This window comes from Mustelus asterias, chromosome 12 (genome assembly GCF_964213995.1).
Source record: "Mustelus asterias chromosome 12, sMusAst1.hap1.1, whole genome shotgun sequence".
Lineage (NCBI taxonomy): Eukaryota > Metazoa > Chordata > Chondrichthyes > Carcharhiniformes > Triakidae > Mustelus > Mustelus asterias.
In genome coordinates this window covers 99,064,287-99,136,375 of record NC_135812.1, presented here as the reverse complement: position 1 = coordinate 99,136,375, position 72,089 = coordinate 99,064,287, and the positions used below count along the sequence as shown (strand labels likewise).

General features: G+C 43.1%; 2 protein-coding genes across 2 annotated transcripts in view; both read right to left on the bottom strand.

Annotated features, from left to right (window-relative positions):
• The window catches only part of rnf213b (ring finger protein 213b), a 163,557-nt gene extending 138,383 nt beyond the window's left edge, over positions 1 to 25,174 (bottom strand). The window contains exons 1-5 of the mRNA XM_078225711.1: positions 24,967 to 25,174; positions 23,786 to 23,914; positions 14,319 to 14,539; positions 9,563 to 10,213; positions 1,514 to 2,137 (exon numbers count right to left, since the gene is read on the bottom strand). Coding sequence (XP_078081837.1) covers positions 1,514 to 2,137; positions 9,563 to 10,213; positions 14,319 to 14,539; positions 23,786 to 23,914; positions 24,967 to 25,144 — 1,803 coding nt within the window. The 5' untranslated portion in view covers positions 25,145 to 25,174. The remainder of the gene's footprint in view (positions 1 to 1,513; positions 2,138 to 9,562; positions 10,214 to 14,318; positions 14,540 to 23,785; positions 23,915 to 24,966) is intronic.
• A 21,481-nt stretch (positions 25,175 to 46,655) lies between these two features.
• Positions 46,656 to 61,261, bottom strand: btbd17a (BTB (POZ) domain containing 17a). Its single transcript, XM_078226001.1, has 4 exons — positions 61,177 to 61,261; positions 57,256 to 57,549; positions 50,173 to 50,455; positions 46,656 to 47,736 (listed from the first exon to the last, which is right to left on the bottom strand). Exons 1-4 carry the CDS (start codon positions 61,259 to 61,261, stop codon positions 46,656 to 46,658), a joined length of 1,743 nt encoding a protein of 580 aa, XP_078082127.1.
• Between the last annotated feature and the right edge of the window lie 10,828 nt (positions 61,262 to 72,089).

Sequence of the window (72,089 nt, the reverse complement as noted above, 5' to 3'; positions counted from 1 at the left end):
TACAGAGGTCACTGAAAGGTGGAGAAGGTAGTCAAGAAGGCATACGGCATGCTTGCCTTCATCGGCCAGGGCGTGGAGTTTAAAAATTGGCAAGTCATGTTGCAGCTTTATAGAACCTTAGTTAGGCCGCACTTAGAATATAGTGTTCAATTTTGGTCGCCACACTACCAGAAAGATGTGGAGGCTTGGAGAGAGTCCAGAAAAGATTTACCAAGATGTTGCCTGGTATGGAGGGCATTAGCTATGAGGAGAGGTTGGAGAAACTTAGTTTGTTCTCACTGGAAAAACGGAGGTCGAGGGGCAACCTGATAGAAGTCTACAAGATTATGAGGGGCATGGACAGAGTGGATAGTCAGAAGCTTTTTCCCAGGGTGGAAGAGTCAATTACTAGGGGGCAAGGTTTAAAGGAGATGTACGAGACAAGTTGTTGTTTTTTTTTTTACACAGAGGATGGTGGGTGCCTGGAACTCGCTGCCGGGGGAGGTAGTAGCAGATACGATGGTGACTTTTAAGGGGTGTCTTGGCAAATACGTGAATAGGATGGGAATAGAGGGATACAGTTCCAGGAAGGGTAGGAGGTTTTAGTTCAGTTTGGCAGCATGGTCGGTGCAGGCTGAGAGGGCCGAGGGCCTGTTTCTGTGCTACAATTTTCTTTGTTCTTTGTTAAATGCAAGTGGTAAAATAGCAACCGTAATGAAGCAAACCAGGGAGCATTTTATATATAAAAATGGGACTACTGTCCATATCTCTTCAAAGTGGAGAAAAGTGAAAGTTCATAGGTAATTCTAGAGTTTTTAAAATTAATTATAGGAGTTGGCTGGTCTATCGAATCTTTCTGTAGAATCATCAATGTGCTCAACTGTGTTGAGGATGGCTGGATGAAGATCTTGGAGCTTCTTTCCAATGACATTATGGGGGCAGGGAGGGCAGATTTCAGCACATGACCTGCATGGTGGTGGCAAATCAGCAACTTCATGCATAACCAGGGATGGACAATAAATGCCAAACTTGCCCACAACCCAAAAATTCCAATGGAGAAATACGCGAACAAAAGGAGTTTGAAAAATGTCTTTTCAAAAGCCCCGAGTCCTATGGACTCAATGTTAACTGCGTTTCTCTCTCTCCATAGACGCTGCCAGATGTGCATTTTCAGTATTTATAATAATTATCCAATATTATTCTCTCTGCTTATGTCCTTGCAAATTAATTGAAACCAGCAAACAGGACAAAATAGTTAGGAGCTGTTCAAGGTTCCTGAATAGCAGATTACGTGAGGCAGAGGCCCCCCCAAAAGATATGCCCCATCAAAAGTCAAGGAGAATTTCCTTGCTCCACTAACTATCCAACAAAAAAAAATGTTGCAGGATTATCTTCCTTTACAACATTTGTTCTGGTATGCCAAATTACAATTGATAATTTCAAGCTATTTCTATTGATTGGAAACACTATTCTGTTCCTTTTAAATCTAAAGTAGTCATAAGTTGATTTCTATATATTATAATAAAATTGTAACCTTGGTGCATAGAACGTCCTTTTCCTTCTTCGAATCATGTTGCTTCTTAACATTTTCTTCAACAGGACTACTCAAATTGCTGTGGGCTGTATGAAGTTGCTCACTGTCAGTATTAAGAGCTGTTGATCTAGATTCACCTGAACCATCTGCTCTTTCAAGTTCAACGTCCTCTTTCCCAGTGCTTAAAATCCTATCACCCATCACATTGCTGTCTGGGTGAAGCAGGCCACTCTCAGTAGGAGTTTGGACTGTACCATCCTTGTGCTCAGTAGTTTCAATGCCACCTTTGGATGCTGCAAAGGCTTGATGTACCTGGTCTTTCACTGGACTATCATCATCTGGATTTTCTTCCATATTTGTTGAGTTGGGAGGATGCCCATCACCTGCTGCACTCTGCACATCAGCAATGTCACTTGCAGAGTTTAGGTCACTGGTCAGATCATTGCTGCCAGAGTAACTGGTTTCATTATCAACTTTACTGTGCTGATCAGTTGCATTGCCAACTTTAATGTGTTGTTTATTTTCAATGTCCTTGTGTTCACTTTTACTCAAGTTCTCGAGTTGAGGAGCAGATGAGATCTCTTTATCAGCTGCACTCAATTTCTTCGATCTTTTTCTTTTTTTCTGGATTAAAATAAAATACAAGATATCAGAATCAGGCCATGTGAGCGACAACAATGAACACCAATATCAATCTACTCAATTACATGTCAAAGAACAAAAATAATTACAGCACAGGAACAGGCCCTTCAGCCCTCCAAGCCTGCACTGGCCATGCTGCCAAACTGAACTAAAACCCCCTACCCTTCCGGAGACCACATACCTCTATTCCCATCCTATTCATGTATTTGTCCAGACGCCCCTCAAAACTCACTGTTGTATCTGCTTCCACTACCTCCCCTGGCAGAGTTCCAGGCACCCACCACCCTCTGTGCAAAAACCTTGCCTTGTACATCTCCTTTAAACCTTGCCCCTTAAACCTGTGCCCCCTAGTAATTGACACTTCCACCCTGGGAAAAAACTTCTGACTATCCACTCTGTCCAAGCCCCTCATAATCTTGTAGACTTCTATCAGGTCGCCCCTCAACCTCCGTCGTTCCAGTGAGAACAAACCAAGTTTCTCCAACCTCTCCTCATAGCTAATGCCCTCCATACCAGGCAACATCCTGGTAAATCTTTTCTGTACCCTCTCCAAAGTCTCCACATCCTTTACATATTTTAAAACTCTGTCCTTTTTCCATCACATAGCTACAAAAAAGTTAACTTTCCTAAATTAGTCAGATTAGAATATTTCCTGTAAATCAACATTTTAAACTTACATTTTTAAAAAGTGAATAACTCCTGCTCAGTGCTGAGATGTTACCAACATAAAAGGGATATTTAAAATCTTATGATATCCATTTCACTTTGACTCAGCCCTTCCCTGTACTTGATAGCTTTAATAAGAAACAGCATGAACTAAATTAGTTATTTATAACTCCAGTGTGGGTAACTATTTTAAATTCGATGGCAATCATATTGCCTATTTGTTTAAACGTTATACTGAAGGTTTCAGCACACTGCCTGTTATTCACTAAGGCATGAAACTCTCTCATACCAGAAGATAATTAGCTATTGCATTCCAAATGTCAAAGCCCAGTCTCTGCAGATTTGCTTCAAGATAAATATATGACTGAAATCCTATTATTTTATAGTATTTAGAAATTGTCAGTTTTCCAAAGGAAAGATGCTACTGGGATTTTAAAGCGGGAATCTCAATCAGTGCCTTAAAGAAATTTGTTTTAAGAAATTTGTGTTAGGCACGCATTTGATGCCAACCCTAATTGCCCTGGAAGGATGCAGTGAGCTACCTCCTTGAACTGTTGCAGTCCATGAAGTTTTTTGAAGGGGTAACCAAGAAAGTAGATGAGGGCAGTGCAGTTGATGTTATAGAACATAGAACATTACAGCGCAGTACAGGCCCTTCGGCCCTCGATGTTGCGCCGACCAGTGGTACCAATCTAAAGCCCCTCTAATCTACACTATTCCAATATCATCCATATGTTTATCCAATAACCATTTGAATGCTCTTAATGTTGACGAGTCCACTACTGCCGCAGGCAGGGCATTCCACGCCCTTACTACTCTCTGAGTAAAGAACCTACCTCTAACATCTGTCCTAGATCTATCACCCCTCAATTTAAAGCTATGTCCCCTTGTGCTAGCCAACATCATCCGAGGAAAAAGGCTCTCACTATCCACCCTATCTAATCCTCTATTAAGTCACCTCTTAACCTTCTTCTCTCTAACAAAAACAACCTCAAGCCCCTCAGCCTTTCCTCATACGATTTTCCCACCATACCAGGCAACATCCTGGTAAATCTCCTCTGCACCCTTTCCAACACTTCCACATCTTTCCTATAATGCGGCGACCAGAACTGTACGCAATACTCCAAATGCGGCCGCACCAGAGTTTTGTACAGTTGCAGCATGACCTCCTGGCTCCGAAACTCAATCCCTCTACCAATAAAAGCTAACACACCGTACGCCTTCTTAACAACCCTATCAACCTGAGTGCCAACTTTCAGGGATCTATGCACATGGACACCCAGATCCACACTACCAAGTATCTTACCATTAGTCCAGTACTCTGTATTCCTGTTACTCCTTCCAAAGTGAATCACCTCACACTTTTCCGCATTAAACTCCATTTGCCACCTCTCAGCCCAGCTCTGCAGCTTATCTATGTCCCTCTGTAACCTGCCACTTCCCTCCGCACTGTCTACAACTCCACCGACTTTAGTGTCATAATCCACCGACTTTAGTGTCATGTTATCTACATGGACTTTAGCAAGGCCTTTGACAAGGTATCGCATGGTAGGTTGTTACATAAGGTTAAATCTCACGGGATCTAGGGGGAGGTATCTAAATGGATACAAAATTGGCTTCTGGTTGTAGAGGGTTGTTTTTCAAACTGGAGGCCTGTGACCAGCGGTGTGCCTCAGGGATCAGTGTTGGTTCCACTGTTATTTGTCATTTATATTAATGATTTGGATGAGAATATAGGAGGCATGGTTAGTACGTTTGCAGATGACACTAAGATTGGTGGCATAGTGGACAGTGAAGAAAGTCATCTCCAATTGCAACGGGATCTTGATCAATTGGGCCAGTGGGCTGACGAATAGCAGATGGAGTTTAATTTAGACAAATGTGAGGTGATGCATTTTGGTAGATTGAACCAGGGCAGGACTTACTCAGTTAATGGTAGGGCGTTGGGGAGGGTTACAGAACAAAGAAATCTAGGGGTACGTGTTCATAGCTCCTTGAAAGTGGAGTCACAGGTGGACAGAGTGGTGAAGAAGGCATTCGACATGCTTGGTTTCATCGGTCAGAACATTGAATACAGGAGTTGGGCATCATGTTGAAGTTGTACAAGACATTGGTAAGGCCACACTTGGAATACTGTGTGCAATTCTGGTCACCCTATTATAGAAAGGATATTATTAAACTAGAAAGAGTGCAGAAAAGATTTACTAGGATGCTACCGGGACTTGATGGATTGACTTATAAGGAGAGGCTGAATAGACTGGGACTTTTCTCTCTGGAGCGTAGGAGGCCGAGGGGTGACCTTATAGTGGTCTATAAAATAATGAGGGGCACAGATCAGCTACATAGTCAATATCTTTTCCCAAAGGTAGGGGAGTCTAAAACTAGAGGGCATAGGTTTAAGGTGAGAGGGGAGAGATACAAAAGTGTCCAGAGGAACAATGTTTTCACAGAGGGTGGTGAATGTCTGGAACAAGCTGCCAGAGGTAGTAGAGGCGGGTGCAATTTTGTCTTTTAAAAAGCATTTAGATAGTTACATGGGTATAGAGGGATATGGGCCAAATGCGGGCAATTGGGATTAGCTCAGGGGTTTTAAAAAAGGGTGGCATGGACAAGTTAGGCCAAAGGGCCTGTTTCCATGCTGTAAACCTCTATGACTCTATGTGTCTAAGTACACCCACAATGCTGTTAGAAAGGGAGTTCCAGGATTTCAATAGTGAAGGAACTGCAATATGTTTCCAAGTTAGAATGATATGCGACTTGGAAGGGAACTGGCAGGTGGTGCCTTTCCCATGCATCTGCTACCCTTGACCTTCTAGATGGTAGACTTCATATTGGAATGTGTTACAGAAACTGATGGGCTGGTAATTAGCCAGGTTGGATTTGTATTGCTTTTTGTGGTCTGGACACAATCAGATAACTTTTCACATTACCAGGTAGATGCCAGTGTTGTAGCTATACGGAAACAGCTAGGCTATGGGTGTGGCTAGTTCTGGAGCACAGGTCTTCAATACTATCGCCAGAATGTTGTAATGGCCCATAGTGTTTGAAGTATCCAGTGACTTGACCATCATGTGCAGTGAATCACATTGGCTGAAGACCAGCATCTGTGATGCTGGGGACCTCAGGTGGAGGCTGAGATGGATCACCCACTCGGCACTTGTGGTTAAAGACGATTGCAAATGATTCAGTCTTGACTTTTGCACTGATGTGCTGAGCTCACCCATTATTAAAAATGGGGTTAATTGTGGAGCCTCCTCCTCCGTTTAGTTATTGAATTGTCCACAACCATTCAGGAATGGATGTGGCAGGATTGCAGAGCTTTGATCTGATCCATTGATTGTGGGATTGCTTAGCTCTGCCTATCACATGTTGTTTCTGCTGTTTGTCATGCAAATAGACCTGTGTTGTAGCTTCACCAGGTTGATACTTCCTTTTTAAATATGCCTGGTGCTGGTTCTGGCATGATCCCTTGCACTTCATCGAACTCGGGTTGATCCTCGAGCTTGATGTTAATGGTCGAGTGAGGGATTTTCAGGGCCATGAGTTTACAGATTGTGATTGAATATAATTCTGCTGATGACCCACAGCACCTCACAGATGTCCAGTTTTGGGTTGCTAGATCTGTTCTAAATCTATTCCATTTAGCATAACATATTGGAGTTTCTTTGGTTTTTAAATTTGGTTTTTAAATTTTGATCAGTAAAGAATTTAATGTTCATCTTGGCTTCCTGATTGATCTAAGCAGACCATTTGGTATTAGCTGTCATATGGTCAGCCAATATCAGATCGGTTTTGTGTCCTGGGGAAACACCTACTTAAATTGGAAGGCACGGTGGCACAATGGTTAGCACCGCTACGTTACAGCGTCAGGGACCCAGGTTCAATTCTGGCCTTGGGTCACTGTCTGTGTGGAGTTTGCACGTTCTCCCCACACAACACAACTGAGGTTTTCCACAATATGAACATAGAACTTTATCTCCACAAGGACTGAGATGCTCATTTCCACCAATATTGTCATGGACAGGTGCATCTGCAACAAGTAGACTGGTGACGATGCATTTCATAGAATCATAGAATCCTTCCATAGCAGAAGGAAGTCATTCGGCCCATCAAGCCTGCACCAAACAACAATTCCATCCAGGCCCTATCTCTGTAACCCCACATATTTACCCAGCTAATCCCCCGACACTAGGGGTCAATTTAGCATGGCCAATCAACCTAACCCGCACAATTTTGGAATGTGGGAGGAAACCCGAGCATCCGGAGGAACCCAAGCAGACGTGGAGAGAACGTGCAAACTCCACACAGACAGTAACCCAAAGCCAGAATTGAACCCGGGTCCCTGACGCTGTGATGTAGCGGTGCTAACCACTGTGCCACCGTGCCTTCCAATTTAAGTAGGTGTTTCCCCAGGACACAAAACCGATCTGATATTGGCTAACCATATGACAGCTAATACCAAATGGTCTGCTTAGATCAATCAGGAAACCAAGATGAACATTAAATTCTTTCACTGATCAAAATTTAAAAACCAAATTTAAAAACCAAAGAAACTCCAATATGTTATTTCCTTGCCAATTGCAATACTTTTCAAGTGTTAATACTTCAATGTGTGGGGTCGTTGCAGGAAATGAGGGAATAGGTTGGAGAAATACCCCAGGTGCTAATTTCCTTTCTCACGTGTCTACTATTCACATATGATCCTCAACACAGAGCTGATGCAAAATTTAACAATAAGGAAAGTTAGAGTAAATGGATTCCGTCCTCACCTGCAGCCAAATAGGTTCCAAGAAATTGTTGAGCAGCAGTTCGGAGCAGAAGCCAAAGCTAATGCTCCCTCCCTAACAATGGGCATCGAATCAAATAAGTCCCTATTGCTTTCTCAGCTCAGTTCAGCTACTCAGTAGAGACTGGGCAACAAACAGATAAGCCCATTGAACTAATTGGGAAACACTAGGGAAAACATTTTAATGCCTTAAGCAAACAAAATTTTAATGTATTTTCATATTTCTTTCCTGTATTTTTTTTAAATTATGAGAATTAGCCAGTCTACGTCATTTTTCTGCAGAAACTTTAATCTACAATTAAGCTCCATTGTCACTGGGTCAAAGTCCCAGAACTCGCCATCTAATTACAATGGGGGAGTTCCCACATGGACAACAGGTGTTCAACCCACCACCTACTCAAGTTCAACTAGGGATGAGCAATAGATGCTGACCTTGGCAGTGATGCCCACATCCCAAAGACTGACAAAAATCAAGCCAGAGAGAAATCCTGAACAAAGGACATTAGAATAATTGATATTGGGTCACCACCTGAAATGTTAAATTTGTTTGTGTACTCCAAAGATGCTGATTTGCTTCTTGAGTGTGAGTCGTTCTAGTAATTTCTATTCTTGTTTTAAAAAAGGCATCTGGTCTTCTGACAAAGCCCATAAAATCCAGTTACAACCTTATACCTCATCAATATGATGCACCAAATCATTACCAAATTCAATTTACATGCACATGTCCCATATAGATGTCAGGAGGCTGTTAACTGACTCCATTAAACTGACTCCTGTTCTATCTTCTTATCACAGAATGCTACAGTGCAGAAGGAGACCATTTGGCCCATTGAGACTGCACCGACCACAATCCCACCCAGGCCCTATCCCCATAACTCCATGCATTTACCCTAGCTAGTCCCCCTGACACCAAGCAATTTAGCATGGCCAATCCACCTAACCCGCACATCTTTGTACTGTGGGAGGAAACCGGAGCACCCAGAGGAAACCCACGCAGACACGGAGAGAATGTGCAGACTCCACACAGACCCAAGCCGGGAATCGAACCCGGATCCCTGACGCTGTGAGGTAGCAGTGTGCCACCGTGCTGCCCATTCTTTAAATTAACTTTAACTGAACCCAGGAACAAACAAATAAAATGCAGGTCACTCCACACTTGTTGAAAGAACATATAAATGGTAATCCTTTGGAAGGTTTCTTTCTTCACATACTGTTCTAATTCTATTTAAATGTTTTCTCATTTTCAGTTCTGTTGAAAAGTTAACGTGAAATAAAAACCTGCTTTGTATTTTTCCACAGATGACTGATCTGCTGTGTATTTCATGCATTTTCTACTTTTGTTTCAGATTTCTAGCATTTGCTTCTTAAATAATTTTGAATGTATTGAGATAAACAAGGTTACAGGTAAACAAGATTTAAATAAATAATCCATCACAGACATAAATGCTCCATTATTAGCAAAGCACAAAAATAAGCAGATCAAGTGAAGCAGCTAGCTTCAGTATGGCTCTATGTTATCCTATAGAGTAAAACCGATTAAATAATCAGCCAATAGTCACTACTCAATCTGCACTTATTTGGTTTTACAAATTCATTTAAATTAATAAAAGAAGAGGTTCTAGGCCCACATATGTAGGAGATTAGGTGAGGTGTCAGAAGCTAGCCAGAATCTGTGGATTCTTGCTCAAGGAAGTTGAAGAGGGGAGAAAAGATTTTAGAAATTTGAAAAATAATTGGCATTTTTGGAATTGCTCTGTCCCACAGACCAATTAACCAACAGAAAATTTAACACATCAAGCAGAACATCTCCCTTTTCAAAGTTTATTCTAGTATGCCAAGTTCGATTTGATACTTTCAGGTTAATGTTATCGATCTGAAACAGCAATTTTTTTTAAAAACCCTGAAGAGACTTAAGCAGTTTGTTTCATAAGTAAAAGTTAGAATGAAGTTATAACCTTAGTCACTGGAACGTCCTTTTGCTTCCTGTCATATTGCTCGTCATTATTTTCTTCAGCTGAGCTACTCAAATTGCTGTCAGCTGTATAAAGTTGTTCGCCGTCAGCACTAACAACTGCTGATCCAGATTCACTTGAACCATCTTCTATTTCAGTCTCATAGCCATCTTTCTCACTGCTCACCTTCTCAGTGGTTAAAATCCCATCACCCATCAAACAGGGTGATTTGTTGTTGTTTGGGTGAAGCAGGCCACTCTCAGTAGGAGTTTGGATTGTACTATCCTTGTCCTCAGTTTCAATGCCACCTTTGGATGCTGCAAAGCCTTGATGTACCTGATCTTTCATTGGACTATCATCATCTGGAGATTCTTCCATATTTGTTGAGTTGGGGGGATGCCCATCACCTGCTGCACTCTGCACATCAGCAACGTCATTCACAGAAATTAGGTCACTGGTCAGATCATTGCTGCCAGAGTAACCACTGGTTTCATTATCAACTTTACTGTATTGATCTGTTGTGTTACCAACTTTAATGTGTTGTTTATTTTCAATGTCCTTGTGTTGACTTTCACTCAAGTGCTCGAGCGGAGGAGCAGACGAGATTTCTTTATCAGCTGCATTCGATTTCTTCGATCTCTTTTTTCTTTTTTTCTAAAAATACAAGCTATCAGAATCAGGCTATGTAAGCGACAACAATGAACACCAATATCAATCTACTCAATCTACAGGTTCTTTACGCATTTTAAAACGCCATCTTTCTTCTATCACATAGCTACAAAAAAGGTCAACTTTCCCCAACTAAAGACAGTTAACTCCCATCTTTCACAGGACTTCTTGCAAACCATGAAATCACAAACAGCAAGCTTGCACACATGCAGAGTCAGTGCATGCACAATGCACACTTTCCATGTTGGAAAAGAGCTTAACATTCAAAATCACGGATGAATGAAGTTTTGAGGCCGCGAATCATGAATAAATCTAAAACTACATTCGCACGGGTAAACAAATTCGTGATTAGTGAGAGTCAACTGTATTGTTAGATTAGAATGTTTAATGGAAATAAAACATTTCTAAAAACTTACACTTTTTAAAAAAGTGAATAACTCCTGCTCAGTGCAGAAATGTTACCAACATAAAAGGGTAATTTAAAATCTGTGTTAAGAACCGCACTAATGTTAAATGCAAGGATATCCCAATACCCAAACTTGAACACCAGTTCTTAACTGTTTATTTTGTAATTTACTATAAAGACATAAAATCAGTGAGCAAACTATTAGTCTTATTGTAATCATTCAAGTAAAAATTATTTAGTAAACTATAAAACATACAAGAAAGGCAACAATACAGAGCAAAAATTACACAACTAAAATGGCTACACACGCAGTATAATTAAATTAACCACATTCCAAATCTATCATCTTTCCTAAACTCAGAATATACCTTCCCAAAACAACATTCCCATAGACTTTGACACCATGATCCAAATCCAGCAATAATTATCACACACAACCTGTGTCTTTCTTTTGGGAAATTTCCTTCTGGTTTAGAGTAGCCCACCTAGGGTTTAAAACAGCTGCAGAGATAGATTAAGCTGGAATGGGCAGTCCACACAGAAGATGCAAGGTGAGGTCACAAGTTGGGGAGCCAAAAACAAATACATAGTCCCACTTAAAAAATGGCAGGTGCAAAAAAAACCAGAAATCAGAATCCTTCATGGACGCTTTTTTTTGTGGATTCTGACTAGCCCAAAACCTAACTGATCCCTGACGGATAACACCATCACAAACCTATCAGAAAGTCAGGCGAAACAATACATTCAATTAGATTGCAAAACCTATTGGCTTGGGTTTCCTATAGTGAGTGAGATAAACAGTGCTCACCATTATTATAGGGAAACTGAACAGCCATTTCCAATATCTGCACATGCGCAGCTAAATGTGGAAATCCACAGGTTGCTATTCCTTCACATGGCGCACCATTACAGTCCTTGCCAATGGATTTGCCATTGTAATCACAAACTGTGTTAACTTGCTGTAACTGCCCAACTGAAATGTTTGGTACTTTTGTACTCAGGACTGAGTTTTAATGGCATGATAACTGATAATTAAAACTTTAAAACTTCTCCAGCCCTGAAAAACTAATTTTTAAAATGTGGAACGTCATCCCTCATAGGAAAATTAGGTTTAAAAAGTACTTTTTCTGTCAGCCTCTTTTATCTCTCTCCATTAATTCCATCTTTATTTCTTAATTTTCATTTTGCTTTCTCTTCACCATTTGGAATCTAATTTCTACTTTTTGCCTTCTAATTCCTTCTTTGGATTCTGTGGCTCAGTAAGGATTCTTCAATCTGATTAATTGAAGAGCCTCCCTCCTTCTTCTCCTGCTAAGAGGCCTCAGATTTCCTGTAGTAGGCACCACATTGGAGCAGACACCCGATGACAATAAGTCACATGAACGTCCCCAAAGTTTTTATGGTGAGCTGAACAGCAAGATCTGTTCTTTTTATGCTGACTGCAAAATCCATGCCAAGAAGATGATCAAACACTCTGGATTATAACACTAACCACTCCCAATTGGTTGAAACTGTCCTAAGTCTCTGACTCTAACTCAGAGTCAGAGACATTTGTGGAGGGTCCTGGGGAGCAGGTTAACTGCCCATCAGACGCTCAAACTTCTCTCTTCTTTGAAGAGCTGTCCAGTTAGTCCCACTCCCCCTTTATTACATCTTAATTATTTGTAATTGTTTTCCTTTTCAAGTATTTATCCAAAGCTACAACTGAATCTGCTTGCAAGGACAACTTGCATTTACATTGCACCTTTAATGCAATAAAATACCCCAGGCAGCTCACATCATTGTTAAAAACAAAATTTGATAGCAAGCCACATCATAGAGTAGATGATTAAAGGCTTGATCATAGATGTACATTTTAAGGAGTATCTTAAAGCAGAGAGTCAGAGGTAAAAAAGATGAAAGCGAGGGCATTCCAGGCTTTATGGCACAGGCAGCTGACAGCATAGTCACCAATAGTAGAGGGATTAAAATTGTGGATGTGCAAAAAGCATGAATTGGAGTGTAAACATCTCAGGCAATTATAGGGCTGATGTGGAGATTGCCGGCGTTGGGCTGGGGCAAGCACAGTAAGAAGTCTCACAACACCAGGTTAAAGTCCAACAGGTTTATTTGGTAGCACAAACCACAAGCTTTCAGAATGCTGCTCCTTCGTCAGGTGAGTGGGAGTTTTGTTCACAAACAGGGCATATAACGACAAACTCAATTTACAAAATAATGGTTGGAATGAGAGTCTTGACAGGTAATCAAGTCTTAAAAGTACAGACAACGTGAGTGGAGAGAGGGTTCATCGTGCCGAATCATCGACACGGATGCCATCATCTCACGTGAGAACACCATCCACCAGGTACACGGTACATACACTTGCAACTTGGCCAACATTGTCTACCTGATATGCTGCAGGAAAGGATGTCCTGAGGCATGGTACATTGGGGAGACCATGCAGACACTACGACAATGGATGAATGAACACCGCTCGACAATCAACAGGCAAAAGTGTTCTCTTCCTGTTGGGGAACACTTCAGTGGTCACGGGCATTCGGCTTCAGGTAAGCATTCTCCAAGGCAGCCTTCATGACACATGACAACGCAGAGTCACTGAGCAGAGACTGGTAGCCAAGTTCCACACACGAGGACAGCCTCAACCGGGATCTTGGGTTCATGTCACACTATCTGTAACCCCCATGACTTGCCTGGGCTTGCAAAATCTCACCAACTGTCCTGGCTAGACAATACACATCTCTTTAACCTGTGCTTAACCCTCTCTCCACTCATATTGCCTGTATCTTTAACACTTGATTACCTGTAAAGACTCGCATTCCAACCATTATTTTGTAAATTGAGAGTGTGTGTCTTTATATGCCCTGTTTGTGAACAAAACTCCCACTCACCTGATGAAGGGGCAGCGCTCTGAAAGCTTGTGGCTTGTGCTACCAAATAAACCTGTTGGACTTTAACCTGGAATTATAGGGCTAGCAGAGGTTACTGAGATAGGGAGGACTAAGACCATGGTGTGATTTAAATTTAAAGTTCTGACCCTTGTTTGAGGCATTGGCCAACTGGGAGTCAATTTAGGTCAGAGAGCACAGGGATGATTGATGATTGATTGAGATGATTAAGATAGAGGCAGCAGAGACTTGGACGAGCTCAAGTTTGTGGAGGTAGAAGACAGCAGTGAATTAGAGTAGTGAAGTCCAGAATTAACAAATGCATAGATGAGGGTTCAGCAGATGAGCCAAGGCAGAAATAGTAGTGCACTCTAGATCGCAACTCGCTCTGTTAAAAAAAAAATTCACTTCCCCTTTGGTTCTTTTGCCAATTACCTTAGAACTCTTGAATGTTTCATCTGGTTCCTGAGCCATGAAAATAACTTATGTTCATCTAAACTATTAAACTCCCTCAGAATTATTAAATTTACTACACAGCACTTAAGAACAATCTCAGCTTTTATAGTCTATCCATATAGCTAGCATAGGTACAATGGGCTGACTGGCCTCCTTATCTGCTGGAACCATTCCATGATCTGAAGTCCTTCATGCCTGTATCATACTGATGACCCTAGGTACACCTGCCATTTATGAAAGAGTGATGTCTCTGAAAAGCTTTTGAATCGGGAGAAAATAATTAGCACATCAGAGAAAACTGATCCAGAAATTGTGAATATAGTCATGTGCTTGAACAACTTACCCTTTTATTTGATTTTTCCTTTAGTAGATGCTCGGATGTTGTGTTTTCATTTTCTAAAATGGCTGAGTTTTGACCACACTGCATCTTACAAGGAGGGGCGTCTGGTTCCACTTCACTCTCAGTAGTTGTCTGGGCAGTGGAAGACACCTCCAAGCCTACATCCAAGGGCGCCAATAAATTTGGAGCTTCTGTTTCTATCTTCCCACTGATCAAAGCCATTGCTACAAATGAAAAATAAAGCAGTTACCAAAGTGAGCCCAGGCCACAAAGAAACCAAGAAATTACACACAACAGTTAAATTTGTTAAACATTCAAGAAATTTTCCCAATAGGAATCTTATTATAAGATGGGGGAGGGGGCTCTTAGATAGGAATTTGCTTCCATTGGCACGAGACATTTAAACAAACTAGGGTTGCAGCTATACAATCGCAGAAAATGCTGGAAATTCTCAGCAGGTCTGACAGCATCTGTGGAGAGAAAATAGAGTTAGGATGACTCTTCGTCAGAGTCGTTCATTTCAGATTCCAGGAACTGCAGTAATTTGCTTTTATCTTAGGATTTTAGCTACCTTGCAGGTGTGCAGGCCTTGAATCACAAATGACTGTCCAACAAGATAATCCTAGGACCCCTAAATTCATCAATTACATGTCAAACCAGAGGAAACGATGAAGGTCAGTATTCCAGACAGGAAGTGAACATGCAAACATGGTGCTTTATAGGCACAGTAAAAAACATTAATGTTGATTAAAACTAGGCTTGAAAACTATATTCACAACCAAAAAACTTACGACTACAGCAGGATAATTTCAATTTCTAACACACCTTTGCTAAAGTAATAATGCAGAGATTGTCTGCCATTTGTTGGTGCCTAATTGGAACTTTTTTTAAATTTCCAAATAATTTGCATTATTCAAATGCTATAAATCTTGTGTGCTTTGCCTTCCATAAATTATTCCTTGTGCAGAGTGCCATAGCCCGTTCCTTCATAAGTTTCACACTTGGTCATAGCTATCTATTTTCCCCTTCTCTGAAGGTAGTCTCTTAAAAAAACTGGGCAGTGACCTGATAAGAGATTTTCTTACATTAAGAATGGGTTTGATAAGTAGTGAGGTTACTCTTTTTGGAGAATTCAAAATTAGGGACTATAAAATATAAAAGTTACTAATAAATCCAGAAAAACGTCTTTACACAGGTGGAAAAATGGAATTTGCGAAGATGTCGAGTAATTGAGGCAAATAGTATGGATGTATTTAAATGGAAAGCTAGATAAGTACATGTGGAAGAATGAAAAGTTATGCTGATTGAGATGAAGAATTGGGAGGTAGCCTGCGTGAAGAATTAACACTACGAACATGGACCAGTTGGGCTAAAAGTTATTTATAGCACGTAAATAGGTCAATGAAATTCCCAACAATAATCCCTCTTTCCCTAACCAGCATTTCCCCCAATGTCACTCTAACTGGCACAAACATATTACAAGTGGTGTGGAAGAATGAAAGACTATCTGATTCTGAGGGGGATACAATTTTTCTGTTTACCCTTTTGTTACTTTAAACTCGAGGGTCAGTTGACTGCATGTCTTGAATTCTTCCCTTGTGTGGAACTTAGTATTTCTATAGCCCTGAAATCACCCAGTCATTTAGGTAAATGGCCTCTGCTTGTAGAACTTAACATTAACTGAGCAGTCATCTAAGGATTCTGTTTCTACTACTAGAGCAAGTCACACTTGATCTTTAGATGTTCGCATGCCTTTGAAATGCCTTGAACACTTTTAGAGGCTTGCCTGTCCCTATAAATGCTGGTTGTTCCTGTTGCTCAGCAGATTTCTATCTTTCAGGCCTTTTTAAATTCTTGTTACTACTGCTGCCAGGCACATCCTGACATCATTTAAATTCTTAGACGTTTACAGCACAGGAAGCCATTCGGCCTGTAGTGTCCACACCGGTCAACAAAAATCTGACTACACTAATGACATTTTTTTGCACTTGGTCCATAACCCTGGAGGTTATTAGTTTCTTACTTCACAATGCTTTCAGATTCCCAACAACCTGAGTAAAAACGTTCACTTTAAACAGAAGTATAATCCATAACTTCCCAAAACAAATCCATGCTAAAGTGGTTTTCCAAAGGAAGATTGAAAACACACTGTTCTTCAGGATTAATATTCTCCTGGTTCGAAACAGCATTGTTTTTTTCAATTAAAAAACTTTCACAGCTTTTCAGCACACTTCAAAACACAGAAGTTGGCTTTCAGTGGGATCTCTTAACCCCCGCCCCCCCCCCCACCCCCTAACAGCTAACTACAGCTGAAAACACACTTTCACAAATACCTTTTCATCCCTTTCATCTTAGTTCCCTATTGTCTTTAAATATCCCTTTGAAAACTCAGGTTCCCAAATATCAAAATTGTTTGTGTTCCTATTATATCTCTGTTTTGAGTCAATAATATGTAAAACACCTGCCCATCTACTGAAAACCCTCTTGTAAAATGAAAATGTTCTTTGTAACCTTTGAGACACCTCTGAAATGCAATTGCCGCATATAGATTTCAAGTTATCCCCAAATGCAAATTTCAGATCTATTCCATTTCCTTGTAAGTTCAGGTTAACAATAAGCCCCGATTATAAATTGCAAGAACATCTTTAGCCTTTCAATTCCAAAGACAACCTGACTCCAACAGTCTCACCTTTGATTAACTATGGACACACCTTACTCTACCTACACAGGATACATAAACGCAAACATAAAAATATACGCATATCATCACATGGGTTTTATTAATAGTCGCATGGAGTAGAAGAGCAATGAAGTTATGATGAACTTGCATTAATTATTAGTTCGGTCTCAGCCAAATTATTGCAGTTCTGGGTGCCCCACTTTTGGAAGATTGCGAAGGCATTAGACAGGGTGTAGAAAAGATTCACAAGAGTATTTCCAGTTAACAGGAGCTTCAGTTATGAAAACAAATTGTAGAAATTAAGACTATTTTCCTTTGAGGAAAAAAAGGCTGGGGGGAGATTCAAAATCATAATGTGTCTTGTTATAATCCCAGTTGATGTTATAACTGGACGGGAAGATCCCAGAATGGAACAAGCTCAAAAGATCAGAACATTGTATTTTTTAGAAAAAGTGGAGGAACAGAGTCACAAGACCACTAATTTAGTTTTAACAGCAAAAAAATCATCAAATGTAAAAAATTTGATGATGATACAATACTGTTTTACCCTTACCTTCACAAATATACATAGGTTTTAAGGTTAACACTAGTTACAAAGTATATCTTATGGCCTCAGAAACATACAGTCCTTTTGAACACACAGGCTGACTGTGGTCAAACACACTCCGCTTTGAACCAGAGTGAGTTTCTGTGTTTCTCCTCAAAATCCCCCAAGATGATTCTTATAATATGAGCCATCTTGTCTCACTGAACTCTGGTTTCCACGAGTGATTTCAAATCTTCTTTTAAACAATGCTTTCCCTCAGCTGCTTCCATCAAGATGCATTTCCAACATTTACACCTCCCTCTTCAGGATCCCTTTGTCTCAACTGTTGCACAAACTCTTCACAATTGCTTTAACTAGTCATTAAGGTGGCACCAACCTTTGATTTACCTCTGAAGTCTGCTTTCCTACTGTTAATCTGGTTACTGCAGCTGTCTTTTCAATTTAGAACTCTGTCTGCTCGTCCCTTGATTTCACCTGAACAATAGCTTGTTCAACTTCTTGGTCTCTGTTGCCTTAACTTCAGTCTTCCCAAGACATTTTTTCTGTCCCAATTCCTTGGTTTCTGGAGTTTCTGGTTTTTTGGAAAGTCTGCCTTTTTGCAACCCCCTTGGCCTGTCCAACATTTCTTCTGACAGAGATGAGAGATGTTCACTCTCCAGCTTCCTAACTTCAACTGCAACATACCCAGCCAAAAACTAAACTCAAAAAACCTTTTCACCTTAAAAGGGCTCCGGGCTGCTAAGCAACAACTTCATTCTTCTCCACTGCTTTTATTTACTTTTCACACCATAACCTCCAAGTACATTAGGAGCATAGTTTGAATTGAAACCCAAAACCCCCATGCATACAAACAACTCTGTCCAGCACAAATCTAACTATAGGTTTACCCTTCCTTACTCTGATACACTATAATACACCCACTTAAAACTATAGCTTATTTCTGATATTTAACAATACAAATACAAATCCCTAAAGTTTTCTTTATTTTCCTGACATTCTGGACAAACTAGCATGGGAGAAACTATTCACACTCATAAAAGGATTGAAAACAAGATTTAATGTAATTAGTAAAAGTACTAAGAATGATACGAGGAAAATCATTTCCATCCAGCGAGTTTAGAGTTCTGGAATGCACTGAGAATGTGGTGGAGAGGTTCATCTGAAGCATTTAAAAGGGAATTAGACTCTTACCTGAAAAGAAAGATTGTGCAGGATTACGGGGAGAAGGTGGGGAATAGCACTAGGTTCGTGCAGATACAATGGGCCAAGTAGCCTCATCTACACCATAACAATTCTGTGATTCTGTTCACCTTCCTGTTTCCACCCACCCTATCCAATGTAATTGTGACTATTTACACAGTTCCATCCTCAACCACTAACAAGGCAACGAAAAAAAACTGGGCTTCATTTCCAGATGGATAGGATTGAAAAGCAGTCAAGTTACACAAAACTTGTACAGAAGCTTGGTTATACCACAGTTGGGATACCGTGAACAGCTCTTGTCCTATTATTAAAAATGTATAGAGCCAGTGGGTAAGGTGCAAATAAGGTTTACTCAAATAATACAAGAACTGAGATGTTATACCTATTGGGCAAGGTTACATAGGTTGGTGTTTTTTTCTTTAGGAAAGAGAGGACAGATATGTTCTGATACAGGTTTGTAACAGTTTGATAAGGTAAGCATAGAGATGTTCCCTCTTGCGGAGAACACCCGACCAAGCAGCCATAAATAAGATAGTCACCAATAGATCCAATAGTGTATTCAGGGGCAGCTTCTTTAACTAGATAGCGATTACATGTGGAACATACTACCACAGGAAGTAGTCGAGACAACTAACATAGATGCACTTGAGGGGAAATTAGATAAACGCATCAGGGAGAAACAAATACAAGGACATATTAAAGGGTTAGCTCGATAAGTATGGGAGAAGATTTGTATGACTCATATACACCAGAGTGGATCTACTGGACAAACTGGTCTGTTTCTGTGCTGTAACTATATGTTACGAAGTTGGGTTGAGTAATTGTAGACTGGGGGGTAGGAACTTGAATTTGGTGTTTATAAAATTGTAAAATTGTAAAATGGGGGGGGAAAGCATTGCGTGGTCCCGTTAAAAGGTGATGATTTTTCTGTGCTTAGAGATTTAAAATGCAAGTACACAGCGAGCCCAAACTGAACCATTTGTATCGAAAGGCCAAGCAGCAGTTCTTTACAACAGGCTTTTGAATTTAGCCAATTAATTTGAATCAGGCACTTAGATACTAAAAACCTATTAAATTTAACATTGATGGTTTTGACAACCTAGAACCAATCCTATTGTGGGAAATATTGATATGTCATCATGTGTATAAAAGGAAGGGGCAGTGGGACAAAGGGGGGAGAGCAACTGCCACCTGCCAAAGCTAAGAGAGAGAGATGAGAGAGAGAAAAAAATAATCACTGGCTCTCATAGTTTCATCTATGTCATAGAGAAAGCACCTTCTAGATAGCAAAGGTACCAAAGAAGAAAAAAATTCCAGATGGAAGAATCAACAGAAGATTCCCGAAGACACAAAACCTGGTTGTAATTTAGAGAGTGACTAAATTCTGTTTTTGTTAATGAGTGGGAATTGTATTTATTTGAACAGCGTTCCATTAGAATCTTGTTTTATTCGGGAATAGTTAATAGTTAGAAAAAATTTATTCGGTTTGCTAATAGTTTAGTTAATTTGCTCACTGTTAATTAGGTAAATAAATTGTTACGTGTTGACTTTAGAGTGAGTGTCAGGGATTTTTTTTATTTAACCAATGGAAGTTGCTGAAGAATAGGTCACACCACTTCACACACTTTTTTTTTTACAGATTATAGGGCAAGGTACTCCTCTTTTGAGTATTTTGGTTAGTTCTCAGAGGGAGAGATCCACCTCTGCTTTATAACATACATTAGGAATGTGACAGAATAAAGTGTTACAGAAATAACCATCAGAATAAGGAATTGAGCAAATTCACAACAAAAACTCTTCTATTAATCGAGCAACTTTAACATAATGGCACATTCAAGGAACGTGAGCATTATAAAACAAAGTACGACCCAAAGGACATATGAGGGCAAGAAGAGACTTTTAATTTGTACGAGCAAACTGGTCATGGCACTGTCCCACAGAATCAATTACTTGAAGATTTTAGTAGATTCAGTATGCCAACAAAATGTGACAAATACTTCAGCAACTTGTTATGTGAAAACACCTTTCTAGCAGCGAGCCTGCAACTGCAGTGTGATAGATGATAGCAGCACTGAATGCGAAATGTTGATATCACAACTTACAATGGTAACTGCTGATCTAAAGTTTGACAAAGATGGGCTAAATGATCAAACCCTGTTCCTATCATCTCAACAAGTGAGGTTTGCGTGTGCTATGGCAGTATTAACTTTCAGGTGGCTGGTTAATATCACAACACCAGGTTAAAGTCCAACAGGTTTATTTGGTAGCATGAGCTTTCGGAGCACTGCTCCTTCATCAGGTGAGTGATGACTCACATTTGGTAGCATGAGCTTTCGGAGCACTGCTCCTTCATCAGGTGAGTGATGACTCACATGATGAAGGAGCAGCGCTCCAAAAGCTCGTGCTACAAATAAACCTGTTGGACTTTAGCCTGGTGTTGTGAGAATTCTTACTGTGCCCACCCCAGTCCAACGCCAGCATCTCCACATCATGGTTAATACCAGAGAAAGACCACTTCCTATCAGAGATTTATTTGTCCTTGGCATTCATGCTGGTCTGATGTGGCAATTGAGTTTGAAAGATTTTGTTTTGCTCATTCTATTGGAATTGAGACTGAGACTGTCAAAGAGAAACCATTAAATCATTTTTGCAAATTTTCATTTTTGATTACTTAAATCCATAAGACCCAAATTTTCTTTAATACCTCACCATCCTTGGTTACTTTAAAAAAAAGCCTTTTTTCCTCACTCTTGGTTTAAAGAAAACAGGAAGAGTTCCTCAGCACTGAACTCTTCCGTATTAAGCACTCAAACCTGTTTTCCAGGGAGTGTTCTTACTTGCCCAAGTATCTAATTGAATTTACAACGTACCCAGGGATTGAACAGAGAATCCTCTTCATATCACTTTGGTTTGTGTGGCTTCCAGTGACATTTTAATTTTGGAAGGCAGCTAAATAGCACAACAACAGCCAGGCATTAACCATTTAACCCTCTCCAAAAGGTATCCAATCTTCAAAGCAGCAGACAATCAAATATGGATTCAACCCAACCCCAAACAATTCTTACAAAAGCAAAACACTGCGGTTGCTGGAAATCTGGAATCAAAACGAAGTGTGCTGGAAATATTCAGTAGGTCAGGTAGCATCTACAGAGAGAAATGGAGTTAAGATTTCAGATCAGTAACAGATGCTGTCTGACTCTCAAATTATTTTGACCGTGTCCCATTACCATTACATTTAATCAAAACTCTGGCCATGCACTCTCTCCTGCCCTTCACTCTATCAAAGACCTTCCCCTTTGTTCTTTTTTCCCCATCCTCCCCACTTTCACTTGTTCAAAGCCTTTTTTCATTCTTTCAAGGGATGAGTATTTGAATGGCAAGGCCAGCATTTGTTGCTCAACCCTTAACTGTCCTATTGCATTCCTAACTTTTCCCAATTATGATGAAAGATCCCAGATCAGAAATGTTAACTGTTTCACTTATCACTGTTAGGGACCAGACCAGAAATTCTAAACGTATTTTATAAAGTTAGCCTGGACCCTAACTTTTACTTTTGATTTTGACATTAGGGTGAGCATAAGGTGTTTCACTCCAGATATGATTCAAGTGATCCACGAGGAAGCTTTTATCAAAACAAACTTTATTTAAGAACACAGCTGGAATATAACAAAAAAAAATTAGTTTAACTTTTAACAATTAAAATAGTTAAACATGACAAAGCATATTCTTAGCAGCCAACTACCTCTATTGTTCCAATTTAAAGCATAAACAGAATTAGTTAGCAGAAAAACAAGTATGCTCACATGGTGCTATCTTTTCAACCTGTTAACACTTCTGGACAAAGATCCAGACAACAGTTTCCAGAGAAGGATATATCCTCAAACAACAACTCAGGAAACTCCCTCACAGCAGAATCTCAGAGAAAGAGACTCATCTCCTGGCAGACTCCAGTCTCCATTTTCAGAGAGGGGAAAACAGAGGCACTGCTCTCTCTCAACTCAAAAGAAGCATCTAAACAGTAACTAACCTTGAATTCTATGTGTAAGCCTAGCTCCACCCAGTTAATGCCCCTACCTATCAATCAACCAAATCAAGCCCTACTCTGCAAAATCCCTGGGGAACACACTAAAAACAGACAGCATTAGTCAGGATTAAAACAAACGTAGGAATTAAGATCAATTATGTTGTTGCAGTAACAACACAGTGCTGCTGTATACAGATAAAATGGCACTGGTAATAAAAACTGCTACAACAGATCCTGCACAAGAACATGATTCAAAATACATTTCTTAAATGTATCGTCACACCACAGAAGGCACTTTGTTTTTCTCAGCCTTCCAGCATCTGTAGTATTTTCCTTTTGTTTCAAATGAATGGGTTAATGATGCCACAGGATATTTACTCAGGACTATTGGGTCAAAATAAACCATGACAGTTGTGTTAGCAAAGCTGTTTTTAATCTTTCCTCACCATAATAAAACTAAAACTGTGCTACAATGATGTTAGGGAGCAGTATCTGTTTAAAGTAGACAATGTTTGGAACCCCAGCTACTCACTCAGAAAATAAAGCCACAAGATTAAAACAAACAATAAATTTTACAATGTGAAGTCAGAAAAATCAAATGATCAATAATATGTATCATATATCCTGACATTCAAAATTAACATCAGATAAATATAAATTAACAAGCAAACTGTTGGAGAGCTGTGACTCTGAAGAGGTTAAACAACAATAACATATTAATATAGCAACCTTATTGTAATAAAAGTTCCAGATGCACTTCACAAGTATGTTAAACAAGATTGGACACCAAGCCACATAAGGCAATATTAAGGCAGACAGTCAAAAGGTTGATCAAAGGTATTTTTAAGGAACGTTTTAAAGGAGGAGATTGAGGTGCCGAGACAGAGACGTTTTGGGAGATTATAACGATAAGAAGGGAGAGTTATGGCGGGATTGGAAAAGAAGCTGCAACTTAAGACAAAAAAGCTGCAATTCTTTCTCAGCAGCAATGAATGACTCCCTTTCCCAATCCTTACCATTTTTCACAATGCTCTCTACCAGATTGGTCCCACATTCGCTGCAGAATTTGGGAGCTTTCTCTGCAGTAACGTGGCCACAATTGTGGCACTTCTTTACCCGCTCAGTATCCATCTCCATCTCCTCCTCTGTCAGGAACAAAGGGTGAAAATTAACAAGATCTCCAGCAGCATCCTGAATGACAGCAGGTTTCAGGAGGCTGACTGTTGACAGAATTATACTACTTCCCAAATAAAGTTTCTTTCCCCCTTTTTTAAAAAGGTTGCCCGAGTTGATGTGCTGTTTATTGACTAAGGTATGAAAATGCCAGCATGGGACTGGGGTAAGCACAGTAAGATTCTTACTGTTTATTGACTAAGGCAGGGCATTAGGGATGTACTGTGTTTGTTTACTATGGAGGGGAGGGAGGGGCTGGCCTTGCCCCTATTGCAGTCAGGATCCACACTCCGAGTCCCATCCCCATTAACCGTCCCACTCAGCTCATGGCTGCCATCCATTCACCGCCGGGCGGCACCATCAGATAGGAGAGCTTCACTGATAACCCACTCCCAATAAACAAACACACCCCCTCTCCCGATAAACACAACAAACAACAAGGCGATGGGGAAGCTGCCAAACACTCCGGCACATGCACGTCAAAACTTACTGAGGGGGGGAGCACCACAACGCGCATGCGCACAAAAGCCCGGCCTCCGCACCTGCGCAATCCCAGCTCTGCGGGGAGGGAACAGGGGGCGCCGTAACGCGCGCAGGCGCAGAGTGAGTCAACATACACACCTGCGCAATCCACTGGGGGAAGGGGGCGCCATAACGCGCAGGCGCAGAGAGACCCAACACACACCTGCGCAATCCACTGGGGAAAGAGGGCGCCGCAACGCGCGCAGGCGCACAGAGACCCAACACACACACACACCTGCGCAATCCACTGGGGGAAGGGGGCGCCGTGACACGCATGCGCAGAGACGCAAGGCCGCGCACCTGCGCAATCCCGCGCCCGTCGAAACAAGTGACGCGCAGGCGCAAAAGCGAACCCTGAGTTCAACTGAAATTTGTGAATGAAAGTCCCCCCTAGCCCAGTACCGGGCCCCACTCTCTCCCGCCCCCTCCTCCCTGGACACGGCTGGTACCCGCTAAACTTAACCCTTGAGGAAAAGTTATTAATGCAAAACATAAAGCCCACCTGGCCGAGTAGCCTGCTGCCCGCTGTCTGTCTGGTGCCGATCTGGTCTCAATGTAACAAACTGCACAAAGTTGTCACCCTGGGTTCCCCCCGCACTCAGAGGCAGCGCAGCTCCTGCATCATGATGCTGCTGCTCTGGACTCTCACTGACTGCGGGACACAATCGGTTTCGTTTCATCGGAAAATGCAAATGTTACTTTCATTTGGCACTTGATTTCGGAACGTCACTTCCGACAAAGTTACTGAGTGCAGCTGTGAACCGCATCTGGATTCTCCTCACTGATGATATTCCAGCAGAGCGAGAGGGGGATTTCCAATGTTTGCATCTGACCGGGTTCCCATTACAGGAACTTGTACACTGTGAAAGATGCCACAGAAATGCAGCAAGAGCTGTCAGGGTTTGCACTGCACAAGTCATGCATGTTCCGCACCGAATCGCCCTGATTCCACCGGGTAATTCAACCCAACATAAATGGGGGGTCGGAATTTGCTCAAAACCAGTCCAGCGTTCTTTGGTCTCTCAGCTGGATTGCTTGATGTAACATTTCTACTAATATGTTGAAGCTGGGTAACCAACTCTAAGGAAGTCAAATAAGAGTCATTTCAGTTAGGTTAGGAGATATTGGGGGGGGGGGGGGGGGGTGTTGCTTGATAATCATGTACTCAATAAAAAAAAGTTCCTGTCTGGGGAAGTTGGAGATCACCCAGGGCACAAACTTAGGCCCCTCACAACATCTTTCGTATCATTTATTTTGTTTACAGTCTGACTGCATCCCACCCCACAGACGGGGAGGTAATGGCCTAATGGTATTATTGTTAGATTATTAATCTAGAAACTAAACTAATGTTCTGGGGACCTGGGTTTGCATCTTGCCACGGCAGGTGGTGGAACTTGAATTCAATAAAAAATATCTAGAATTAAGTTTCTACTGGTGACCATGAAACCATTGTTGGAAAAACCCATCTGGTTCATTACTGTCCTTTAGGGAAGGAAATCTGCTGTCGTTAATTGGTCTGGCCTACATGGATGGGCAGTAAGTGCTGATCAGCCAGCGACATCCATGTCCCATGAATGAATTAAAAAAAGACACACTCAGCAACCCCTCTTCCCCAATCTCATTCAGCAGTGGTCATTTCAGTCTTCATCCTCAATAAGTGTATTGACATGGTTTGATTTTTATCTAATATTAACCTCTGTTATGATTAATTGGGCTTATTTGTTAGCCAGAATGCAACCAGGAATGGAATATGAGAGACAACACTGTGTTCCTTAATAAAAATTTATATGTTTGATTTGATTTATTATTGTCACATGTATTGGGACACAGTGAAAAGTATTGTTTCTTGCATGCTATACAGACAAAGCTTACCATTCATAGAGTACATGGGGAGAAGGAGAGGGTGCAGAATATAGTGTTACAATTGCAGATAGGGTGTAGAGAAAGATCAGCCTAATATGAGGTAGGTCCATTCAAAAGTCTGATGGTAGCAGGGAAGAGGCTGTTCTTGACTTTGTTGGTACATGATCTCAGACTTTTGTATCTTTTTTCCAACAGAAGAAGGTGGAAGAGAGTACGTCCGCAGTGCGTGGGGTACTTGATTAAGCTGGCTGCTCTTCGAAGGCAGCGGGAAGTGTAGCTCAAACTAAGCCCAGATGTGAACACACTGCCGCCCTTCATGACGAAGGAGCAGCGCTCCGAAAGCTAATGGCATTTGCTACCAAATAAACCTGTTGGACTTTAACCTGGTGTTGTTAAAACTCTTACTGTTTTTACCCCAGTCCAATGCCGGCATCTCCACATCATGGCCAACAAAAAGCAGAGAGTTGGGATAATGGGTCTTTTCCTGGTTGGCAAATGTAACTAGTGGCGTGCCACAGGTCCTTGGGCCCGAACAATTTGCAATCTATATTAATGACTTGGATGCAGGGATAGTAGATACTATAACAAAATTTGCAGGTGACACAGAAATAGGTGAGAAAGTAAGTTGCGGTAATGAACTAAGAAATTTACAAATGGATATGAATAGGTTAAATGAATGGGGCAAAATTTGGCAGATGGAGTTTAACATGGATAATTGTGAGGTTATCCATTTTGGTAGGAAAAATACAAAGGCAAATTATTATCTAAATAAAGAGAAACTTCGGAATGCTTGAGTGCAGAGGGATCTGGGTGTCCTCATGCCTGAATCGCAGAAAACTAGTAGTAGGTACAGCAGGTAATAAGGAAGACAAAAGGAATTTTGGCATTTATTGCTAAAGGAATAGATTATAAAAGTAGTGAACTGTTGCTGCTACTGTACAAAACATTAGTGAGACTGCACTTAGAATATTGTGTATGGTTTTGGTCCCCTTACTTGAGGAAGGATGTAGTTGCATTGGAGGCGGTTCAGAAGAGTTTCGCTAGATTGATTCCAGAGACGAGGGTGTCAATTACAAAGAGAGAATGGGCAGTTTAGGTCTATACTCCCTGGAGTTTAGAAGAATGAGAGGAGTTTAACTGTCCTGTCTGAAGACAATACACATCTCTTTAACCTGTGCTTAATGCTCTCTCCACTCACATTGTCTGTATCTTTAAGACTTGATTAGCTGTAAAGACTCGCATTCCAATCATTATTCTGTAAATTGAGTTTGTGTCTTTATATGCCCTGTTTGCTGTTTGTGAACAGATCTCCCACTCACCTCACGAAGGAGCAGCGCTCCGAAAGCTAGTGGCGTTTGCTACCAAATAAACCTGTTGGACTTTAACCTGGTGTTGTCAGACTTCTTACTGTGTTTACCCCAGTCAACGCCGGCATCTCCACATCATGCTTCAGTTATACAGGGTATTAGTGAGACCACATCTTGAAAACTGTGTGCAGTTTTGGTCTCCTTATTTAAGGAAGGATGTAAATGCATTAGAGGAAGTTCATAGGAGGTTTACTAGATTGACACCTTGAATGAGCAGATTTTCTTATGAGGAAAGGTTGGAAAGACTGAGCTTGTCTCCAATAGAGTTTAGAAGAGTTGAGGTGACTTGATTGAAGTATATACAAGATGGACTTTGAAAGAATTTTTCCTCTTGTTGGTGGTCCAGAACTCGGGGGGCATTGTTTTAAAATTAGGGGTCAGTATTTGGACAGAGATGAGAATTTTTTTCTCTTGGAAGGTTGCGCGACTTTGGAACTCTCTTCCTCAGAAGACAGTAGAGGCAGGGATCACTGAATATTTTTAAGGCAAAGGCAGATAGATTCTTGTTGGGCAAGTGGATCAAAGGTTATTGGGGATAGGTGGGGAACGTAGAACTCAACATAAACAGATCAGCCATTATCTTACTGAATGGCAGAGCTTACTCGAGCTGAATAGCCTACTTCTGCTCCTGATTCACATTGCTGTGTTTCAAAACCGCTTTTCAAAACATTGAAAGACCAGAAAGTAAAAGCAAGAAATGATTTGGGAAATTGAAACTCGCGAATTCTTGCAATTTAAGTTTCAGTCATGACAATGTGTTAGAATGGTGCATGGAGATGACTCAGCATTCAGTATCAGAAACAAGATATTGTGGTTTCCTCAGAGTCACACTTTAAATAAACCACAATATATCTCACAGAAGCCGCTGAAACTATGGATTCATGCTCAAATTACTGAGGACCTAAACTGCTTCAATGCTGAGTACAAATCAGACACTGTAGCACTTACGCTGAAGCACTCAGAGACTTGAGCACAAAACTGAAGCTGAAACATTGCAACACTGAAGGAGTGTTGCACTGTTGGTGGTGCAGACTTTTACTGAGGCCCCAACTGCCTGCTCAGCTGGATGCAAAAGATCCCATGACACTCGTTGGGGGATGGACAAAGTAGACGTGGAGAGGATGTTTCCTTTTGTGGGGCAATCTAGAACAAGAGGTCATAGTTTTGGGATAAGGGGCGGCAGATTTAAAACAGAGATGAGGAGAAATTAGTTTGAAGAGGTGTTACGTCCTGGCCAATTTTCCTTGACTATTTAGATGACATGCAGCTCAGAGGCTTTCTGTCGAACCCCTTCCAAACAGCTTCTTGCTGATTTTCTAAAGCATACAGAAAGCATGACTGTTTCATCATGTGATCTTTTACATGTCCAAAGTCCAATTAGGGACATAATTATGTTGATTATACATCCTCCGCATTTTATGTGGCTCCACCAGGCATGTTTCCAGCATTGAGAGGGTGGTAGGGAAGGGAAAATAGGGTGGGTTTACCCCCTACACCGCCCCCCCGCCCCACCAAAGGATGTGGGGTGGGTGGGCACCAAATTCAGCAGTCCACCCATCACATTTAAATGGGTAATCAAGGCTCAATTAGGCTTATCGCCCAGCTAATTGACCCTGATACTATGCTGCTCATGCTGGCACAGGCAGTCAGGCAGCCCAATTTTTAAAATATATCCTTCATAGAATGGGAAGGAAAGGGAGGTTCCATTTTCTGGAGCTGCCTTTTAGATATTGGGGGGGGGTGACCTCCCCATGGGATGGAACCCCCCCCCGACCCCTTTCTTCCTACACCTCCTGCCCCCTGCAGGCTTAAAACCAGATCCCATCTCCACCACTGCTAACCCCTAATCTGCGGAAACCCTCCCTGCTCAAGACCCTGGATTTACCTGTCTTTGGGATGCGTGGACCTTCTTCCACCTCCTCTTGCAGTCCCAGCAGTGGCCACAACATGCCCCTGGCGCTGCCATGGCTGATGGAGCAGCTGGGGACAATCCAATTGGTCAGCAGTTTCAAGGCGGGGGGGGGGGGGATTTCCTCCCCGTGAGGAGTGGAATTCCCACATTAGCCCTGTTAAGTCCACCCGCAGCATCTTATGGTTATGGGGCGGGCCCGGGTGGAATGATTCAATTCCATGCCAACTTTGCTTTGGGGGGGGGAGGGGGTTGCAAACCGCCAACCACCACCACCCACCCAAGTCCCTGTGGCCCTGTGTTGTGGATTTCAGACCTTGAGAACCTGAGACAACCAGTGTCTTTGTATTTGAATGACCCTTCAATTTGAACTTACCCCTTTGAATTAGTTTCAGCTAAGGGCATTCAGTCGACATCAGTCTGGAGGGTTCCTTTTGTTCCCTCTTGAGACTGGAGATTCCTTCAACCCGCAAAGTAAGTCAACTGATCCTTGGGCAGCAATCTTTTGTAGCCTTTTAAAATGTTGAAATTAGTTTGAAGTTCAGAATATACTTAAAGGTGACAAATCTTTAATCCCTGATGCCTCCAGGGCAATCGTGCAAGATTGGCAACACTCTGCCTTTGGTATCCAATGGGACAGCTGAGGTGACCTCTCAATTTGTCATTGCCAGATGCCCATTTCCCAGCAAGAACTGGGAAAGCGGCCTGTTGAAAATCGGCATCTTAACATGTTACAGATGTGAAGATAATGTGCTCACCTTTCTCTCATTGTGCAGTTGTTTCTTTAAGTGTTCAGTTTTAATAGTTGTTTCAATAAAATATGTGCATGGAAAAAGGCTGGACAGCTTGTGTGTTTAAGCTCCTCACGAGGCTGCCTCCACCCTTTGAATCAAACTCCTCTGAGCAACACCTTTCTCTCTCGAGTTTATCCAGCTTCCCGTGAAAAGCATCTGCATTATTCACCTCAAAACTTTGTGACAGTGAGTTCCACAATGTAAGCACTCTCTGGGTAAAGTTCCTTACTGAATCCCCGACTGCTTTGATCTGTGACACTTATATTTATGGCCCTTTGAGACTGAAAGGGAAAGAAGTGACAGATTACCAAAAGTCAAAAAGCAGGAGAAGAATGAATTGCTGGATGCACAATTTAGTTGTTAATGGCAATAAAAGTAGCAATTCTCTGACTGGATGCCACCATTGCTGGCATCCAGTCAGAAATGAGCAGGCTAGCTAGTTGTTTCTTGTTGCATTCCGCGTACCAGCTCTGTAGTATCCGTCACTGTTCATGTCATATCAACTGTGCAATGCTGCTGAAACTCAGAAGCAGCATCGTCATGTGTTTATTAATGTTTGTATTCATTTATTTTGTATTTACATTGGCTGCAAACGTATTTGTCTAACATGTATTTAACTTCTAACTATCGGACGTTCAGAGCACAAAACAACATATATTTCATCAGCATTTGTCATTCAAATGCCAGAAGACAAATGAATGGATGGCCACCTCCCAAAATCAGACCTCAGCAAATGCCACCATTAAAACTGATCAATGAATGACCTCTTACCTTATTTTAGTCAGCTTCCTCCCACAACAATAACATCACTCGGCTGCTGTCTGAGGTTCCTCATACAACCTGATGAAAGCTTGTAGCTGTTGAGCTGTCAGGGGTTTGGGTTGAAATTGCGACTTGCAGGCATGCAAAGCTGGGTGGCTTCATTTAGTCAAATAGTGTTATGAAAATTTGAAGCCACTTTGTAAGCCCACAATCACCGCCATCTCTGCATGTAGCACCTTGTTTACTACACGAAAACTTGCTTCATTCTCTGGGACTCTGCCCTTATGACAACATCAGTGGCGCAGTGGTTAGCACTGCTGAGTCACAGTTCCAGGGACTCGGGTTCAATTCCAGCCTCGGGTTACTGTCTGTGTGGAGTTTGCACATTCTTCCCGTGTCTGCGTGGGTTTCCTCCAGGTGTTCCGGTTTCTTCCCACAGTCCAAAGATGTGCAGATTAGGTGGATTGGCCATGCTAAATTGGCCATGCTGAATTAGTGTGGGTAAAATGGATAAGTCATGGGAAATGTGTGGGGTTACGGGGATAGAGTGGGGAAGAGGGCCTAGGTAAGATACTCTGTCATAGAGTCGGTGCAGACTCCATGGGTCGAATGGCCTCCTCTATACTGTAGGGATTCTATGAATCCTCCAGCAACTAGACCTATCAGAAACATTTGTCCATCCATAACCCCTCATCCATTTCGTACACTGTGAAATCTTTCTAACCCTGTCTCTCTCATTGAGGTAAATAGAGCAGCGCATGTGACATCTCCTCTGCTGTTCTAAACTAAAAAGAAAGAATTGAGAAGGAACCCATTTATCCAGGGAGTGGGAAGAACTTGCTACTTGCTACTTTAAGCAGTAGTTATGGGAAGAGCCAATCCAGCTGTACTAATATTTTTCTTGTTTTATAAGGTGGACAATTCGCTGATTGACAAGAGCAACACGATTTCTATCTTTTCATTGAAAATTTAAGTTTATTTTTAATGCATTTAAGGGGGAACTAGATAGATGCATGAAGGAGAAAGGAATAGGAGTTTATGCTAATAGGATTAGATGAAGAGCCAAAGGAGAAGCATAGACACTGGCAAAAATTAATTGTACAGTATGGCCTGTTTCTGTGATGCTTGTTCTATTAATAACGTACATTCTACTTTGTTGCACACTAATTGGGCAGAATTCTGCCATGTTGAGTCTAAGTGTGGTGGCAGGCAGCTCTGATGGCGCCTTTCCTGCTGTGCAGAATGGCAGGATCCAGTGCCAGATTCTGCATTTGGAGCCTCATTATTATGCACAGGTGAGTTCCCCTCCAAATCACCTGGCAGACCCACAGCTGATTCATCTGCCTGCTGTCAGCTGGTGGGTTCGGAGATCCCAGCGCCATATTTAAATACCAGTCCAGCACACTCAGGGTGGCACGATGGTTAGCACTGCTGCCTCACAGGGCCAGGGACCCAGGTTTGATTCCCGGCTTGGGTCACTGTCTGTGCAAGTTCTCTCGGTGTCTGCATGGATTTCCTCCGGATGCTCCAGTTTCTTCCCACAGTCTGAAAGCCATGCTGGTTAGGTACATTGGCCATGCTAAATTCTCCCTCAGTGTACCCGAACAGGCACCTCAGGATTTTCACAGGCACAGGACTGATCTGACTGGGTGACACAGGAAAACCGATGAATCCAGCAGCACGGTGCTGTCCATGAAGACCAGTTTAGCATGGAGTCAGAGGGCAGGAACTGGTCTGCCGGCAGAGTGGTGAACAGCACATCAGGAGCAGTGCGTGCTGCACTCCGGGGGAGGCGGTGGTGCAGTGGTATTGTCACTGAGCTAGTAACCCAGAGACCCCCTCAGGGTAATGTTCTGGGGATCTGTGTTCGAATCCCACAATGGCAGATGATGAAATATGAATGCAATAAATAATCTGGAATTGAAAGTCTAAGGATGACTATAAAACTATTGTCAATTGTCATTAAAAACCCATCTGGTCCACTAATGTACTTTAGGGAAGGAAATCTGCCATCCTCACCTGGTCTGGACTGCACGTGACTCCAGAGCCACAGCAATGTGGTTGACTCTAAATTGTCCTCGAAGTGACTGAGCAAGCCACTTAGTTCAAGGGCAACTAGGGATGGGCAATAACCGTTGGCCTAACCAGCAACATACGCAACCCGTGAATGAATTTTTAAAAAACTTTGGTAGAAAGGTTGATGCGCGATATAACACACGAGAGGCTGGATGTACTCGGGAAATAAAGGCTTTTATTGCCAACAATAACAGAGCTACCATATACAGTATACGATCCCAGACTAAAGGGTCACCAGGCAGAGCAATGACCTTTATACCTCTCCCAGGAGGCGGAGCTGACTGGGGTGTACCATAAGGACTATATTAACAGGTAGAACAGCCCAACCCTAACCCCAACAGTAACATATATACAGACTCATGGTACTGGCCAGACCATGGCTCAGCACTACCTGGTGGGAACCAACAATGGTTCACCTCAAAGTCTCTTGTGAACTCTTGCCACTCTTTAGCAATCGAGTTTTAGGTTAACATAATTTCACGCAGGCATGACATAGAATTAGAAGGCCCATTGGGGACACCTGTGGCCAGCTATTTTCGTAGAACCATAGAATCACTACAGTGCAGAAGGAGGCCATTTGGCCCATCAAGTCCACGCCGACATCTTAACCAGGCCCACCCTACACCCCATCTCCATAATCCTATGCATTTTACCCTGTTAGTTCCCTAATCTACACACTATGACGCAATTTAGCATGGCAAATCCACCTAACCCGCACATCTTTGGACTGTGGGAGAAAACTGGAGTCCCTGGAGGAAACCCACACAAACACAGGGAAAACATGCAAACTCCACATAGACAGTGACCCAAGTTGGGAATCGAACCCGGGTTCCTGACACTGTGAGGCAGCAGTGCTAACCACTGTGCCACCCACATAAAAATCCACAGAAGTTTTGTTGTTTTATTCATTCATGGGGTGTGATATTAACCATTCAAGAGCTGCAACTAAACATGGCTCTTGGGCAAGTACGGGGGCTCGAACCTATGACCTTGCTAGTACTATGCTCTAACCATCGGAGCTAACTGGAGGCCATTGAGTTAACTGGAGGCCATTGAGTTAACTGGAGGCCATTGAGCTAACTGGAGACCATTGAGTTAACTGGAGGCCATTGAGCTAACTGGAGGCCATTGAGTTAACTGGAGGCCATTGAGCTAACTGGAGGCCATTGAGTTAACTGGAGGCCATTGAGTTAACTGGAGGCCATTGAGCTAACTGGAGGCCATTGAGTTAACTGGAGGCCATTGAGCTAACTGGAGGCCATTGAGTTAACTGGAGGCCATTGAGCTAACTGGAGACCATGAACAAATTATCTATGTTTTCCTGCAACGAAAATTTGGAATTCAAACCCACACCCCCACAGGGACTGGAGACTTAATCCAGCACTTTGGACCGCTCGACCACACTATGTTAATGAGATACAAATTAGTGCAAATTACTTTCACACCACCAACCAGTGGGAAGCTAGACCTGCCATTAACTCACCATTGTGAGATTTGCAACGTGTTTTGACACCGTCAGGTTTCTGACTTTTTGGCCCCCACTAGATTCTCTGCTTCTGCCCACCACCAAGCCGCCATTGGCGGGACGGGAAAATTCGGCCCATTGATTTACCCATGTGTATCAATCAGGACAGTACAAAAGCTTGTATTGTCTGAAACTTGTTAAGATTCTATTAATGCTGTCTGTGCCAAGGTTTCACACAAATGAAGCGCAGCTCTTTCTGTATAAATGTTATCAAATCGCAGCAAGGCCAGTCCTTGACATTTCCACAGCATTTGACTCACAGCTGCCAGATTAAAAGAAAGCTCTGATAGTTTGACTGAATTGAACCTAATAAATGGGAGGACAACATCACTTAATTCTGACATTCAATCACGGGAAATCTTTGTTTCCAGGCAAGTCGCTACAAACCAGAAAATATTGGTAAAGGTTTATGTCTAGGATTAATTATAATTTAGAGTCTTTACATTATAAACTCCGCCAGATTAAGCAGCACCACATGTTATGGGCAGGAACTTGTCTTCTGACCAAGACTCCCACTCACAACATCAATGTGGGCTTTTAATGACATCAAGCATCTGCCGAAGGAAGGAGCTGGGAGGTGTTGATTTCTATCAGAGACTGCTGTGGAAATGCGGAATGTTTGCACCCAATCTGATCATTGGCATATACAAACTCCCCTCTTCCAGTTCTTAGAGCCTTTCGCAGCAATGAATAAACACCAGTAAAATGAGGATTATGTGCAAAAATTTACATTTTGCCTTCTTTACCTTCAATGTAATCCCAAATCACTTCACAAAGGCGGAACCAAACAAAACAGCGCCAAAGGAGGAGATATTGGGAAATGTGTCCCAAAGTTTGGCCAAAGGGGTGAGTTTTAAAGTCTTAAAGTAGTAGGGGGTGTGGGGAAAGTATTTAGTAGGGGAATGTGTACAGGGATATAATCAGGTGTAATGACAAAATAATTGCACAAATTGAGGGCTGTTGTTCCTGTTTTTTGGACAGTGGAGCAGCACAGTGGCACAGTGGTTAGCATTGCTGCCTCACAGCTACAGGGACCCGGGTTCGATTCCCAGCTTGGGTCACTGTCTGTGTGGAGTTTGCACATTCACCCCGTGTCTGCGTGAGTTTCCTCCGGGCGCTCTGGTTTCCTCCCACAGTGCAAAAACATGCGGTTTAGGTTGATTGGCCATGCTAAATTGCCCCTGAGTGTCCTGGGATGTGTAGGTTAGAGCGATTAGTGGGGTAAATATGTGGAATTGTGGGAATAGGGCTTGGGATGGAATTGTTGCTGGTACAGACTTGATGGGCCGAATGGCCTCTCTCTGCACTGTAGGGTTTCTATGATTCTAGAGCCAGTGATGTCCAAAGTAAGCATGTTGCCAAGTAAAGGATGAGGCAATTTATTTTTATTCACTTTGGCAGCAGAAACCAGTTCCAAACAACATTTTCATTTGACAAGACTTGCCTGCACTTGGTAGGTGTGTGCATTGATCAACAGAAGATGATGCCATAATGTCCCTCACATCCATATTTTCCCAATATATTTCCAGATGTTTCCGAACAGCAACTCATTTGAGAAGAAACTGACAGGATTAATCTGGGAAGCCAAGTGTAAACATATGGGGAGATGTTGATTTATTTTTGGAGAAAAAAATAATTATTCTTCTGGTACAAGTTCTAAAAGGCACAGAAATTGGCGCGGAGCTGCCTAATATATGCAGACCCTAATTTCTATATACTTTAAACCTCATTAGTGGGCCTGGGACTGAAGTGCCTAGCCTCTCCAGTGGGATTAACTATAGCTTCCCACTTGAGGGGAGCTGGTGGCCTGATCTCGCTGGGGTGAAGGGGAGGCAATCGTGGCCCCCCAGAGAGTTGAGCACTGAGGGAGTGCCCTCTGGGCATTGCCACCTTGGCTGTGCCAGCCTGGACGCCCTGGCACTGCCCAAGGATGTGTAGGTTAGAGCAATTAGTGGGGTAAATGTGTGGGGAATAGGACTTGGGATGGGATTGTTGCTGATACAGACTTGATGGGCCAAATGGTCTCTTTCTGCACTGTAGGCTTTCTATAATTCTAGGGGCATCTTGGCACTGTTCACCAGGTATTGGGTAGTGCCAAGGGGATGGGGCCCAATGATGGGGGGGGGGGCAGTGGGTCTTGATGGTGGTGGGGCCTCCGGAGGTGATCTGTGGGGGTGGGGGTTCCCACTGCCACTCTGCACTTTGGACTGAGTGACAGAGGAACGGAGACCAGCGATCAGTGCTGGCCATTTTGGGGGTGGGGGAGGCGAGGGGGGTGGTTGGTGGCAGGGACGAGGGTATCAAGGCTGGCCAGGGCATGTTTGGAAGGTCAGCAATCAGGCGTTTTGTGTGGCTCGCCCATCCCGTTGTCACAATGGTCGAGCAGCAATTCCATGATGTGAGTGTTAGAGCCTAACCTAACTCAACATTTTAGCAAATATGTTCATCACTTCCCCAGACTCAGCCTTTCTTCTTGTTGCCTTGGGCCTGAAATTACAAACATGCTTCATCATCCACCACCCTCTTTTGACAATTTCATGTTTTGTACCAAATTTCAGGGATTGTTAGCGGGACTGGGAATGGAGGTCGGCTTCTTTATCCACCTTCGCTCTTTCATCTTTCTAAGCTGCTAAAGTATTTCTTTTTTTCGAAAGTAACCTTTTATGAGAGTCGAGCACTAGAGTATTAGATGGCGGCACGATGGCACAGTGGTTAGCACTACTGCCTCACAACTCCAGGGCCCTGGGTTCGATTCCCGGCTTGTGTCACTGTTTGTGCAGAGTCTGCATGTTCTCCCTGTGTCTGCGTGGGTTTCCTCCGGGTGCTCTGGTTTCCTCCCACAGTCCAAAGATGTGTGGGTTAGGTGCATTGGCCATGCTAAATTGCCCCTTAGTGTCCTGGGATGCATAGGTTAGTGGGATTAGTGGGGTATATATGAAGGGTTATGGGGATAGGGCCCAGGTGGAATTGTTGTCAGTGCAGACTCGATGGGCTGAATGGCCTCCTTCTGCACTGTAGGGTTTCTATGATTTCTATGAACTACAGCGCAGAAGGAGGCCATTTGACCGATCGTGTCTGCACCAACTCTCCAAATGGCTTAGTGCCATTCCCCTGCCTTTTCCCTGTACCCTTGCACATTGTTCCTATTCATCTAATGCCCTCTTGAATGTGTCGATTGAACCTGCCTCCACCACACTTCCAAGAAGTGCATCCTGGGCTCAAACTCGCTGTGTGAAAAAGTTTATTCTCAATCACATTTGCTTATTTTGGAAATCCTTTAACTCTGTGCCCTCTCATTATAAATTCTTTTACGAGTGGGAACAGTTTCTACCTGTCTACTCTGTCCAGCCCTCTCATGATTTTGAGCATCTCTATCATATTTCCTCTTAGCCTTCTTCTCTCCAAGAGGAACAGTCCCAACCTCTCCAATCGATCCCTATAACTGAAATTTCCCATCCCTGGAACCATTCCTGTAAACCTCTTCCGCGCTCTCGCCAATGCCTTTACATTCTTTCTATAGTGTGGTGCCCAGAACTGGGCACAATATTCCAGCTGAAGTCTAACTAGTATCTTGAATACATTCAGCATAACCGCCTTGCTATTGTACTCTATGTCCTTATTAATAAAGATGTGGAGATGCCGGCGTTGGACTGGGGTAAGCACAGTAAGAAGTCTCACAACACCAGGTTAAAGTCCAACAGGTTTATTTGGTAGCACAAGCCACAAGCTTTCGGAGCACTGCCCCTTCATCAGGTTCTCAAACAGGGCATATATTGACACAAACTGCCCTGTTTGTGAACACAACTCCCACCTTCGTGGTTGGGTGTATATGAAAATCGTGTTTTGGTTTGAGACAAGGGCTGACACGTGGTAGTACAATGCTGCCGTGCAAACAACATGGTATAACATGTCTTATTTATAATGAAAGGCTGCCCAATGAAGTACTAAATAATAAAAAGCAAAAGTCAATTCCCCAGCAATTTCCTTTCCCACCGTGATGAGTGGGAAAAGAACCCAACTCAGAACAAATACTCTCTTGCTGCATGGAATATGATTTGCGGTCTGGATACCATCATTTTGAAGAGAATATCTGGAGACAGCGACATATCAGGCTCTGAGTGAACCTGAGTGATCACAAATCACTGGCTCCTTTGATAAGTATATACAAATAAAACTGAATCAGTATTCAAACAGGTGAGAGACAGGGCACTTTTAACAATACAAGTTATTTATTAATCAATGCAAGGTTCATACGTACATTGTACATATATCTACAATGTACATGTACTCACAAGTTGTAGGATTCTTGGATTCCAACTACAATATTATTTTTTTTAAATCTGCGCTGGTCACATTCACAACTTCATCTCAATGCAGTCTTACTTCGTCACATCTATTTCAGTTTTGCACTGTGACAATGTTTTATATTTGTATTAACAACAGGAACTATTGATGGAGCAAGTGTCAGAATTTAGTAAATTAAACTTTGTCAAATATTTTCTCACGTGTCAGTTTAATAGGGTGGATGCTTCCCTGGATGGTAGCACAATCTGGGCATATCAGATCAGCCTGGTAAATGTCTCTCTGCTTATTCTGTTCCATTGATGCGAATGGGAGTGAATGTCGGGTGGGGCACATAACAAATGGGTTATGTGGTGACACCCATTTCATGCTTTCGCCTTGGATCAACTTCTATTCTTAAATATTTTGCTAATTATACACAGGGAAATATCACTAGGTTATTTACAGAAAGTTATCCAGTATTGCCACACATTCAGCACCTCCTGGTCAAGCATTGGTTGCCAACATGCACCCACTCTACAATATACACAAGTTTCTGGCTGTACATGCCTCACCGCCAATGGTAGTGTAACGATTTTAATCAGGCAAATGAGGTTGGCCTGTTTGAATATGAACTCCCTTATTAAGGGCCTTACCCGAAAGAGCTTCCTTATTAAGGGCCTAATTGATGATCCAAGCAGGGAGCCCCATGCTCTGTACTTAGACAGGAGTGTCAGTTACTCTGGCACTCTGGATGGAGATTGCAGACTGAGAGCGCTGTGAATAGCATTGTTGGATCTTGTAAATAAAGGAACTTTGGTGAAGGGACTTCTGCCTCCGAAGACTTATCACAGGTAGCGAGGACAGAGAATTTGGCGCTCAGCCACATCTCCGTTCACTGCAGCAGAACCAGAGAATCCCGCTGGCATGAATGGCTGGTTAATCCCGCCCTAACACTTGTATTCAATAGATTTTAAGCAAAAATTCTGCATTTTTAAAATCTGGAGGCAACAGATAACATACTTCATAATATTTTTTACAGGCACAATTTCCTTTGCCTGTGAATAATACTGGTAAAGATCTCACTAAACAAAAGACTAAAAGCCGAATTTTTGCCTAAAGTATGAAAGCACGTGGGCACCTTGTGTTCACTTGAGGACATAGAGCTTTGATTGCTCCACTCCAATTCATAGAACCCCTACTGTGCAGAAGGAGGCCGGTTGGCCCACCGAGCCTGCACTGACAACAATCCCACCCAGGCCCTATCCCCGTAACCCTACACATTTACCCTGCTAACCCCCCTGACACTAGGCTCAATTTAGCATGGCCAATCCACCTAACCAACACACCTTTGGACTGTGGGAGGAAGCTGGAGCACCCGGAGGAAACCCACGCAGACATGGGGAGAACGTGCAAACTCCACACAGACAGTGACCTGAGGCCGGAATTGAACTGTGCCACCCCAATTGCCATACAAGTGGACAGAGTAACCATGACTCCATGTTCATGCAATGGCCTTAATTATCTGAATATAGGCAGGGACTTAGAAATGAGCTGGGCCAAGTTGATAAAGGGGGAGACTTTCCATTTCCTTTTCTGGGGACAAGAATAGCAGAGGGTGTGGAGAATAGCGCGTGAGTTCCAAAATAACTTCAACACCAGTCGGATTTTCCCAACTGGGGGCAGTGCCAGGGGACAGTGTTAGGTTGGTGCTCCTTGGGTGGGGTGATGCATTGAGGGGAGGGGGGCGTTCCGTTTCCATGTGGAATGTTGGAGTTCCATGGGACTATTACAGGGCAAGGAGAGTTTCATGGGGGGAGGGGGGGAAGGTTCTGTGGGGGGAGCAGGGGGAATTCTGTGTCAGGTGGGCCTACATGTGGGGATGTTGAATTTTTATTTGCTTATATTGGACAGCGCAGGTGACATTGTGGGACATGCCCCTTCTATTTTTTTTGACAAAATGTTTAAAAGTAGGGAGGAAAGGTCAGCAACACAGCCCGGGGGTGGTTACCCTCTGCCTTTCCCAATCAGGATGATGCTTTGTCAAAAAATGGGAAATTCTGCCCAAAGTGTCAGTGGGGGAATATTTAGGAAATAGTGATCATTGTATCAAAATGTTTAGGATGATGAGAGGAAAGGAAAATAGGCAATCGAGAGAAAAATAATTAACTGGAGAAAAGCCAACTTCAATGGAGCAAGAACAGTGCTGGGCTGGTTACACTGGAAAACTAAAAGTTGGTGGGAAAAACTGTAGCTGAACAGTAGACGACCTTCAAAACAGAAATGGCCTGGACACAGTCAAGGCACATTCCCTTAAAACGGAAAGGTAGAGCCAACGAATCCAGAGCTCCCTGGATGAAAGGGGAGATAGAGATTAAGATAAGGAAGAAAAAGTGTGTTCATGACACGTGTCAGGTGGAAAATTCAGTTGAGAACCAAGAGGAATACAGAAGATTCAGAGAGGAGGTGAAAAAGCACATTACAGAAGCAAAGAAGGAGTATGAGAAAAGACTGGCAGCCGACATAAAGGGGAATCCCACAGTCTTTAATAGGCACATAAATAGTAAAAGGAGGAGTAGGGCTGATAAGGGACCCAAAAGGGGAATTACCATATGGAAGCTGGGGGCATGGCTGAGATATTAAATTAATATCAGTGGATCAGTAAATTTGCTGATGACACCAAGATTGGTGGAGTAGTGGATGAGGTGGAGGGCTGTTGTAGGCTGCAAAGAGACATAGATAGGATGCAAAGCTGGGCTGAACAATGGCAAATGGAGTTTAACCCTGATAAATGTGAGGTGATTCATTTTGGTAGGACTAATTTAAATGTGGATTACAGGGTCAAAGGTAGGGTTCTGAAGACTGTGGAGGAACAGAGAGATCTTGGGGTCCATATCCACAGATCTCTAAAGGTTGCCACTCAAGTGGATAGAGCTGTGAAGAAGGCCTATAGTGTGTTAGCTTTTATTAACAGGGGGTTGGAGTTTAAGAGCCGTGGGGTTATGCTGCAACTGTACAGGACCTTGGTGAGACCACATTTGGAATATTGTGTGCAGTTCTGGTCACCTCACTATAAGAAGGACGTGGAAGCGCTGGAAAGAGTGCAGAGGAGATTTACCAGGATGCTGCCTGGTTTGGAGGGTAGGTCTTATGAGGAAAGGTTGAGGGAGCTAGGGCTGTTCGCTCTGGAGCAGAGGAGGCTGAGGGGAGACTTAATAGAGGTTTATAAAATGTTGAAGGGGATAGATAGAGTGAACGTTCAGAGACTATTTCCTCAGGTGGATGTAGCTATTACTAGGGGGCATAACTATAAGGTTCATGGTGGGAGATATAGGAAGGATATCAGAGGTAGGTTCTTTACGCAGAGAATGGTTGGGGTGTGGAATGGACTGCCTGCAGTGATAGTGGAGTCAGACACTTTAGGAAGATTTAAGCGGTTATTGGATAGGCACATGGAGCACACCAGGATGATAGGGAGTGGGAGCTTGATCTTGGTTTCAGATAAAGCTCGGCACAACATCGTGGGCCGAAGGGCCTGTTCTGTGCTGTACTGTTCTATGTTCTATGTTCTAATACTTTGCAGCCATCTTTACCAAGGAGGTAGATGCAACACGGGCCATGGTGACAGACGAGGAAACTCTACCCCTAGAAGTGTTGAAAATTGATAAGGAGAAAGTGTTGACTAGTCTGTCAGTAATGAAAGTTGACAAGGCACCAGGGCCGGATGAGATGCATCCAAGGATATTGAAGGAAGTGAGAATGAAATTTACAGGGACTCTTCCCATAATCTCCCAGTCTTCTCTAGATTTGGGAGGTGCCAAAGGACTGGAGAATGGCAAATGTTACGCCCTTGTTCAAAAAAGGTTTCAAGGATAGCTCCATCAATTACAGACCAGTCAGTTTTAACTTCAGTAGAGGCCAAGCTTCTAGAAACAATTATTTAGGATAGAATTAGTAGTCACATGGGAAAATGTGGGTTGATTAGGAAGATCCAGCATGGCTTTCTAAAGGGGAAATTGTGTTTAACTACCTTGCGGGATATTTTTCCAGTGGTAACAGGGTAAATGAGAGTAATGCTGTTGATATAGTGTACATGGACTTCCAGAAGGCATTCGATACTGTGTCAACAACAGACTTGTGAGAAAAGTTAAAAACTCATGGAATAAAAGGGACAGTAGCAACGTGTATTCAAAATTAGCTGAATAATAGGAAGCAGAGAGCAACGGTCGACGAATATTTTTCAGGCTGGAGGAAGGTTTGTCATGGTGTTCCCCAGGGGTCAGTATTGGGACAATTACTTTTCTTGATATATATTAATCATTTAGATCTTGATGTGCAGTGGACAATTTCAAAGTTTATGGGTGGCGCAAAACTTGGAAGTATTGTAAAATGTGAAGAGGACTGTATAGAACTTCAAAAGGACATAGGCAAGTTCCTGGAGTGGGCAGATAGGTGGCAGATGAAGTTCAATGTGGAGAAGTGCGAGGTGATGCATTTTGGTCGGAAGAACATGGAGAGACAGTATAAAATAAGGAGTAAAATTCTTAAGTGGGTGCAGGAGTAGAGGTTCCTGGGTCTAAATGTACATAAGTCATTGAATGTGGCAGGACAGGTGGAGAGAGCTATTAATAATTCATATTGTATTCTGGGCTTTATTAATAGAGACATAGAGTACAAGAGGAAAGAGGTTATGCTGAACTTAACCAAGGCATTAGTTAGACCTCAGCTGGAATATTGTGTACAGTTCTGGGTACCACACTAGAGAAAGGGTGTGAACACATTGGAGAGAATACAGAAGAGATTTACAGGAATGGTTCTAAGGATGAGAATCTTCAGCTATGAGGATGGATTGGTGAGATTGGGACTGTTCTCCTTTAAAAGAAGAAGGCTATGAGGAGATTTGATTGAGATGTTCAAAATCATGAGGGGGCTGGACAGAGTAGAAATAGAGAAACTTTCCCCACTGATAAAAGGATCGAGTACAAAAAGACGCAGTTTTAAAGTGATTTGCAAATGAAGCAAAAATGATGTGAAAAAAAACTTCTTCACACAACAAGTGGTTCGGATCTGGGATGCACTGCCTGGAATTGTGGTGGAGGCTGGTCCAATCGAGGCATTGAAGAGGGCATTAGATGATTATTTGAATAGAAACAATCTGCAGGGGTACGGGGAAAAGGCAGGGGAATGGCACTCGTCATGACGCTCGTTTGGAGAGCCGGTGCAGACACAATGGACCAAATGGCCTCCTTCTGCCCATAACAATTCTATGATACTGTGGCTGAAACTCTACCAAGGCAAGGCAACATTTGATATGAGAGATATCTTGTTAAAGAAAGCCTGAAGGATCACAGCAAAATAATTGGTTATATCTTCCTAATTACAATTGTCAGAAACTTAGGCCGGAAGTTTACTGCCCAGCCTGCCACAGGAATCGGAGCGGGCAAAGGACAGACCATGGAAAGGTCCATTGACATCAGGCAGGATTTCATGGTTGCGGGACGAGCGAGGCCATAAAATCCTGCCCTTAAAGTCAACAAACCGGATGTTTTGCAAAATCCTAAGCAATAGGGTGAGCTGTGAGGAGGATGCAGAGATGCTTCAGTGTGATTTGGACAGGCTGAGTGTGTGGGCATGTGCATGGCAGATGCAGTATAATGTGGATAAATGTGAGGTTATCCACTTTGGTAGCAATAATAGGAAGACAGATTATTACTTGAATGGGTGTAAATTGAGAGAGGTGGATACTCAATGAGACCTTGGAGCCCTCGTGCATCAGTCATTAAAAGTAAGCACGCAGGTACAGCAGGCAGTAAAGAAGGCAAATTGTATGTTGGCCTTCATAGCAAGAGGATTTGAGTATCGGAATAGAGGTGTTTTACTGCAATTGTATAGGGCAATGGTGAGGCGACACCTGGAATATTGCGAAGATTTACCGGGCTGATTCCTGGGATGACAGGTCTGTCATATGAGGAGAGATTAAGTCGATTAGGATTATATTCATTGGAGTTTAGAAGAATGAGAGGGGATCTCATAGAAACTTATAAGATTCTAACAGGATTAGACAAGGTAGATTCAGAAAGAATGTTCCCAATGGTGGGGGAGTCCAGAACTTGGGGTCATAGTTTGAGGATAAGGGGTAAACCTTTTAGAACTGAGGTGAGGAGAAATTTCTTCACCCAGAGAGTGGTGAAAATGTGGAATTCACTACCACAGAAAGTGGTTGAGGCCAAAATGTTGTCTGATTTCAAGAATAAATTAGATATAGCTCTTGGGGCTAAAGGGATCAAGGGATATGAGAGGAAGGGGAGGATCAGGATATTGAATTCGATGATCAGCCATGATCAATATGAATGGCGGAGCAGGCCCGAAGGGCCGAATGGCCTATTCCTGCGTCTAGTTTCTATGTTTCTAATTTTAAAGTGAGTTTGCAAAGTGTCACCGATATGAACAATTATTGCCTTGATGGTCTCACGCTTTCTTGCATTTTGAACCTTAAGTGCAGGGCTTGAAGAAACTGTCCTTAAAAATTACCCCGAACACAGCTACTGTACAAGTGTGTCCCCCATTCGTTCAGACTGAGTTTAGGCAAAATAGACCATAAATAGACCACATATTGTTTAATACACAGGCAACTGTTAAGTTATTAGCCAAGCCAGGTGCTAAAATGAACACTATAGTAGCAACATGCTAAATATTCTCATATGTTAGAAAATGTTGAGCTGTTTTCTCAATCTTATTGCCATTAAAAGCAGAAAGCTCTCATTAGGGTTTTGCCTCTGCAACACATTTCAGTTAGTTGACATTACTATTTGTTATTTCACTTCAGGCATTGTACCTCAGTTGACGGAAGTAGGTGGAGAATTATGTAATCTATGGGAGCTTAAGTCAAAAAAATTCATAGAAAGCCATAAATGGCCTTGAGTTTTCTTTCTAAACCTCCCAGTAAGTTATAAAGGTGAGTGGAATAGATGTGATTTATTATTCAGATAATAACAATAATTCACTGAGGTATCTCAACTACAGATTTCTTTTGTTAATGATTTCTTCGATCTCTTATTTTCTATGTAGCAAAATATCTAGTCCAAGTCTGATTACTGACAGATGCTAAGTTGCTGAAAGACATGGGTTGGAAGGATTATGTATCAATCAGATCGTAGAAACCCTACAGTGCAGAAGGAAGCCATTTGGCCCATCAAGCCTGCACCGACAATATTCCCACCCAGGCCCTATCCCCGTAACCCCACGTATTTACCCTGTTAATCACCCTGACACTAAGGGGCAATTTATCATGGTCAATCAACCCAACCCACACATCTTTGGACTGTAGGAGGAAACTGGAATTCCCGGAGGAAACCCACGCAGACTCCACACAGATAGTGACCCGAGGCTAGAATTGAACCCGGGTCCCTGTTGCTGTGAGGCAGCAGTGCTAACCACCGTGCCATCGTACCGTCCTGGGATTTTTGGAATGTCAGTAATGACCGTGGGACAAATCTTGACAAATTTCAGGAACCAAGTGATTTTTTTTTAAAAGGACAGCTTTATATTCTGTTACATGCACTAGCCATTATTTACTTGAAGTTGTTTTAGACACGCCTCTTCCACAGAAGAGGATCATTTAATTGCTTTGATCAATGATTGGTAAATTGGTTTAATGATGATGTGAAGATAAAGGGAGTTATCAATCAGGTACTCTGAGGAAGGCTTCTGGAGATCAGCCTTGAGGAGGAAGTCACCCGTTTCCTCTGTACTCTGATGGAAATCATACACGTGTTTCACGTATGACCTGCCGTCCTGCTTCACACGCACTAGGATCGTTTTCTGAAAGTTGACTCCTGCAAAGCTGACACTGTTGGTAGCTGGAGTGATTATTATCCTTGGCCTGCTATCTTCAGGGTTGAAGGCCTGGACTGCCCTGTGGCCTGAATAAGAGTAAGATGGCCTCACGCTGATGGGCAGCCATCTTGGTGAAAAGAGCACATTCCAGGTCACCTTTTTGTTGGCATCGTAATTACTCGGAGCGAGTTGAGTTTGGAAGCTGGTGCTGCGATCATCTCGAGCTGGATTATTGATCACCCACGGGGAACCCCAGGAACTAGACAAATAATTTCTCGGTATGAATAGGCTACAATTGACATCAAAATATTTGGCAAACACCGGAGGGGTCGTAGAATGAAACTGGAAAGCAAGGAAAAACAGGTTGTGGACCGAATTGTAATGTTCGTTCATGACGGAAGACGTCTTCTGAATGTGGAACAGGTGTTGGGGGCTGATCATGGTGTAACGAATCAATTTGAGAACGGTCTCTGCTATCATGATGTCAGGCTGATTTCTCTTTATCCACTCCTCCACTCCGTAGTAAATCTCCAGTTCGTTTTCCACCACCAGATCGGAGCGTTGAAGCAAAGAGATCATCAAGTCGTCACTAATGGTTTGCCACTCTTGGCTGTGGATGACGGTGGACATGTTCCAAGCCAGAAACTGCTTGCATCTTTCCTGCAGAGTTTGCTCTCCAATTCTGAGTGAGTAGTGGTACCAGCTGACCACGTAACCTTGGGGAGATGCACGGGCGAGTTGTTGGCTCATGTACTCAATAATGCCTTGCTCTAGGGCACTAACATGGTACTTGCTGGCTAACTTATGCAGAGGAACAACTTGATTCAGAAGAAGGGTGATTTCGCCACAGTACAAGTATCTGGAAAACAAAGCAAAGTTTTCCTGTTACATGTTTTGCATTTTGTTTATTTCCACTAAACTGTAGTGCCTCAAATGGTCAGGTGCATTGACCCGACCCGGAGTGTGGCGACTAGGGGAATTTCACAGTAACTTCATTACAGTGTTGATGTAAGCCTCGCTTGTGACTAATAAATAAATGTTACTTTACTTTTTACTTTACAAATAGCATTGTTACTTGGAGAACAACAGTATTTTGCCGCTTCTGTTTTTTCTTTCATGTAATTCATATCAATCCAGTTTGGGAAATAAAAAATGATCATGTTTGGATGAATATTTTCAGTAGTCTGCATCCTCTTCGTGATTTATCCACGCATGGAGTACATGCTGGAAATGTTTATATCTGCAAAGTTTAGCTCTACATCAGTGTGACAGACACTAAAGACTCAAAGTGTCGGCCAGAATGCTGCTCCCAAAATAACTCGCTGGGCTCATCCTAAATGCCTCCATTGCTGATACAGAGCTGAATTTTCCATTTTTTGACTAAGTGTTAACTCAGTTGGGAAAAGCAGTGTGTAGTCCTCTGGCCGCACTGCTGATTTTCACACCACAGCCGGAATTTTACCGGCCCACCCACCATGGGAATTGGAGTGGGCAAGGAGCGGAGCATGGGAACCTTGGGCGGGATTTTCAGGTTTCGGGACGAGCGAGGCTGTAAAGTCCCGGCCCATATTTTTTGACACTAGATTGAAAGCAAACTGGAGGCGGCCCCGTGGCATCATGCCGGTGAGGCAGGCTCTAAATAAACCTGTCCTTCTAGCAACGTCAGCCTTCAAAAGATTGAAGCTCCCTTTTTTGAAGGGACATGGACACCCCCTCCCAAACACATGGGAGGTGGACATGGACACAGGGCACTCCACCCATGGACACAGGGAACCCCTCATGGACATGAGACCCACCAGAACCCTTCCCCATTGACCTCCCCAATGAAAACCTGCCCTGGCACTACCTCCTGGAAGCCAAAGGTGTTGCCCCCAGGCACTAGCCCCTTGCATTACCCCCTTGCAGGGACACTGCTCCTGTCATCCCCTGGCAGTTCCCAGACATTATCCCCTGACACTAACTCCTGGCACTGCCCCTGCGGAGGGGTGGGGAGAGGGGGGCAAGTGACTGGGCAGTACCAGGGGGCCACAACCCTCTCTTCATGGTCTACCTGTGCATCCCCAGTGGAGACTGTTTGCCAGGTTGCCATTTTACAAAACCTGTTGTAAACCTTGCTGACGCGATGCCGCATGGGGAGGTCCGCTCAGTATATATTAATCCATAGTAATCTTTCATGGCTGGGAACCCCATTACATCATTGTCGGGGAGGTGGGGACAATTCAGCAGGGGAATTGTGCAGGTGTGGAAGCTGTTTTGGGACACCCCCTCAATCCTCCACCCTCGCTGCCATTCCTGCCCACTGAAAACGGGGATGGAAAATACTCCCCCTCCCCCCATAAAGTGCAGAAGCTTTCATTTGTAGTTTCTGAGAATTATCATATGGAAAATTGTTCCAATTCCCATTTGTGCTCCATTTACTGATACATTTGATGAAGCTTTTACATCATGAAGCTGTTAATGGTTGATTGAGGAGGTGCCTTGGATAATATGAAATGAATGAAACTTGCCATAGTCCCAGGTGACCATAGGCTGCTGAGGGGGAGAGCTAACTGGTGGTGATTTAACCAGAGGATCACCACACCTCAGGCATGGTTGAGAAGGTGGGACCTTCATGAATAACCTCAGCCAATGCAGGAGTTGAACCCGCACTGTTGCCCTCGCTCCGCATCATAAACCCACTGTTCAGCCAACTGAGCTAAACCAACCCTTATAATATGAAATATAATGGCATCAACAACTATAGTGGTGCGGGCCAGGTGAGGTCAGTGTGGATGGGAGGCAGGAATCAGTAATGAGGAAGGGAAAGCAAACATTTATTGTGGTGTCAGGGGAACATTCCTGTTCCTCTAGGCTCCTTTCAGCTGTTGGGGGGAGGGGGGGGGGGGTGGTCTTCCTGTCGGTTGGTGACGCGTTGTTCCATGTGAGTTCAGCACATGGTGAATGGAGACTAGGGTTTTGTTCAAATGTCTATAACAAACCCTGAAAGTACTGCCAGACCCTTACTTACATCAATAACTCTTCACTTCCAATATCGCCACTGGACATGATGTGGTGAGTGGTGTATTTCCAGCTCAGAGATGCCTGCAAGCTTGCGACCTGTCATATTGCAGCTTAACCAGCCAACTAGCACCCAAAATATAGACACTGCGTCACCTTATTTATGGGCCCCTAGGTTTGAATGGGTAATGCAGTTAGTTCCGATGAGTCCAAAGTCCCTTCGAAAATTCACAGCGGATGAAATATTTGCTCATTCTGGCCAGATTTCAATGCAACAACCTCAGTTACAGCTACTTACCTGAGCAACTTCTCAAAAAGGGCAGCACATTCAGCTGTCTCCCTCAGAATGAGTGTAGTAACACTCTGATTCAGCAAGAGGTCCTCAAAGACATCACTCTGCAGGATGAGGAGGAGGTGATGAGTTTGGAACACTTTGACTTCATCCGAGTTACCCGTGTAGACTTTCAGCATCACATCGCTGGAGTTGGAATTATAGAGCAGGCCGTGGAGGTGATCAATAAGGATTGATGAATGATTGATCATCGCAATGGAGTTATCATCATTTAGATCCAATTTCAGAGCTATGAAGGGAAGAACAGCAAAGGAAAAAGTAAATCCTTTTTTAAAAGGCTAACATACTCTGCAAATGTGATTTTATCATCACGGTATTTCATTTAGTTCTTGAATAATGAGGGACCCACTCACTAAATGCATTTCCCCATTAGAATAGTTGTGTGTGGACAACACACAATTAGTCGGATAACTTTAGATTTATTTTATTTGCCACTGAGGGCGGCACAGTGGCCTCACAGCACCAGGGACCCGGGTTCGATTCCTGGCTTAGATTATTGTTTACGTGAAGTCTGCACATTCTCCCCATGGGTTTCCTCCGGGTGCTCCGGTTTCCTCCCACAGTCCGAAAGATGAGCTGGTTAGGTGCATTGTCCATGCTAAATTCTCCCTCAGTGTACCCGAATAGGCGCCGGAGTGTGGCGGCCAGGGGATTTTCACAGTAGTTGAGTCCTTTGGTTGAAATCTGCAGTCCTCTGGATTCATTCAGAACAAGTTGAAGTCAAAACAGCTTCTCAGAACCCCAGGTTGACCAGACCCGCTGGTCAAGCTACCAATTCTAGAATCTTAACTGCAGGAAGGTAAGATCTTTCTTTCAGATAACCAACACAATTTCCAAAACAACAGGGAGAGAAGGAAAACACTTCTTTTTAGCTTCTAAAATTTAACTCTAGCTGCACCAAACAGAGAATGAAACCTTAAACTCACTGAAAAGGAAAGAAAAACTGTCCAAAAACACATGACTGTCCTCCTAACAATGCAGGATCATAAAGCAATCCAGAGTTAAAATAAGCAGACCCCATTTAAGCTATTGATGTAGCAATAGGACATCTGGTAAACAGCTCAGCAGCAATGAGAAACACTGAAACTGAGAGAACTCTAGAGATCGTGATTTTTAAAAAACCTTTCTTAAAGGTACACTAATGTTAAAATATAGAGAACCTTGTAAAAGTTAGTTACATTTCACATAGGGTCAAATGCATGGACTTCTGGAATAGAAGCCTTGATTTAAGCAAACCTCCAGAGTTAAAAAGGTTTAATGCTTCTTATGCACGGAAGGATCCCACTGCATTTTTATAGAGTCATAGAGGTTTACAGCATGGAAACAGGCCCTTTGTCCCAACTTCTCCATGCTGGCTCTTTTTGATAACCACTAAGCTAGTCCCAGTTGCCCGCGTTTGGCCCATATCCCTTTATACCCAGCTTACTCATGTAACTGTCTAAATGCTTTTTAAAAGACAAAATTGTACTCGCCTCTGCTATTACTTCTGGCAGCCCATTCCAGACACTCACCATCCTCTGTGCGAAAAGATTGCCCCCCTGGACCCTTTTGTATCTCTCCCTTCTCACCTTAAACGTAAACCCTCTAGCTTTAGACTCCCCTACCTTTAGGAAAAGATATTGACTATCTAGCTGATCTATCCATTAAACTACTCACCAGGAGTATAAGTTCATAAAATCCACCCTATTGACTTTTCACATGGAAATTGGTTCAGGGTCAAATCAAATCAAAAGACATTCTCCTCATGGCTTTTACAACTCTTCAATAGAAGTTTTTTGGGAATTTCAAACTTTTGGTCACCTCACTATAAGAAGGATGTGGAAGCGCTGGAAAGAGTGCAGAGGAGATTTACCAGGATGCTGCCTGGTTTGGAGGGTAGGTCATATGAGGAAAGGTTGAGGGAGCTAGGGCTGTTCTCTCTGGAGCGGAGGAGGCTGAGGGGAGACTTAATAGAGGTGTATAAAATGATGAAGGGGATAGATAGAGTGAACGTTCAAAGACTATTTCCTCGGGTGGATGGAGCTATTACAAGGGGGCATAACTATAGGGTTCGTGGTGGGAGATACAGGACGGATATCAGAGGTAGGTTCTTTATGCAGAGAGTGGTTGGGGTGTGGAATGGACTGCCTGCAGTGATAGTGGAGTCAGACACTTTAGAAACATTTAAGCGGTTATTGGATAGGCACATGGAGCACACCAGGATGATAGGGAGTGGGATAGCTTGATCTTGGTTTCAGATAAAGCTCGGCACAACATCGTGGGCCGAAGGGCCTGTTCTGTGCTGTACTGTTCTATGTTCTATGTTCTATGTTCCCAGCAGATGCAATTTAGAAGCATGAAATTGTTGATAAAAAAAGTAGCAATCAAGTAATCTCATCCAAGGCACATTGTGTCTTGGTGAGGAAATTGTATTTATATTTGAAATCAGAATTCCATGATTAATGTGGAAAATGGATTGGGAACATAAACAGCGATTAGTCAAAGATGGAAATCCAGATTAGTTTCCTATGCTCCGCCTGACCAGAGGATTCTTGGTGTTAATATTCAGTAGAACACACAAGGGGTGGAATTTTACAAGAATGATTCTAAGTGTCCAGCTAGCATGAAAATGGGAGAGTTCCTGATCCGTTTTTTGGGTGAGTTTTCACTCCTAATCTTATGGACTTAGACGTTGAAAATATGGGCTACACCATTTCTAGCTGCTGCAGTTGGGCTTGATTCACCAGCCAGCCTGTAGAGGGAGCTATTGCACATGTGCAATTTCAACACAGGGGTCTGACAGAGAGACAGAGAGAGCTGTCAGGCCCCTGCTGTTTCAGGCAGCCTGAAAAAACTCCCCCCCCCACACTTGCAATTGTGGGGGCCCACAGCTGATCGCAAGCCTCACACCACCTGGAAGTGCAGCCCCTTCCACCTGTCCCCCGCCAACCAGACCAATCAAACCCCCCTCTCCCTCCCGACCAATTGGAGCTGCAGAGCGGCAGCGGGCCCTCCCCACTCCACAATCCGATTGTCTGGAGAGCGACAGCAGCCCCCCCCCCTTCCCCCTTGCCCCTGGCCTCCCCACGGGGCCTCAATGGCCTCCGGTTCTATTAATGAGGGCAACTTGACTATTCCCCCTTTCATGGGGAGCAGGTGTTTTCCTCGCCAGAGAGAACCTCTCTCGGCGAGGCCATGAAGGCAAGCGAGACCGGACTCAGCACCGGGTTCACTAAAGACATTGCAATGAAAATTATAATAAATTTAAATAAGTTACTCAGCCTCTCGCCCATTTCTGGCGGGAGACTGACCTCGCTGGAAATTCTGCTCTCGCAAAATCGCTAGAACTGAGAAATTGGGCGTGATCCTGGTTTCTCGTCTCAAGCGCAATTTTACCAGCTCGCCCCGGCCATCGACAGGCAGGGTGAAGCGGTATAATTCCAAGGTGTCAGGGGAAATAATGCCTGCTGCTTCCAGACAACAAGTGAGTGAGTGGATAATACATTGCTATTGGTGCAGGGCTTAAACCCTGTTTGGAGATGGCTGGTAAACTATTCATTGATTAGAAGAAATATGTTTGAAACTATGTAAGTCTGAGCACCCAGGAATTCAAATAGTTAGTGAGTAGTTTGGCTTTTCCAGCACTTTCTGGCAGCATCTTTTAGCTTTTGAACTATGTCAGAAAATCTGGCTCATTTGTACTGGTACTGCCACATTGAGGGTTGAACGTTATGCTCATTTGAATATCCAAGGAAAGCCTTACAGACACACACTACAGACTTGAATAGCTCCGAGCTCATTTGCGTTGAGAACTGATTCCACATCAGCCCACATTTAGCTGAGAAATGCCATTTACATCAAGCAACATGACGATTGGGATTTCCATTGTGATCAATTGCCGTACACTTGGCATCATAAATGCTTAATAAGCTGCAAGAAAAGAGCAATATAAACCCACTTAACTTTTGAGATGCAAAATAGGAGGATTTGAACTGACTTTCAGGAGATTTGCTTCTCATTACCTTTCTGCTCACACTGCAGTTTTTCAATCAGTATATCACTGCGTAGCAGTTTGAAAAACCGACATTGTATTACTTACCTGCATCAGCAATTTCCAATTAACCCCTTTGAGCCTCAAATATGATCTGGTGGAAGCAGTATTCCCTTCTCTTCTTGTTGGTCACGTTTTCCTAAGTTTTTTTAATTCCTTCATAGCATGTGGGCGTCGCTGGCTGGGCCAGCGTTTATTACCCATCCCTGAGGTCATTTAAGAGTCAACCACCTTGCTGTGGGTCTGGAGTCACATGTAGGCCAGACTACGTAAGGACGGCAGACTTTAGTGAGTCAGATGGGTTCTTATGACAATCAACAATGGTTTCATTATCATCATTGGACTTTTAATTCCAGCTTATTATTTATTGAATTCAAATTTCATCATCTGCTGTGGTGGGATTCGAACCTGGGTCTCCCGAGCATTACACTGGGTCTCTGGATTGCTACCACTCCGTCACTGCGTCCCCTGGTGTGGGGACTTTTCCACTCAGTCTGTATGCAGATAGGATCTCCTTCCTTCCACTCTCAGCAGCTTACCACTAGTCAAACTAAGATCCGCAACTTAGTAAATGCACGTTATAGAATCATAGAATCCCTACAGTGCAGAAGGAGGCCATTCGGTCCATATTGTAGGAAGAATTTCTGTATGCAACAAATCTGTTGATATTTGGAAAGAACTAAACCAACAAAGGGTTATAATCGTTACTTTATTCAGTGGTTATAATGACATTAATTATAATTTTATTATTCTGATGTAAACTCACAATTGTGGATTTGAGCTGGAGTAGGATACTTGGTAATAGACATGCCTACATGTATGCTTAATATGGGTGGCATGGTGGCGCAGTGGTTAGCATTGCTGCCTGACAACACCAGCGACATGGGTTCAATTCCCGGCTTGGGTCGCTGTCTGTGCGGTGTTTGCACGTTCTCCCCGTGTCTGCGTGGGTTTCCTCCGGGTGCTCCAGTTTTCCCCCACAGTCTGAAAGACATGTTGGTTAGGTGCATTGGCCATGCTAAATTCTCCCTCGGTGTACCCGAACAGACGCCGGAGTGTGGCAACCAGGGGATTTTCACAGTAACTGCATTGCAGTGTTAATGTAAATCTACTTATGAAACTAATAAATAAAATAGGGTGGCCAGAAACTTCTAGAAAATGAGGAGAGCCTTCAATTGGTTCCAGAATGGGATAAAAGGTTGCCCCAACTCCTGAAACCTTTACCAAGACTGGTTAGCAAGCTACAGTCTACATACTGGAAGCTTGTGCTGAGGTTTTCACTCTTGGTGATCTATTGGTGGGTCAAGCCAGCTGCCCCTCCTGAACAGTGTTAAAGATTGTTTTGCGCTCTGTCGACTATCTGCCCATGTGTATTGTAAATCAAAAGCAGAGAATGCTGGAAATATTCAGCAGCTCAGACAGCATCGATGGGAAGAGAAACAGAGTCATCAATGTGACTCATTGACCCCGATACTGTCGGGGATATGTTTAGTAAAAGGGGAGGGGGTATGGCGGAGGTTTAGAACTGCACTGTGGACATTATTCCTCTTTGACAAGATCCTGCCATGAAGCCAATCTGACTGACACACTTGGTTTGGTGGGGAACCGTATGCTCCTGATCTATAGGATAATGGACTGAAAGTGCAGTGGGACCCGATGCCCCAGAAGCATTAAATCTACTCTAAAATCCTAACATTATAGGTCTGCTTAACTCAAGTCTCCGATTCCAGAAATTCAAACCTTTGATCCTATGTAAAATGTTACTTTAAGCAAGCTCTCGGCGTTGTAACTTTATTTTGTGGCACGTTGGCACAGTGGTTAGCAGGGGCGGGATGGTGGCATAGTGGTTAGCACTGCTGCCTCACGTCTCCAGGGACCCAGGTTCAATTCTTTATGTGCCCTGTTTGTGAACAGAACTCCCACTCACCTGATGAAGGGGCAGCGCTCCGAAAGCTAGTGACTTGTGCCACCAAATAAACCTGTTGGACTTTAACCTGGTGCTTTGAGACTTCTTACTGTGTTCCTCCCACACTCCAAAGATGTGCGGCTTAGGTCGATTGGCCATGCTAAATTGCCCCTTAGTGTCAAGGGGATTAGTAGGGTAAATATGTGGGGTTACAGGGGTAGGGCCCGGGTGGGATTATTGTCAGTGCAGACTTGATGGGCTGAATGGCCTCCTTCTGCACTGTAGGGATTCTATGATTACTGCATTGTCGGTGGGGGGCACTTTGGAGTAGGCCAGGGACACAGGTCCGGCGGGGGGTGGGGGAGGGGGTGTGGAGCATGGTGGGGAGCGTAGTTTCTGATCCCAGGTCTGATCTTTGACCCTGTGGCTGGCAGATCCAATCCGGAATTGGGGAGATTGATGGATTGGGGATGGGGGAGAGGGTGGTCTAATTGGGGAGAAGTGATTACAGGGAAAGAGGTAAACCTTTGGGGGAAAGGCTGGAGAGCACCACTCCTGCTCCTGGTCAAAGAATGATAGCAGTGCTGTAGGAGCACCTAATTTACCTGAAGCTGTCTCTGTCTCCCTCGAGCTAAATGTTTGCTGAGGCCTGCAGGTTGGAACCATGTGAAACGGGTTAAAAGTGAGGTTCCCGGCCCAATTGTAATATTTAAATATCCAGCTCATTGCCTGGCAGTGGGGGTTGGTTACCGTGTCCTTTCCATCTCAACCCCATTAAACTTGGAAGTAGACAGGTTGGGATTGTTTTTGAGATTTTTTTTGGAATTTGAACATGTCACTTGACCTCAACCCAGCTGTTCTGGGGTTAAAATTCTCCTTGTTAATTCAGTTTCTCTCTCCATGGATGCTGTCTGACCTGCTGAGTATATCCAGCATTTCTGATTTTGTTTCAGATTTCCAGCATCCCCAGTGCTTTGATAATCTGCTGTTGTTTCATGTCCATTAAGCTCTTTAACTGGCACATGCCACATACACAACATGCACATGTCCTATTTCAGCAATCTCTCCTGTGTACAGTACACCACAGACTCACTTCTAGCCAAGGAAGGTGATCGCCTGACTGCCACTTTACGTCTCAATGTATTCCACCGAGTCACCTCTGGGGAAGACACACTGGAAGAACGGCTATGACTTTCATCGCCATCACCATCATCATTATCATCCTTTTCCTTCGCCACCTTGGTGTTCCTTTCCTCCTCGGCTAGAGGAGGTGCCCAGACTGTTGTATCCTTTGACATTTCTGGCATGTTAATGTTGCCGTCCTGTGCAGGGATTGCACTGCTGTTTTCCGTCAAGGGAATGAATCTCCCTGATAGTTTGCTGGAACCTACCGAAAACATGAAACAAACTGTGAAAAAGTGAAATCTGACATCAGGTAATTCAATTCAAAGATTTACAAGGAACAACGATATTGGCTCAAGTTGAGAATTTATCTTTACAGTTGCAAACTCATCTACGAGTTTGACTTCTCTAATTCGCTACATTATAATGGAATTATAGATAGGGATCATACGTGCAGTTCAAACTTATACTTGGCATGGACAGAGTGGATAGTCTGATGCTCTTTCCTAGGGTAGAAAAGTCAAGTACTAGGGGACATAGGTTTAAGGTGCGTGGGGAAAAGTTTAGAGGAGATGTGCGAGGCAAGTTTTTCACACAGAGGGTGGTGAATGTCTGGAACGCGTTGCCCGGGGAGGTGCTGGGAGCAGGTACGATAACGGCATTTAAGCGGCAACTAGGTGAAAAGATGGATAGGATGGGAATGGAAGGATACGGACTCTATAAGTGCGTATGGTTTTAGTTTAGGCAGGCATCATGATCGGCGCAGGCTTGGAGGGCCAAAGCGCCTGTCCCTTTGCTGTATTGTCCTTTGTTTTTTGTTCATTTTTAATGTGTTATGTTAAAACTATGCATCTTATCCAACACTCATTGCACGTCATTTACATTTACAATCTTAAGGTATCAGCATTTCTGATGGTTCAGAACCATATTGGGCCAAAATATTAATCTCAACCAAAGACAAGATCAGATAATAGAACAAAATTACCTTCAAGAGTTCTTCCACCTACTATATCATGTCCTAATCCAAATCTGATTCCTGTAGTGATGAATTGGGATGGGTAACCAGTTAGTCTGTGGCAGCTGTTCATCAATGACTTGATCAGCACCAGGAAATTCTCCTTGCACACATCCTTATACCAATTCACATTTGGTATTTCTTTCCAGTCAAGTTCTTTCCAAAGCCTCCACGATGCCTCATGTTTGAATGGATGCTTCTTGTCGTTAGACTTTTTCATTCTTTGCAACTCCAAAGAAAGCAGCCTGCAACATTTTAATTGTTTACGCTCCCTTCCTTTCCATGACATTGATCCATTTCTAACCTCCATCTATCTTCTCGCATTTCTGGATTTGGCATGTCCACTATGACTCTCACAAACTTTTACAAATGCACCATTCTTTCTGATTGTATCGCAGGTTGGTATGGCTCCTGCTCTGTCCACGACCACAAGAAACTACAAAGGGTCCTGAATGAAGCCCAGTCCATCACGCAAACCAGCCTCCCATCCATTGACTCCGTCTACATTTCCCACTGCCTCGGAAAAGCAACCAACATAATTAAGGATACCACACACACCCTGGACATTCTCTCTGCCACCTTCTTCCGTCGGGAAAATGACACAAAAGTCTGAGGTCACATACCAACTGACTCAAGAACAGCTTCCTCCCTGCTGCTGTCAGACTTTTGAATGGACCTACCTCACACTAAGTTGATCTTTCTCTACACCCTAGCTATGACTGTAACATTCCATTCTGCACTGTCCCCTTTCCTTCTCTATGAACGGTATGCTTTTTCTGTACAGTGCACATGAAACAATACTTTACACTGTATACTAATACATATGACAATAATAAATCAAATCAAATCAAATGATTTGCAGTTCTTATTCAAGCCACAATTAGTTTTGTGAGTCAGCGCGTACATTTTGAGATAACTGGAATCTGATCTTTGCAATGTATGATGAATGGGAAACGTGTTCAAAACATATAATCAAAAGGAGGCTAACTCTAGAGTAAGCTACACAGTCTTAAATTTGGGCAGGTCTACCCATCTCTTTCTTTGAGTCACATGTGGACAGAAAAAGTACTTTACAGAATAATGGAACCAAAGTAAGATAATTTTATTTAAGAACAGACACTTCATCAGCAGTCAAAGACAGTACAAAGGTAGAGCATTTGAGATACAACATGCATTCTTAAAATTGTAACCCTTTTATGCCATGATATTGTTTCAAATTCTGATGTGGCAATGTTTTAAGTCACAAGTAGGCTTGCATTAACACTGCAATGAAATTGGAAGGTGGAAGAGAGTATGTCTGGGATGTGTACAGTCCTTAATTGTGCTGGCTGCTTTACTGAGGCAGCGGGAAGTGTAGACGGAGTCAATGGATGGGAGGCTGGTTTGCGTGATGGACTAGGCTTCGTTCATGACCCTTTGTAGTTTCTTGCGGTCTTAGGCAATTAATGCTGGCCAGCCAGCGATGCCCATGTCCCACGAATGAATTAAAAAAAAGTTACTGTGAAAATCCCCTAGTCGCCACACTCTGGCTCCTGTTCAGTTACACTGAGGGAGAATTTAGCATGGCCAATGCACCTAAACAGCACATCTTTTGGACTGTGGGAGGAAACTGGAGCACCGGGAGGAAACCCATGCATACACAGACAGTGACCCAAGCCAGGAATTGAACCCAGGTCCCTGGCGCTGTGAGGCAACAGTGCTAGCCATTGTGCCAATGTGCTGTCTCCAATGATGGTGTAGAGCATAGAATCAAACAACAGAGAAGTAGGCCATTCACACTAGTATTTATTTCAAAACAGATGTATACACAACACAATAATGCCAGATGAAGGACTGTTGCTATCTTCCTTTGAGCAACAGTTCCTGCTTCTGTCATTAACTTGTTAGGAAACTGGATACTTGAGGCTACAGTAATGTTCAAATACAGTCATCGATTTACACCGGAAAATTGTGATTCGCTCAAATGTTCGGGGCCAATACTTATTTTAACAGTGGAAAGTGATGTCTGAAAAATCATACAACCCAATTTTGTACATTTCTACAAATTGTCCTTAGGCCACAAGACATTGGTCCCTCGCTTTGAAACTCATTGCACCATTTTATTGCCATAAAACATTTCTTTGCTTTAAAATCCTGCAATCAATATAGAACTGCAGTCATGGTTTGAAAAGGACATTTAACATTGAGCTCCTTTGTTTCCACATGAGAATATTGATGAAACGTCATGACTGGGACATTTATATCTATCTTTGTTTGGCAATTTCATTATAAAAGATGGATACATTGAACTACAAGGACAAATTTGCCTTGTTAAATTGTCCAGCCCAAGATCTATTTGCAGTCTTTACTGGGGGCAACACAGCAATATATACCTATTCTCACCACAATATAAATGAAATATGGGAAAGTATAAATTTATAACTTTTACACAACACAAGACTCGATCATGTAGAAGGAGCTTTTCATTTCAAGGGAATCAAACAATATTTGGAAACGTTAGCCCTGTGAAAATTAAAATGTCTCCGACCAATCATTGTCAATGAATTGTGGGCAAACTTTTTAATCAAATATTCAAACAGCATTTTGTCCATTGTGTTACCTTTCTTAACTTGGAGAGAAATTGGTTTTTAAAAATGTCAGTCTTCCACTTTCCAGACATTCTTTCAAAGTTTGGAAATTCTTACAGAACAAACAAATCAATATTTCTGAGCTTGCCCCAAGAAGAAAATATTGATTTAAATCCCATCTTTGCTGATACAACAGTGAAAGACTATGTTGAACACTGTTTCACCAACAAGGCTTGATGTACAACCCTCTACAAAGCAACAAAAGAATGATCCAAACTGAAACGGAATATCTCCGCAACATCACTCCTACCTCCTTCAGTGACGGCAGTCAATAAAATCAAAGTTGCAAAGGGAAGAAGATAGTTCATTTCGCTCAGACTTTTCCCGTGGAACATTGTCATTGGAAGCTTCTCCCGCTGTCCAGGGAGAATAAAACCTCACGCTGAATACATATGGATCACTGGACACTTATGTAGGGCACAGCTCCTTTTCAGCTGCCCCCTCGCTGGAATGGCTTCTTTTATTGGTGGAATCTGGCCTATGCTGCCATGGTAACAGATTCGATTCTGATTTCTGTTCATCGTTCCGTTGTGTTGGGTGAATCTGCACAAAGGAATGTGGAAGGGAGTTTTTCAAAAAAAAACGTGAATGCGTTCAGAATGTACAGGAGCACTCATTTATTCTCTTTTCTTAGTTTGGGATATGAATACTTAAGAAAAGAAAATGAACTCAAAAAAGGCTGAATATAAATTAACACGAGGAGTAAGTGCCACACTTATATTTAAATATTCGGTTAGTTTAAGAGAGAATATGCTCTTTCACTGGCAACTGCAGGCTATGCATATAAATGTTAATAGTAACAAATTTTTGCATAGGTTTGATTTGATTTGACTTATTGTCATACGTATTAGTATACAGTGCAAAGTATTGTTTCTTGCGTGCTATACAGACAGAGCATACCGTTCATAGAGAAGGAAAGGAGAGAGTGCAGAATGTAGTGTTACAGTCATAGCTAGGATGTAGAGAAAGATCAACTTAATGCAAGGTAGGTCCATTCAAAAGCAGGGAAGAAGCTGTTCTTGAGTTGGTTGGTACGTGACCTCAGACTTTTGTAGGTTTGCACTGGTGCGACTGTTAAGAAACATTTATTTAACAATCTTTAGATTTTAGTACATCCCCAGACAGCTGAGGTGGCTTATTTTTGATAGGGAATAATTCACCTTTGTGTGTTCAAGTGATTATGTAGTTTCTAAGAGTAAAGTTCAAATATAAAGCCTAGTAAGTTCCTAATGTCAGAATAACTTTGCATGCCAATTCAGAAAGTGTTTAAGTATACCTTGGAGCAGTGTGACTCGGAGAGTGCTGTTTGCAGTGCTTTGGTAATTGTACTGATGTCAAAGCAATAGAGACAGTAAAATCACTCGATTAGAGACAAGGCAGCGATGAGAAACACCCAGAAACACGGCTCCGTACAACTTGCACAGGCATATTGATGCATCGTATCACAAAATAGTCAGCCAACAATCTGCACGTCACGGGGATAGGAGGAGGGCCTGGGTAAGATACTCTATCAGAGAGACGGTGCAGACTTAATGGCCCGAGTGGCCTCCTCCTGCGCTGCAGGAATTCTATGATTCTATGGAAACATCTTGGGGACAATTGCTGCATTTGTTTCAAATCAGCACTTGCTGAAGTTTGGGAAGAGTCTTCATTCCCAACTCTGAGTAATGTTGAAAGTTGATTTTTGTAGTGAATGTTTAATACTTAATAAAAACTGAAACCTGGGCCTGGATTTCATGGGGGTGGCAGGTGGGTGGCATTTCCTTGTCTCACCTATTCATTTACCAGACTTAGAAAAGAGCGGAAATGGACGGACCAATTTTAAGCAGCTTAGCCCATGGCAATGAGATGCTGCCGGTGAACTTTCACTGCTCCCCACTCAGTGGACAGGAAGTCACACCCTCCAAATCCCCAGGCCCTGCAGAGGCCAGGGCTCGGTAGTGGGTGATGCTGGGAGTGCGAGGTGACCCCGGGCAGAAGACCAGAGACAGGAAAGTCATGGACTTTTAGGGCAGGGAGGGATCGGAGAGTCTGGGGGAGGGGGTGGGGGGTGTGGGGAAGGGAGGGGTTGGAAGTTAGACAGAGAGGAACAAAGGGTGTGACATTTTGGAGGGTACTCCTGATGTGCATAGGGCACCTCCCAATCGATGAGACCCCCATCCCTCCCCCCTCCCTTTTTACAAAGAAGCAGTTTCAAAAATGGCCTTTACACTCTGGCCCACCTGCCACTGCCCAGTGTTTTATGGCAATAGAGGCAGATTGAGACCTTTATTATCGGGGAGGAGATGACCTAGTGGTATTATCACTGGACTATTAATCCAGAAATGCAGCTAATGTTCTAGGGACCCGGGTTTGAATCTGAATCTCAATTTTTTATTGAATTTGAATTCAATAAAAAATATCTGGAATTAAGAATCTACTATGACCATGAAACCATTGCCGGAAAAACTCATCTGGTTCACTAATGTCCTTTAGGGAAGGAAATCTGCCAGCATTACCTGGTCTGGCCTACATGTGTCTCCAGAGCTACAGCAATGTGGTTGACTCTCAACTGCCCTCCAAGGGCAACTAGGGATGGACAATAAATGCTGGGCCCAGCCAGCGACGCCCATGTCCCACAAATGAATATTTGCCAGTTAATTGGGCAGTTGAGGGTTTCAATAGGTTTTAGGGCGATGCCTTACCCACTCCCTGTATTATGGGGAACAGGATGAGTGGGGTGGGCAGGAAGAGGTTGGGCTAGGAAAACTACATACTTAATGTGCCCTTTTCCCACACTGAAACCATGACAAGTACGGGGACCATAAAATCCAGCTTCGGGTACACTGAGGGAGAATTTAGCATGGCCAATGCATCTAACCAGTCCCAATCTATTACCATTAAAGCAATATTTTGCCATTCTGTTTTTCCTACCCAAGTGGATAACCTCACACTTATCCATATTATATTGCATCTTCTATATATTTGCCCACTCAATCCACTTTTCTGAATCACCTTGAAGCCTCTTAACATCCTCCTCACCACTCACATTCCCATCAAGTTTAGGTGTCAGCTGTGGCTCAGGGGATGCCACTCTTGCCTCAGAGTTAGGTAGTTGTGGGTTCAATTCCACTGCAGGACTTCAGGACAAAAATCAGAGCCGACATTCTAGTGCAGAGGTGAGGCAGGTCTGAGCTGCTAAAGGCATTCTTGTGTGTGAGACATTAAAATTGGAGTCTTTCCAGGTGGTTGTAAAAGATCCCGAGGCATTGGCTGGAATTTTACCAGCACAACCGCCCGAGGCTCGTAAGATTGCGCCCGAGGCCAACGGGAAATGCCGTTCTCCGAGCCTCGCCCGACCCGATTTTGGGGCGGCCATGCTGGTAAAATCAGGGCCATTGTTTCAAAGTATGAGCAGGGGAATTGTCCCTGAATTTCTGGTCAATATTTATTCTTCAATAATCATCACAAGAATTATCTGGATGTTATTACCTTGCTTGTTTGTTGGAACTGCCTGTGCACAAATTTACTGCTGTCTTTCCGACATTACAGCAGTGATTACACATCAAGAAAGTACTTCATTGATCGTAAAACACTTTGGGTCATCCTTTCGTCATGAAGGAACCCTGTTTATAAATGCAAGTCTTTCTTTAATCTTTTGGACCACTAGTGATTTATAAAGATTCACATAGAGCCGTAGAATCATAGAGGTTTACAGCATGGAAACAGGCCCTTTGGCCCAACTTGTCCACGCCGTCCTTTTTTTTTTAAACCCCTAAGCTAATCCCAATTGCCCGCATTTGGCCCATATCTCTCTACATCCATCTTACTGTCTAAACTTTTAAAAGACAAAATTGTATCCGCCTCTACTATTACCTCTGGCAGCTTGTTCCAGATACTCATCATCCTCTGTGTGAAAATATTGCCCCTCTGGACCCTTTTGTATCTCTCCCATCTCACCCTAAACCTATGCCCTCTAGTTTTAGACTCCCCTACCTTTGGGAAAAGATATTGACTATCTAGCTGATCTGTGCCCCTCATTATTTTATAGACCTCTATAAGATCACCCCTCAGCCTTTTACGCTCCAGAGAAAAAAGTCTCTTCTAAGGAGAAGTCTATCCAGCCTATCCTTATAACTCAAACCATCAAGTCCCGATAGCATCCTAGTAAATCTCTTCTGCACTCTTTCTAGTTTAATAATATCCTTTCTATAATAGGGTGACCAGAACTGTACACAGTATTCCAAGTGTGGCCTTACCAATGTCTTGTACAACTTCAACAAGACTTCCAACTCCTGTATTCAATGTTCTGACCAATGAAACCAAACATGCTGAATGCCTTCTTCACCACATGAAACTATGATTGGACTGATGAGAATTCTGCTGCTTTAAGTGTGTTGGTAAGATGCATTTTTCTGTCATTTTAAAAAATGATTTAAAAATTCATGAACTCCATATGGATCAATATTAATCAGGTTTTTAACACGTACAGTTGATTTAACACAGGGACACGCGCTCTTAGTCATTGACTAACTGTCTCCATCAAAGTAATTTCTTTTGGCAGATTTATCCCACCCTCTATAGATTCTGCCATTGAGCCGTGTCTGGTGTACAGAAGGCGACAACATGCACCACAAACCAGTTTATTTATGCAATGCTTCTTCTCATCTTATCATTGCTCATTATCTAAACTTTATTTTTAAGGTAAAGCAGGTAGAAAGCTGTGTTAAACCTCAGCAGAAAAAGTCTGGTCACTTACATTTCTGTCGCAGCTCCCCCAGCATCAGCACTTTGTGAGTCACTATTGACCAGAAGCTGAACTGGATTAGTCATATTCATACCAAGGCTGAAAGGGCAGCACAGAGGCTGCATATTCTAGGACTCGTTTCCGACTTTATTAACTATCTACAAGGCTCAAATCACGAATGTTTTGAAATGTTCATCATCCACCTGAATGGGCGCAGTCACCGAAAGCTCAATACCATTCTGAGGGCTGCACGGTGGCACAGTGGCACGGTGGCACAGTGGTTAGCACTGCCAGGGACCCAAGTTCGATTCCCAGCTTGGGTGACTGGCTGTGCAAAGTCTGCACATTCTTCCCGCGTCTGCGTGGGTTCCCTCCGGGTGCTCCGGTTTCCTCCCACAGCCCAAAGATGTGCAGGTTAGGTGGATTGGCCATGCTAAATTGTCTCTTCGTGTCAAATTATGTGTAGGTTAAGGGGGGATTAGCGGGGTCAATACGTGGGATTATGGGGATAGGACCTGAGTGGGATGCTCTGTCAGAGAGTCAGTGCACTCGATGGGCTGAATGGCCTCCTTCTGCACTGTAGGGATTCTATGATTCCAGACCACATCCTGAGAACAAATTTAAACACATATATTAAACAATAATTATTTATTCTAATTGGACAGGAATTTAACATCTTTCCCAACGCACTGTATGGGACAGTAACTTGGAAAGATAAATGATGTGGTATCTATCACCAATTTCTATAAATGCTTTGTAAGTTAGGTGACTGGAATTTGGAATGGTCCCAGCTTTGCTCAGTCAGTACCCCCTCTTCATTTTCACAGCGTAGCACAGCGGGATTCTTTCACATTGCCATTTTCAAAAATGTCTTGTCACATATTGAGAAATAAAAGCAGACGCTGGAGATCTGAACTAAAAGCAGAAAATGTTGGAAAACCTCAGCAGGTCTGGCAGCCTCTGAGGAGAGAGAAACAGAGTTCATGTTTCGAGTCCAGTATGACTCTCCTTCGGGAATTCCTAGATGCTGCCAGAGCTTTTCTAGCACTTTCCGTTTTTATTTGAGAAGTAGTGACATGGTTGAATAACCGAGATGCATCAACCATATCAACCTTGAAACAATGGGTGTAGTTTTCTGGTCCCGTTGCAGTGAACAGAGATTTGGCTGAGCGCCAGATTCTCATTCCTTGCTCCATCGGCAGTGGGGCGTGAATGGCCGGAGAATTCCGGCCAATATGTGGGGACTAAAGTCGTAGAATCATAGAATCCCTACAGTGCAGAAAGAGGCCATTCAGCCCATTGGGTCTGTACCACCACAATCCCGCTCAGGCCCTATTCCCGTAACCCCACATATTTACCCTACTAATTCCCCTGACACAAAGGGACAATTTAGCATGGCCAATCAACCTAACCAGCACATCTTTGGACTATGGGAGGAAACCAGAGCACCCGGAGGAAACCCAGGCAGACATGGGGAGAATGTGCAAACTCCACACAGACAGTGACCAAGGCCGGAATTGAACCAGGGTCCCTGGCGCTGTGAGGCAGCAGTGCTACCCACTGTGCTGCCCTACTCATGTATAGAGACATGGGCTGGAATTTTACCGTCCCGCCTGCCATGGGAGTCGGAGCAGGCAAGGTGCAGACCATGGAAAGGTCCATTGACCTCAAGCGGGATCTTACGGTTTCGGGACGAGTGAGGCCATAAAATCCCACCTGTATGAATTTACTTTTTGGCATTTTATATGAACATTCTTTTCACTTTCAGTTGTGAATGAATTAATTATTACGTCTCTAATGGAATGTCGTAAAATTAGTGTTTAATGCTAATCACAGAATCATATAATCATAGACGTTCATGCCACAGAGGGAGGACATTTGGCCCATCGGGTCAAAGTGAGCTGAAAAAGAACTATTCAGCCTAATGACACTTTTCGTAAGACCATAAGATAACCTAACCCGCTCTGACAAAGGGTCATCTAGACTCGAAATGTTAGCTCTGCTCTCTCCCCACAGATGCTGTCAGACCTGCTCAGATTTTCCAGCATTTTCTGTTTTTGTATAAGATAACCTTGGATCCCTTTACCAATCAAGAACCTATTTATCTCTGTCTTAAATACACTCAATGACCTGGCCTCCACAGACTTCTGCGGCAATGAATTCCATAGATTCACCACCCTTTGGCTGAAGAAACTCCTCCTCATCTCGGTTCTAAAGGGTCGTCCCTTTATTCTGAGGCTGTGCCTTTGGATCCCAGTCTCTCCCACTAATGGAAACATCTTCTCCACGTCCATTCTATCCAGGCCTTTCAGTATTCTGTAAGTTTCAATGCGATTCCTCCTCATCCTTCTAATCTCTATCGAGTACAGACCCAGAGTCTGCAAATGCTTCTCATACGTCAGGCCTTTCATTCCCGGGATCATTCTTGTGAACGTCCTCTGGACCCTCTCCAAGGCCAGCACATCCTTCCTTAGATATGGGGCCCAAAATTGTTCACAATATTCCAAATGTGGTCTGACCAGAGCCTTATAAAGCCTTGGCAGTACATCCCTGCTTTTGTATTCTATTTTATATTTCCAGCTCTTGCTCCATAGTCTATGGGTTCTGGCATTTTGTATTAAGAACTCAACCTGTTACTTTATTACACATCAATGCATCAGAACTGTTGACCAATTAAGAAAAGGTAAATACTTGACTTTATAAAGTTCAATAATTGTGAATATTTGCACATCAGAAAATCTAAGGATTGCTTTATAAAATCATAGAATCCCTAAAGTGCAGAAGGAGGCCATTTGGCCCATCGAGTCTGACCGACTCTGCGACAGAGCATCTTACCCAGGCCCCACACCTGGAACCCAATGTATTTACCCCACTAAGCTATACATATTAGGACACTAAGGGGCAATTTAGCATGGCCAATCCACCTAACCAGCACATGTTTGGACTGTGGGAAGAAACCATAGCACTCAGAGGAAACTCACACAGATGCGTGGAGAAGGTGCAGGTTCCACACAGACAGTGACCCAAGGCCGGAATTGAACCTGGCTCCCCGGCACTGTGAGGCAGCAGTACTAACCACTGCGCCACCATACCGTCCATTGTGCCACCAGGCCGCCATAGAACCATAGAACCATAGAAAATTACAGCTCAGAAACAGGCCTTTTGGCCCTTCTTGTCTGTGCCGAACCATTTTATGCCTAGTCCCACTGACCTGCACTTGGACCATATCCCTCCACACCCCTCTCATCCATGAACCCGTCCAAGTTTTTCTTAAATGTTAAAAGTGACCCCGCATTTACCACTTTATCCGGCAGCTCATTCCACACTCCCACCACTCTCTGCGTGAAGAAGCCCCCCCTAATATTCCCTTTAAACTTTTCTCCTTTCACCCTTAACCCATGCCCTAATTGATTTTGCCCTGGGTAACCCATGCCCTTTATTGATTTTGTAAAGTCAGCTGCTAACTGTCCTAAGCCAACCTTTCAGTGATATTACAGAAGTAACTACATTTCAATTTGGTTGTCAAAAGCTTTGGGACTTTCTGTGGTTTATTCATTTATTAATAAGGTTTATTTATTAATCACAAGTAGGCTTAGATTTACACTGCAATGAAGTTACTGTGAAAATCTCCTAGTCGCCACATTCTGGGTACATTGAGGGAGAATTTAGCAAGGCCAATGCATCTAGCCAGCACGTCTTTTGGACTGTGGGAGGAAGCCGGGGCACCCGAAGGAAACCCACGCAGACACAGAGAGAATGTGCAAACTCCGCACAGACAGTGACCCAAGCCGGGAATTGAACCCGGGTCCCTGGTGCTGTGAGGCAGCAGTGAACCCGGGTCCCTGGTGCTGTGAGGCAGCAGTGTGCCACCATGCCATTCATTATAAGCATGTCACAATTAGCTGTCTGACCCAGAAATGTGTCCGTTAACTAAAGTGTAATTTCACAGTAATGGATGCTCAGTAATTATATAGAATCACAAAAAGCTTACAGCACAGGAACAGGCTGATCACGAGCTCTTAAACACATCTAAACTGTTCACCTCGGCTATTCCTGTGCTCATATTTTAACCACTCTCTGGGTAAAGAAGTAAATAGAGACAAAGTGGGTTATAATTAATGCTAAATTCTGCTTTGGCTTATTATTAGCTGAAATAATTGTTAATGTGGTGAAAAGCAGTTAGCATTATATCCAAAGTACAGAATACTCAAGGCTCTAAAGCACACTGATGCAGACAATAAAGTAAATATTAGCTACTTTCAACAGTGAAAACTAATATTAATTTATATACACTCTTTCCTCTTCACCAACTTACATCCAGTTTCTGAGGTGGATGGTAGGGGAGGACGGGGGAGATTTGAATGGGATATTGTGAGCGTTAAACTCTAAAGTTTAAAGCTTAAAGTTTATTTATTGGTGTCACAAGTAGGCTTAGATTAACACTGCAATGAAGTTACCGTGAAAATCCCCCAGTCGCCACACTCCGGCGCCTGTTCGGGTACAATGAGGGAGGATTTAGCACGGCCAATGCACCTAACCAGCGCGCCTTTCGGACTGTGGGAGGAAACCGGAGCACCCGGAGGAAACCCACGCAGACCCGGAGAGAACGTGCAGACTCCGCACAGACAGTGACCCAGGAAACATAGTGGCTAACTTGCTCACAGAACGATCCCACAAACAACAGTTTGATAATGATGACATAATGTATTTTTGTGATAATGGCTGTGGGGTAAATATTGGTCAGATTGGGAAACCAAAGACAAAATAAAAAAAGCAAATTTTGAGGAGGACTTCAAAGGAAGCAAAGGTAGATGACAAAATGGAAGGAGTTTTTTTGCGATTTTAGATGGTAGGAGTGTAATTGCTGAATGACTATCTACCGAGGGATGAGGACAGTCCGACATTAGAGTACAGGAGATGTGTGCAAGATAGAATATTGTGACAGTACAGGTTATATGAAAACAAGGATAAGAAGATTGAAATTAACATGCAGTGGCCCACGGAACTAATGAGGCTGGGAAAGTAAGATAATAATAAAAGTGTGTGAGGGTGAGGGTGTTGCCTCTAGTACTTTTGATGATTTGAAGCTTGTGGAGAGTTCATGGAGAGGCCAGGAAGGAATGCATTGGTGAAATCAAGCAGTGAAATGTGGAATTAAGGTTTTGCTAGTTGCAGGAGTGTGAGTGGATGAAGGCGGGGAACGTCGTATAAAAAAATGGGATGAATATTGAGGTATGAACCTAGATCAATGTTGCCTTGATCCTGATCATTTTAAGCTGGAGGAAACTTTGACATATCCAACTGGAAAGAAAACAAAACATAAAAGCCAGTTTTTATTAGGATCATAACTTTAACAAGTGAAGAGGGCACTCAGTAGAGCGCATACCTCTGCCACACTGCATTAACTCAACATTATTACAATTGCACAGCTCTTCCTTGAGTTTCTTCCCTGTTTAGTTGATGCTCTGTAATCACAAAGCTGAAAAAAATAGATACTTTGAGCAACAGCTTCCATCTCAGTGAAGAAGCTTCAGGCCAAACCACATCCAACAACCTGCTCTGAAAACTCTGCTCATATTTTGACAGCTGAGATAAATTTCACCTCAATACTGAGACAATCAGCAACATTCTGTAACAATTAGCACCGTTCTAAATAAAAAAAGGACAATTTGCCTTATCTCTCAATGTTATTGTGTCCTTAAAAATTCCAGGAGTGAGATCCTCATCTGTGCCAAAAACTATTAAGTTCTCCCTTAGACCATACCCTATCATTGTATCGAGGCATGTTGAAATCTGTCCATTGATACGGGCTGGATTTTCCGGCCACACTCATCCCAAGACTGGAAAATCCTGGCCGAGGTCACCGGACATTTGCATGGTCCTGTCCCGCCTGCTACAATTCCCGTAGCGGGTGGGATGGGTAAATTCCACCTGTATTTACAGACAAATGCGTGAACAGGGGCGGAAACATTACCTCTGTCCATCTTCAGTGGCAGGAGTAACAAAGTTAGAAGGTTGCTTGAAGATTGAGTTAAACATTGTCCATGTAATAAATAGCCACCAAAAGAGAAAATGCTGGAAAATCTCAGCAGGTCTGGCAGCATCTGTAAGGAGAGAAAAGAGCTGACGTTTCGAGTCCAGATGACCTTTGGTCAAAACTTTGACAAAGGGTCATCGGGACTCGAAACGTCAGCTCTTTTCTCTCCTTACAGGTGCTGCCAGACCTGCTGAGATTTTCCAGCATTTTCATTTTTGGTTTCAGATTCCAGTATTCACAGTAATTTGCTTTTAATAAATACCCTCAGTTGTCTCACACACCTGTTCGAAAGACTGTGCAATTTTTGAAGAATGATGTAGATATTTTGATGAATAAATGGATAAACAGGGTGACAAAATCTCCTGATCCATTGGAAACATTGGATTGGGAGGTCGTTCCT

Coding starts and splice junctions, on each gene's coding strand:
- btbd17a (XM_078226001.1), bottom strand. CDS start 61,261: ATGTTCCACGGGAAAAGTCTGAGCGAAATGAACTATCTTCTTCCCTTT. Junction 50,456..57,255: donor ATCACCTTCCTTGGCTAGAA/GTGAGTCTGTGG, acceptor TTCCCTTCATAG/CTCTGAAATTGGATCTAAAT. Junction 47,737..50,172: donor CTTTTTGAGAAGTTGCTCAG/GTAAGTAGCTGT, acceptor TTTGTTTTCCAG/ATACTTGTACTGTGGCGAAA.